Source organism: Peromyscus eremicus, chromosome X (genome assembly GCF_949786415.1).
Source record: "Peromyscus eremicus chromosome X, PerEre_H2_v1, whole genome shotgun sequence".
In the NCBI taxonomy this organism is placed as follows: Eukaryota; Metazoa; Chordata; class Mammalia; order Rodentia; family Cricetidae; genus Peromyscus; species Peromyscus eremicus.
Genome location: NC_081439.1, coordinates 761,550 through 822,497, shown reverse-complemented (window position 1 = coordinate 822,497; position 60,948 = coordinate 761,550). Strand labels below are relative to the sequence as shown.

The 60,948-nt window shown below is 39.4% G+C and overlaps 2 protein-coding genes and 2 pseudogenes across 3 annotated transcripts; 1 reads left to right on the top strand and 3 right to left on the bottom strand.

The window, feature by feature from the left end:
* The first annotated feature begins 9,128 nt into the window (after nt 1–9,128).
* On the top strand, nt 9,129–12,326 carry Spaca5 (sperm acrosome associated 5). Its single transcript, XM_059250999.1, has 4 exons — nt 9,129–9,354; nt 9,762–9,920; nt 11,961–12,039; nt 12,144–12,326. Exons 1-4 carry the CDS (start codon nt 9,210–9,212, stop codon nt 12,241–12,243), a joined length of 483 nt encoding a protein of 160 aa, XP_059106982.1. The 5' UTR covers nt 9,129–9,209; the 3' UTR covers nt 12,244–12,326.
* Nucleotides 11,108–19,423, bottom strand: LOC131899514 (zinc finger protein 182-like). Of its 2 annotated transcripts, XM_059250998.1 has the most exons (4): nt 17,230–19,423; nt 16,809–16,935; nt 16,494–16,586; nt 11,108–15,920 (listed from the first exon to the last, which is right to left on the bottom strand). In XM_059250998.1, exons 1-4 carry the CDS (start codon nt 17,230–17,232, stop codon nt 14,221–14,223), a joined length of 1,923 nt encoding a protein of 640 aa, XP_059106981.1. In that variant the 5' UTR covers nt 17,233–19,423; the 3' UTR covers nt 11,108–14,220. The 2 variants fall into 2 exon arrangements, with proteins under 2 accessions (XP_059106981.1, XP_059106980.1); XM_059250997.1 differs by lacking the exon at nt 17,230–19,423 and having other exon boundaries at nt 16,809–17,036.
* Nucleotides 19,424–23,926: 4,503 nt separating this feature from the next.
* Nucleotides 23,927–24,801, bottom strand: LOC131899634 (large ribosomal subunit protein uL10-like; annotated as a pseudogene).
* A 4,046-nt stretch (nt 24,802–28,847) lies between these two features.
* LOC131899920 (heterogeneous nuclear ribonucleoproteins A2/B1-like) lies at nt 28,848–30,085 on the bottom strand (annotated as a pseudogene).
* Between the last annotated feature and the right edge of the window lie 30,863 nt (nt 30,086–60,948).

Here is a 60,948-nt window from a genome sequence, read left to right as displayed (position 1 = left end):
GTGTGTGTGTGTGTGTGTGTGTGTGTGAGAGAGAGAGAGAGAGAGAGAGAGAGAGAGAGAGAGAGAGAGAGAGAGAGAGAGAGAGAGAGAGAGAGAGAGAGAGAGAGATAGAGATAGGGTGGAGAAAGGGAGTGTCCAATTAAAACAAATGTTCTAACAAGGAAGAATTTTGTGTCGTGAATTCAGAGGGCAGCCACGGGGTTGCAGGTGCAATTAAAAAGAAGACAAAGCGGTGCGAATGGTTTACCTTCCTTGAGTAGGAGTTTAGGGGAAAGCCCTGGCTCCATCCATTGTCTAGAACTGTGAGTTTGCGTTCCAGCATATAAAGGACCATAGGTCTCCCCAGACAACAAGCTGAAAAATTAACCGCCACATGGGGCCACAAACATACACTGAGAAGAATATGGTAGTGTATTAAGTGGGCTGACAGTGTATCTCCCTCTCCAGAGAAAGCAGTCTGTCATTGTTTTGGGAATAGGGAGGAGTGGGCATCGACTACATGGTATAGGACTTTCTTGACCAGGGACAGGGCTTTGATATTTTATTCTGACATCATGGGGAACCTTAAGAGAGATGAATAAATCTAACATTGTATACTGAGCTTAAAATTACATATAAAACTGCATGCAGTTACTTACTGCCCACTTCACTGCTCCCTTGCAGTGTACTCAATATCAATAATTAACTATTTTTTAAATAGTGCAGGATAGCCCAAATAAAACACCTCACTAAGGTGTTACCCACCAGCTGGCTGTGGGCCCTTTGTCCTGACAGAAATAGTGGGCAGGCTAGAAGATTTCCAATCACTAGTCTTTGGCAAATTTTGTTTTTCTTTCTGTTTGGTGCCAAGTCAGGGGGTAGATGCAGCAGGTGGTGATACAACTTCAAACAGGCTTGCTTGAGACCATTTGTATCACAGCTTTTCCTACCACAAAACTTGGAGAACTCAAAAACACCCTACAACTTGAAGAGGAGCATTTCCTCAACTGGCCTAGCAGAGGGATTACTGTGACTGGTGCTGAAGAGGCAAGGCTGTAGTTGGTTCAAACACAAAGTGCAATATCTATGATTGGTGCTAAGAGGCAAGGCTATGTCTAAAGCAAATGGCTGTGATTAGTGCAAATACTTGTAGAGCTAAGGGTTCACATACCAGAATCCTTCACAAAGACTATGCCATTAAAGGGTACCACCTGCTGCCACCACCACCTGTCTATTCCTGCCACACACTGAGATAAACAAAATCTTCCAAAGAATAGTGATTGAAGAGACTCTTCTCATCTACACACAATTTTGTCTTTTTTGTAAATTATTAACTTGCACTTTTATTAGCAAGTCTAAGTATAGCAAGACACTTATAAGCTAGTATAGAACAGTTCAAATAAATGGGTCTTCATCATACCCATATACATATAATATTCCATATGCATATAAATGTTCTCAGGAACCCTTCCAGGACAGTACCATCCAATTCACTCTGGGACCAACCTGAGATATCGTCTTTCATTCACATTGTTTTAATTAGCACTGCTTCTAATGGTCTTTTCACCCTACCCAAGATTTCCATGTGGGTAGAACAAAAGCACTTCAGCCAGCTGTGTGACATAGGGCACAGCTCTTAATTTCTCTGTGCTGTTTCCTCATCTATAAAATAGGGATACCAATGTCTGCCTCATTAAGGTGATGGTGACAAATGAGTTGATAACTGTAGAGGATGTAGAAAAACATCTGCTACATGGAGGTGCTAAGTGATTTTGATCATCATTTAAGAAACATCACACAAATACACACACACACACACACACACACACACACACACACACACACACAGATAAACTTTTTTTTTCCAGAAAAGGCTATTTTAAGCTGGCATGGAGGTTAGTAACATGGCAGACCAGCAGCCACATGGTGAGAAGGTAGGAAGGTGGGAAGGTGGGAAGGTGGGAAGGTGGGAAGGTGGGAAGGGAGACTTTAGAGAAATAATAAGGAAGCCCAAAACACTGGGGGTGGGAAGAGCCCAAAGTGTTCTGAAATACATGCTTGGAAAAGATATAGAAGAAAGGGAAAAGTTACAGTTTTCTGAATAATTCAGAAAAATGAGTAGACTTATGATCCCTGCATGTCTACAGCCTGTAGGGAAAATAAAAAAGAAAAAACTTCAATTAAGAAATGAATTGCAAGCTGGTTTTGAGAAGAACATCTTAAAGGAACAAGAAAGCCACTGAACAGGTTCTGGCAACAGGCGCAGGAAGTGAAGTAAATGTGTCCTGTGTGAAGTAATACTGAACTGCCTCAGATAGTCAATACAATAGACCCATTGCTCTCATCTGTTAGATAAAGAAACTGTTCCAGAGATCAGCAAGGTCTTGCTTGGGACCATTGCTTAAGGTCACAAGTTCCCAAAGTTGGATCCATAACTTCCACTCAATAATACTCTTCCTTGTTTATTTATTATTCTACAGATTTTTTGGAAGGTTTCTGAGTACATAAACATTTTTCTTAGAAAATGTGAATGAGGGTAAATAGGATACCTGGGACTGATAGAGGTGTTTAATAATGATGAGTACAGGCCAAATTTGGAGTGAAGGAGCACAAAGAGAAATAAAAAGTGTTGGAATGAAGATGAGTGAGCAGCAGAATGAAGGGAATGCAGGAGGATATAAGGCAGAGTAAAGGAATGACTGTTCGGTACAGATTTTAAAACCCCACAAAGCTTGTTGAACAGATTGGTCCTCAATGTACCAGTGTTCAGAGGCGTGCCTTTGGGAGTGGAGTGGATTATGGGTATTCTGATATCATAAAGTGATTCATATTCATATTTATTCTTTCTCTTTCTCTCCCTCCCCACCTCCCTCACATACACATAAATAAATAAAATATTGAAAAAAACCCGCAAGTGCCAGAAACTTAATGTTTTGGATGATTGGCTATTTGCAGAGGTGTTTAGGCCATGAGGGCTCCACCTTCATGAATAAATTAATATGACTAGTGTGCTGGATAGTTTTATGTCAAATTGATATAAGTCAAAGTCATCTGACAGGAGGAAACATCAATTAAGAAATTCCCTCCATGACCCACCTGCACCGATTGGGAAGAAGAGGTGAGTCCCTGAGCTCCCAGCTGTACAGCCCAGATCTCTAGTTTCTAGACCCTGGGGGCACACACCATACCCCTCCCCCCACCCATTGCAGCTCCAGAGTCCTGGCAGCAGCCTCCTCCCCTGCCTCCTTGCCAACCATCCCCTGAGGGACCAGCAACCACTGGAGCAACCTGCACCACTTGGGAAGAAGACCCCCAGAGACCGGGCAGCAGCATCCTCCCCTGCCCCCTTGCCACCCATCCCCCTCGGTACTAGCGACCACCTGAGCCACATGCCCCACCTGTACCAATTGGAGGAAGAGGGACTCCCAGAGGCAAGGCTCCACTTGCATGGGTTGGGGGAAGGAATGGGTAGACCACAGTGTAAGAATGCATCCAACAACATAAAGATCAATATGGCACCACCAGAAACTAGTGGTTCTACAACAGTAAGACCTGAACATCCCAATGCAGATGAACCAGAAGAAAACGACCTTAAAAATAACTTTATGAAGATGATAGAGGCCCCTACAAGGAAATGAAAAATTCCCTTAAAGAAGTGGAGGAAAAGACCAACAAAAAGTGGGAAGGAATCAATAAATCCCTTAAAGAAAGCCAAGAGCCCAAGGGAAAAAAAAATCAAACAGATAAAGGAAACAGTGCAAAACTTGAAAATTAAAATAGAGGGAATTCTGGAAAAGGAAAATCTGAGTAAACAGGAACTACAGAGGCAAGCATAACCAAAAGAATATAAGAGATGGAAGAGAGCCGGGCCGTGGTGGCGCACGCCTTTAACCCCAGCACTCGGGAGGCAGAGCCAGGCGGATCTCTGTGAGTTCGAGGCCAGCCTGGGCTACCAAGTGAGTTCCAGGAAAGGCACAAAGCTACACAGAGAAACCCTGTCTCGAAAAAAACCAAAAAAAAAAAAAAGAGAGAGATGGAAGAGAGAATCTCAGGTGTTGAGGATACAATACAGGAAGTAGATTCATCAGTCAAAGAAAATGTTAAATCCAACAAATTTTTAACATAAAACATCTAGGAAATCTGGGACACCATGAAAAGACCAAACCTAAGAATAATAGGGATAGAAGGAGAATTCCAGCTCAAGGCAAAGAAAATACATTCAACAATATCATAGAAGAAAACTTTCCCAACCTAAAGAAGAACATGCCTATGAAGGTACAAGAAGCTTACAGAACACCAAATAGACTGGACCAAAAATAAAAGTTCCCTCACTACATAATAATAAAAACACTAAACATACAAAATAAAGAAATATTATTAAGAGCTGCAAAGGAAAAAGGCAGACCTATCAGAATTACACCAAACTTCTCAATGGAAACTCTGAAAGTCAGAAGGTCCTGGGCAGACATTCTGCAGACACTAAGAGACCACGGATGCCAGCCCAGACTACTATATCCAGCAAAGCACTGAATCACCATCAATGTATAAAACAAGATATTCCACAACAAAACCAGATTTAAACAATACATATCCACAAATCCAGCCCTAGAGAAAGTACTAGAAGAAAAACTCCAACCCAAAGAAGTTAGCTGCACCCACAAAAACACAGGCAATAGATAATTTCACACCAGCAAATCCCAAAGAATGGAAACACACACACATACACACACACACACACACACACACACACACACACACACTACCCCCACCATCACCCAAACCAAAAAATAACAGGAATTAACAAACAATGGTCATTAATACCTCTTAATATCAGTGGACTCAATTCATCTATAAAAAGACACAGGCTAACAGAATGGGTATGAAAATAGGATCCATATTTCTGTTGCATACAAGAAAGACACCTCAACTTCAAAGACAGACATTACCTCAGAGTAAAGGATTGGGAAAAGATTTTCCAATCAAATGGACCTAAGAAGCAAGCTGGTGTAGCTATCCTAATATCTAACAAAATAGACTTCAAACTGAAATTAATCAAAAGATGGAGAAGGACATTTCATATTCATCACAGGAAAATCCATCAAGATGAAGTCTCAATTTTGAACATCTATGCCCCAAACACAAGGGCACCCATATACATAAAAGAAACATTACTAAAGCTTAAATTGCACATCAAACCCTACACACTAATAGTGGGAGACTTCAAAACCCCACTCTCACCACTGGACAGGTCTGCCAAACAGAAACTTAACAGAGAAATAAGGGAACTAACAGAAGCTATGACTCAAATGGACTTAACAGACATCTATAGAACATTTCACTCAAACACAAAATAATGCACTTTCTTCTTAGCACCTCATGGAACCTTCTCCAAAATTGACCACATATTTGGTAACAAAGCAAATCTCAACAGATTAAAAAAAAATGGAATGACCCCCTGTATCTTATTGGATCACCATGGGTTAAAGTTAGAATTCAACAACAACATAAATTGCAGAAAGCCTACAAACTCATGGAAACTGAACAACTATCAACTGAATCATCACTGGGTCAAGAGAGAAATAAAGAAAGAAATTAAAGACTTCCTAGAATTCAATGAAAATGAATCTACAACATATCCAAACTTATGGGACACCTTGAAAGCAGTGATAAGAGGGAAATTCATAGCACTAAATGCCCACATAAAGAAAATGGAGAAATCTCACACTAGCGACTTAATGGCACACCTGAAAGCTCTAGAACAAAAAGAAACAAACACACAGGAGGAGTAGATGACAGGAAATAATTAAATTGAGGGCTGATATCAATAAAATAGAAACAAAGAGAACAAGACAAAGAATCAATGAAACAAAGAGTTGGTTCTTCAAGAAAATAAACAAGATAGACAAATCCTTATCCAAATTAACCAAAAGATAGTGAGAGCCAAAATAATCCTATACAATAAAGGAACTTCTGGAGGCATCACCATCCCTGACTTCAAGTCTACTATAGAGCTATAGTAATAAAAACAGCTTGGTATTGGCATAAAAACAGACACGTGGATCAATGGAATCAAATTGAAGACTCTAACATTAATTTACACACGTAGGAACACCTGATTTTTGACATGCTAAAATTGTACAATGGAAAAAAGAAAGAATCTTCAACAAATGGTGCTGGCATCATTGGATGTCAACATGTAGAAGACTGCAAATAGATCCATATCTATCACCATGCACAAAACTCAAGTACGAGTGAATCAAAGACCTCAACATAAATCCAGTTACTCTGAACCTGATAGAAGAGAAAGTGAAAATGGCCTTGAATGCATTGGCACAGGAGATCACTTCCTAAATATAACACCAGTAGCACAGGCACTGAGAGCAACAATTAATAAATGGGACCTCCTGAAACTGAGAAGCTTCTGTAAGGCAAAGGACATGGTAAAGAAGACAAAATGGCAGCCTACAGAATGTAAAACGATTTTTACCAATCTCACATTTGACAGAGGGCTGATCTCCAAAATGTATAAAGAAATCAAGACACTAGATATCAAAGTATCATAAAATCCAATTAAAAATTGGGTGCAGATCTAAATATGTTCAACATTCTTAGCCATCACCAAAATGAAGATCAAAATGACTCTGAGATACCATCTTACATGTATCAGAAAGGCTAAGATCAAAAACACTGATGACAGCTTATGTTGGAGAGGATATGGAGAAAGGGGAACATTCCTTCACTCCTGGTGGGAGTCCAATCTTGTACAGAAACTTTGGAAATCAATACGGCAGTTTCTCAGAAAATTGGGAATCAATCTACCTCAAGACCCATGAATACCACTCTTGGGCATATACCCAAATATGCTCAACCACACCACAAGGACACTTGCTCAACTATGTTCATAGCAGCACTATTTGCAATAGCCAGAACCTGGAAACAACCTAGATGCCCCTCCACCAAAGATAAATAAAGAAAACGTGGTACATTTACACAATGGAATATTAAGCAGTGGTTAAAAAAAACAATGACATAATGGAATATGGAGGCAGATGGATGGAATTAAAAAAATCATCCAAGTGAGGTGACTCAGACTCAGAAGGACAAACACAGTATGCACTCATTTGTAAGTGGCTATTAGACACAAAGTGAAGGATAACCAGGCTGCAATCCACAACCCCAGAGAAGCTAGGTAAAGAGTATCCAAGAGAAACATTCATGGATCACCCCAGAAAGGGGAAAAGGTTAAGATCTCCTGGGTAAACTGGGAGAGGGAGGAAATGGGGGTGGGATCAAGATGGCAACATTTGGGGGACGAACAGAGTGGGAGAGCAATGAAATAGATATCTTCACAGAGTGAGCCAGTATGGGGAGAAACCTGGTTCCAGGGAAATCCCCAGGAACCCACAAGAATGTTCCCAGCTAAGACTCCTAGCAATGGTGGAGAGGGTGCCTGAACTAGCCTTCCCCATACTCAGATTGGTGACAACCCTAATTGTAATCATAGAACCTACATTCAGTGACTGATGAAAGGAAATGCAGAGACCCACAGCCAACCACTTGGGCAAGATCCTGGAGTTCATTTCAAGAGAGGGAGGAGGGACTATAAGAGCAAGGGGAGGTCAAGATCATGATGGGAAAAACCACAGAGACAGCTGACCTGAGCTAGTGGGAGCTCAGGGACTCTGGACTGACAGCTGGAGAGCCTGGATGGCACTGAATTAGCCCCTCTGAATGTGGGTGACAGTTGTGTGGCTTGATCTGTTTGTGGGGCCCTTGGCCATAGGACCAGGACCTATCCCGGGTACATGGACTGGCTTTTTTTAGTCCATTCCCTATGGTAGGATGCCTTACCCATTCTTGATGTAGGGGGGAGGGGCTTAGTCCTGCCACAACTTGGTATGCCAGCCTGTGTTGACTACCCAAGGGAGGCCTTACCCTCTATGCAGAGTGAATGAGGGTGAGGTGGGGTGAGGGGAGGTGGGGGGAACGGGAGAAGGGTAGGGAGGGGGAACAGTGGTTGTTATATGAAATGGAAAAAATTAAATAAAATATATTTACTGAATATAAGGTTTTAATAAATTATTTTTATTAATTAAAAAAGTTGCCTCCATTAGATTGGACTTATAAGCAGTCTATAAGCCTGTAAGGCATTTTCTTAATCAGTGATTGATGGGGGAGGCCCAGCCCATTGTGGGTGGTACCATCTCTGGGATGGTGGTCCTGGATTCTATATGAAAGCTAGCTGAACAGGCTATGGGAGCAAGTCAATAAGCAGTGCTGTTCCATGGCCTCTGTATCATCTCCTGCCTCCAGGCTCCTGCCCTGTTTGAGTTCCTGCCCTAAGTGCTTTTGATGATGAACTGTTAAATGAAACTGTCATTGAAATAAACCCATTCCTTCCCAACTTGTTTTGGTCATGATGTTTCATCACAGAATTAGTAAACCTAAGACAACTACCAAAAGCAGAAATGGGTTCACCCTCTTGTTCTTTTGCTTTCCATCATGTGAGAATAAGGCAAGAAAGCACTCATCAGATGCCATCACTGTAATTTTGGACTTATTGGCCTCCAAAACTATGCGGAAATGTTTTTTGTTCTTAATGAATTACATAGTCTTGGGTATTCTGCTATAGCAGTATAAACAGATCAGGACTATGAGTAAATAAAGGTAATGAGGGGTAGAGTGAGGGCATGATGGTCATGTTCTGCAGAGCACAAGGAATTAGGGGTGACAGTAAACACAGTGTAGAAGACAGAACTGACTACTCAGCAGAGGAGGTAACAGAGGCACCAAACATCAGAGTGAGTAGAAAAGGAGGTAGCCATGTAGTAAGTTAGAATTAGCAAGCCTAGGACAAGGTAGGACAGTCTTAAAGAATGTAGAGAAATGTGGGCCTACTGTGAGGACAAGTATCCAAGTTCTGTACATCTTTTGTGTATACCCAATCCTTCTCTTCCTGTATCTTTCTGATATTCCTGAGTTTCTCCCTGTCTTCATCTCCCTTCATTTTTGTGTATATGTTAATGTTTTTCTTTCTCTTGTATCTCCCGGTCTCTAAGAGCGTTTACATTAGGGAAAGTAGTACAGTCCCCAGCCCTATAGCTTCTGTGTTCCAGAATCTATAGTTCAGACTGGTGCTCACAGAGCCCAGAGTTCCAGAATGTCCCTATTTTTGATCATCACAGGATGAGTCTGAGGCAAGGAATCAGATAGAACAGCTTTTGGGTGTCATGCAGGCCTGGGGCACTATTTTAGTGACCCTGGCCAACCTGATGGTTGCCACTGTGGATGCCAAGATTTATGAACGCTGTGAGCTGGCAAGGAAGCTGGAGAAGGCTGGCCTCAATGGCTTCAGAGGCTACACTGTGGGAGACTGTAAGATTCCCATTGCCCCAAGTCTTATCCATACCCCAATTCACCTACCTCACTCAGACCCAGGCCTCTTTTGTAATTTTTCATCTTTTTGGGCCAGGACACAATCTTTTCAGTCACCACCTGATTATGATGACTAGTTTAATTCAACTGTAAAGTCATCATCATCACTGTCTTCACAATCTTTGTCTCTATCATTAACATCATCATTATCATCAATATCATCACAATTATTACCATTCACCACCAGCATCAATGATAGGTCAGCAGAATCAACAATCCACAACCAATCCAAGACAACCAGCTTCACAACTTAAGATGACAATCATATCTGTATTCTCCCTTCTTCTCTTAGTCTTCCTTATTCTTATGTGTATGCCCACCTCCTAACTACCCTGTGTCTGTCCCAGGGCTGTGCGTGGCACACTATGAAAGTGGCTTTGATACCTCCTTTGTGGACCGCAATCCAGATGGCAGCAGTGAATATGGCATTTTCCAGCTGAACTCTGCCTGGTGGTGTAACAATGGTGTCACATCCACCCAGAACCTCTGTCACATGAATTGTAATGGTAAGGCATCGCTGGGGACACACAGAAGCCCTGTCTGGTCCCCATGTCATACACAGAAAGCAATGTCTTTTGTTGTTGTTTTTTGTTTGTTTCTTTGTTTATTTTTGACATTGGATCTCTCTCCAGGCTGGCCTCAAACTCAGAGATTCTCCTGCCTCTGCTTCCTGAATGCTAGGATTAAAGGCATGCGCCATCACATCTGGCTGGAATGTCTTTTAAATATTAATCTCTTGCTGAGGCAGAAAAATAATGGGAAAGGAAGAAAGTCTCTAGGTTGATAGAGAAAGCTTCCTGAATCCTTAACCACTCTATACCAAGAAGTTGTTAGGTCAGAAATAGTGCAAATACCCACCACCTCCCCAACCTCACTTAAAATGTGAACTGAAATTTTCTTGATCTTTGGGGAACAGAAAACTTTGCTCCATGTGAAATAGAGGGGAAGAATGTCCTGCTTTGGAATGAAGACTATCTAGGTCCCAAGGAAAGAAGCATTAGTATGGAAGTAAGAACGAAACCAAACCACCCTGGGAAAGAAATGAGAGAACTTTCCAGACAAAAATGTGGTATTGTTGAGGAAAAAAATATAATAGCAATTGAAATTTCTCTTAACGTTGACCAAACTGATGGCTGAGGTTGTCTACAATAGGCCAAAATGGAGACTATGGTTATCTAAGGCCAGATCAAGTGGAAGTTGAGGCCATCTAAATCTTGTGAACATGACAGAGAAGGTCACAAAAGATTGGCAAGACTGAAGGTTGAGGTTGTCCAGAATCTCAGATGGTCTTAGACAGGGCAAGTGAATAATGAGCTTTTAAATGAGTAGATAAAATGAAGATTAAAGTTGTTCAGTTTGGGACAACATGACCATTAAGGTCATTTAGGATTAGCTAAAATGGAGGACAAAATTATAACTAGTCACATTTGTAGTTAAGACTATCTAGGGAGATAGAGAGATAGCTCAGTGTTTAAGACTGCTTGATGTTCTTCCAGAGGACCCAAGTTTAGGTCCCAGCACTAAGGGGGATCTGATACCCTTTTCCAGCCCCCATGAGCACCCTGACACTTGTGGCATACACCCACATACATATAAGCCCCCATGAGCACCCTGACACTTGTGGCATACACCCACATACATATAAGTAATAAAGATTTTCCAGGGCTAGTCAACATGGTGGTTGAAATCATTAGGCAAATTGTAAATAAATGTTAACCTGGCCTAGCCAACATGGCAGTTCAGATTATGGAGAACTATGCACTATGATGGGTAAAACTGAATGTAGCCAGCCAGTATGAAGATTAAGATAATTTTTTAAAAAAAATATTTATTTATTCACATTTTATGTGTATGAATGTTTTATGGGCATGCATATATATGTACTATGTCCATGCCTGGTGCTTGTAGATGGGTCAGAAAAAGGGGTCAGATCCCCTGGAATTGTGAGCTGCCATGTGGGTTCTAGGAATTAAACCTGGGTCTTTTTCAAGAGAAGCAAGTACTCCTAACTGCTGCACTATCTCTTCGGTCCTGACTGAATTCATTTATAACAGTCAGATAGGAGTTTAACTTATCAAGGACCTAACTACATAGGGTCTGAAGCCATCAGGAATGACCAATATAGAAAGAAAGTGATTCCTAATTAGCCACATAGTAGTAGAGGCAAAGCCAGACCAGCCAACATTATAGTTGACATCATTCAACCTGAGACATGATAACAGTTGATGTCATTCAGAGTTGGCCAATGTGGAGTTGGAGGGTGTCCAGGGCCTCATTGTGGTGGTTGGGGTTATTCATAACCAGCCAACATGATAGTCAAAGTCAAACAGGATCATTCATAATGAGTTAAGATTGTATAACACCAGTCAACATGGCAGGTGAAACAGTTTATGACTATTTAGCAAAGAATGAAAGTAACTTACAATTGGCCAACATCATAGCTAAGGTTATTTAGGCTCTAAGGAATCCAGAAACCTTAGGGCCTTCAAACACTTCATTGCATCCTTAGTGCACCAGATCATCCCATCCTTCTCTCCCTCCACCAGACCTGCTCAACAACCATATCACTGATGACATCGCATGTGCCAAGCACGTTGTATCCTTACATAAGAGTATGGATGCCTGGTAAGTTCATAGGGAAGGTCTGGATCATGGACAGCCACAAATAATGATGCTACTGCTCCATCAACTCGTCCACTTTATTTTCCATTCCTCCTTTTATTTCCCAGGGATTCTTGGAGCCGGCACTGTGCTGGTCATGATTTATCTGAATGGCTCAAGGGGTGTGATGTGCATCTGAAAACTGACTCAAGCAATACTGAGTGGTGACTCAGATTTCATAAGTATAGAGATTCCATTTTTTCTTTTGTGGGTTTAATAAAAAATGGCATCTATAACTAATGCAAGATCTACTACCTGTCAGATGTTTTGATTTTCTTCATGTTTTTTAGTGTCTGAAAGTACTCCCATTCAACCCTTTCCTCCATAGCTTTATAGATCTAATCTGGAGATACAAGATCACTTCAGGGTTGGGGAGGATGGTGTAGTAATCAAGAGCATAGATTTTCTTTGGTTTAAATATCGTATCTACCACTTACTGGTTGTGCTTCCTTTAAAGAGTTACTGAATTTTTCTCTGCCTGTTCCGAAATCTGAAAAATGAGGATGATAATGAGAGAAATAACTCCTGGGGTTTATTTGGAAGATTTAATGAACTGAAGTTTGGAAAACACATATAGTGCTTGCATAAAAATTCTATTAAAGATCTGCATGTGGTAGTACATGTTTGTAATACCAGTACTTAAGTGGCAAAGGCAGGAAGATCACAAGCATAGGGCCAGCATGGCCTACATAGTGAGACTCTATCTCAAGAAAAAGTCAGTTACAGATTTGGATAGAGGGGTTGGGTGTAAGGATATGAAAGATGTCTTACCTTAAAAAGCATCATTTTCAGATGAGGTCACTACAGGGTCTTTATTTAAGACACTTACAGTATCTTCAGGGGATAATGAAATTAAATATAGCTTACACTGTGAGTACTGAGAATTTAAAATATTCACATTTTCCCACATATTTCCACATACTACCATTCTAAGCCCCAACATCCTATTACCTCTTTCATAATCAAAATCCAAAGTTGCAAATGACAGGCTTGGAATTTAGGCAAAGAATTCAATGGATGCACAAAGCAATAATTTCTTTTTACAGAATGCCTGGGTTTCAGTTTGTGTCTTGAACAAAGCTGCTAAGAACTTGCCACTTGCTCTCATTTCCCTGGGCAGTCCCACTGGAATTAGCTATTCTCACGAAGTAGTTGTTCATGTCCTTTGTAGTCCATGGTCATGGGGGGTGGCTACTCAACAATGCAAAGCCTTGCTTTCAGTGTTCATCAAAAATAAGCAGGAATGATCATTAAAAACATGCTAGCTGTCACTGCATGGCAAGGAGAGTTCAAGATCCCTCCTTAATGTCAACTAGAATTCCCCTATATTTTGCCCCAATCAGTATAGATAACAAAATTTCACATCTCCATGGAGGTCCTTAAAGGGTGTTACCATGCTGGCTGTTGACAGAATTCTGAATTCATCAAAAGGCATTCATCAAAAGCAGAAGGAAACTGATGAATCTGTGTAAAAAACAGGTCTTTTAAAGCCTATTAGGCAGCTTATAGTCCTTCTTGGAAGCTTAGATCAGGCTGGGGTGGAAACTTGGCATTATCAACTGTTAAAACTGTAATTTGATACACTAATGGTATCTTCTTTACATTGTTCTGACTATTATAATACTTTGGAATTTTATATTTTATTTGTTGCCCCTGTAATGGTTATATTTAAATCTTTAACTTAAAATTGTTTGGTAAACCACTTTTTCTAATAAGTTTTTTGTTTCTTTTTTCTATGAGAGTTCGATATTAAATTTGGAAACATATATATTTCTCTTCACTTCTGAGGAAATACACTTATTGAAATTAATTAATTGAATTTTTTGATACTTATGCCCATATTTATGATCAGGTTTGTCTTCCATCTGACAGTTTTCATACATTCAAGACTTCTAATGATTTCAGCATTGAGCAACCTCTTTGATGGAAAATGATCATTCAATAGGTCCATGATGCAAAAGTACAAGACCAAGTTTTTTGCTTTAAGAAAGAGGATCTTTCTATTCCTTTTACCCAGAATGATCTTCTCCCAATATGGATGGTGCTGAATTTTTAGCTCAACTGACATATCCTCAGCAAAGCACCCTATTTACATACAGCACAACTTCCCCAACACCGTTTACAGTTTCATTTTCTTTGATTTTACTATGTCAGATTTTCCATTTTCAATTCATTTTCTCTTGTCTCTACATTCTCTAATCCATGTTGAACTTTGACATCTGGAAAGTTTCTTTCCAATTCAGAGCAGTTATAGGGTTTCTCTCCTGTGTGATTTCTCTGATGCACAGTGAGTTTGGACTTTTCTCTAAAGGCTCTGCTACACTTATCACATTGATAGGGTTTCTCTCCTGTATGGGTTCTTTGATGAATAATGAGATATGACTTTTGGGAGAAAGATTTCTCACATATATTACACTCATAGGGTTTTTCTCCTGTGTGGACTCTTTGATGAATAATGAGATATGATTTCTGGAAGAATGCTTTATCACATTCATTGCATTCATATGATTTTTCAAATTTTTCTCTTGTATGAGCTCTCTGATGTAACATGAGGTATGATTTTCGGGAGAAGACTTTTCCACATACTGCACACCCATCTGTTTTTTCCCCTGTATGAATTCTCTGATGAGCACTGAGGCTCAGCTTAAGGGTAAAGGCTCTTCCACATTCTGAACACACATAAGGTTTTTCTCCTGTATGAATTCTTTGATGTCTACGCAGTGTTGATTTTTCTCTGAAAGCTTTGCCACATTCATTGCATTCAAAAGGTTTCTCTCCTGTGTGTGTTCTCTGATGTACACTGAGGTGTGCCTTTTGGTTGAAGGCTCTCCCACATTCTGAACATTCATAGGGTTTCTCTCCTGTGTGAGTTCTCTGATGTATAATGAGTTTTGTCTTTTCTCTGAAGGCTTTGCCACACTCATTGCATACATATGGTTTCTCTCCTGTATGGGTTCTTTGATGTATATTCAGTGTTGATTTCTCTCTGAAGTACTTGCCACAATCAGTACATTCAAAAGGTTTCTCTCCTGTGTGTGTTCTCTGATGTACATTTAGATGTGCCTTTTGGTTGAAGGTTTTCTCACAATCTGTACATTTATAGGGTTTTTCTCCTTTGTGAGTTCTCCGATGTATGATGAGATTTGTTTTTTCTTGGAATGCACTGCCACATTCAGTGCATACATACGGTTTTTCACCTGTATGTGTTCTTTGATGTATATGCAGTGTTGATTCCTCTCTGAAGGATTTACCACACTCATTACACCCAAAGAGTTTGTCTCCTGTGTGCATTGTTTGATGTAGACTGAGCTGTGCTGTGTTGCTGAATGCCTCTCTACATCCTGCCCATTCATAAGGCTTTTCTCCTATGTGAGTAATCCGATGAACAATAAGGAATGAACTTGGGCTGAGGGTTATTCTACACTCAGGACATTCATAGCTTCTGTCTCCAAGTTGAGTCAAGTCATGTTGAACAAAGTTATAAATATAATCTTTACCATACATATTATGGTCATGGGATTTCATTTCATCATTTATCTCATGTCTGCCAGGAATTAATAATTTCCTACATCTATTACATTCATAACATTCCTGAGCTGCAAAGCTCAAACTACTAGGATTGAGTAAACCTAAATTATCTTTAATACTTTCCCCAAATGAGTTATTCATATAGGGTGTGGGTCCTGAAGTAACTACCCATGTGTTCTGAGGAAGTGGGCTTACAAATTCATCATATTTACAACTTCTTTCAGTCACATTTTTCTCAAAAATGGATACAGACTGCTCCGGGTGTATATTTTGGTTTTCCTGATTCCACTCCAGGTAGTCTTCAGTTTGCCCATCTTCTAAAAAGAAGAATAAACCAGACTCTGTAAAAACACCTAGTCAGAAGCAGGCTTCTGATAGTGTTGTTCTTTAATTTCTTCTATGTCCATGTACTGCTCAGAAAGAAATTCCAAGCATGTATCTCTCTTACACTCAGAGCTTGATGAAACAAAACCCATGGTGCTCCAAAAGATGTTGGACCAGGAAAATAACAATAAATATAAGTGATATAATTGTTAGCTTAAAACTGGAGAAACTAAAAACAGTTCAGAGAGCCACTTGGAAAAAGGATACTAGAAAGACAGTAAACCCACAATTGGGGTCAGGGATACCCAGAATGCAAATATCTTTTAAGAAAGGCTAGAAATGATTGAAATGAATGAAAAAAGCAGAATGAATAAGCCAAAATAGGGTCCAGTTTCTTAACAGCTCATTCAAAGTTTACTATGAGAGAAACCTACTAAACAATTTGGAATGAGCAGTAAGAGTATATATAACATTTAAGAAGATACTTTTGAGATTTTAAAAATGTAAAACCTTTACCAGAGCATCTAAGGTCTTGCTTTCACCATCTTCCAATTCTCCCTTCTTACCTGTGCAACTTGAACTCGGGATTTCTCTCTTTATGATGCCAAGGACTCCTTGCTCCAAAGAGGTGATCACATCTGGTTTGGTAATAGGATACCCTGTAGTGGGAAATCATACAAGACTTGGCTACTCTGTGTGACACTCAGTTAAAAAATTCGTAAGGTGTGTTTTAGTAAAGGTATGTTTCACATAGGCAATTATCATCTTGTTTAAGAGGAAATACAAAATTTAATCTCTAGAACCCAGAGTATTAGAATACTTTAGAGACAGAAAATTACACAATTGGGGACACCATGAATTACTCAACAAGCCATCCTCACCCAAAGAGACAAGATGGCTATAATTCTCTAGCATCACATCTCTGTATAGGCTCCTCTGAATAGGGTCCAGTTGATTCCACTCTTCCTGGGTGAAGTCCACAGACACATCCTCGAATGACACCGATCCCTGCAATTGCATACTTTTATTCAATTAGTTTGGTAAAAATTAAAGTGATACTATTTCTCTCAAAATGTTAGTAAATATTTGTTTTAATATTCTTTTAAAAATTGACACATTAAAATTGTACATATTTATGGATTATAATGTGTGAGAGAGAGGGGGCAGGAAGAGAGAGAGAGAGAGAGAGAGAGAGAGAGAGAGAGAGAGAGAGAGAGAGAGAGAGATTAGACTAGGCTAATTGAAGTGATAATGTTCTTTATGATAAACAAAATATTCTTCAAGGAGAAGCTATTGTTTTACCATTTTAAAAATCCTTCTTAGGGACTAGGGGTGTAGCTCAGTGGTAGAATACTTGACCAGCATGCACAGGCCCCAAGCTCCATCCTCAGCACTGCAACAGCCTTCTTCAAGATTTGCAATATCTAATCAAAGCAAAGGACTCTTGTACTATGGAAACTATTAAGAAGTAATGAGATAAATATTGATAATCCAGTAGAAAAAAGAAAAATATTTAATAGGGATTTCACAAAAGACAATATCCAAATGGTGAATAAACATACAAAAAGACGCTTAACATCATTAGTCATCAGAGAAACACACACTTAAGCCACACTGAGATACTAATACTAGTATTTTCCAACAGAACAGCTAAAATTAAAACTAACAACCTAAATGTTGGCAGTGATGTGAAGCAACACAAATTTTCATACTTTGCTGGTAGGAGTAAAATGGTACAGACACTTTGGAAAACGGCTTGGTAGAATTGCTAACTTACGAAACTGTAACCTCATTCTTCGGTATATATCTAATGGAAATATGCACACAGGTTCACCAATACATAAACAAAAATATTCCCAGAAATATTGTTTATAATAGCCAAAATGGAAACATCCATCATCAGTGGATTTGAAGAGTAATTGTGAACTACTTATACAATAGAATGGTATATAATAACAGAAATAGAACAAATTTTATTTATAACTAAAGTAACAAGGATGTAAATATAAAACATGATGGGCTGGAGATATAGCTCAGTGGAAAAGTGCTTACCTAACATTTGTGAGGCCCTTGGTTCCATTCCCAGCATCACAAAAAAATCATGACAAGTGAAAGCAGTCAGATCCAAAAGAATAATATGTATATTTCTATTTATGTGAAATTCAAGAAGAGAAAAAGTAAATTATGATGATAGAAATTAGAAAGCGGTTATTATAAATCAAGAGCTAATGACTGGAAATGGCATGAAAGCTTCTGGAAGGCATGTCATTTCCTCCTCTTTTTTGATCCAAGTATTGCTTACATAAGTGTTTTCAATCTGTAGAAGTTCATAAAACTGTATACTTTATATGTTTTTCTACTTATGTTATATTTCAATAAATCTACATAAGATTTTTTGTCTAAGTTATATTTCCACAAAAGGTTTAAAAATAGAAAGACAAGGATTTTAAACTCCCAGTGGAAAAAGAAAACAGTATTTGAAAAAGAATTCACAAAAGTAATATAAAAAGAGGAAAACATAAAGTTGTTCAACCATATTGATAAACACAAACTAAAACATAAGATATTTCCAACTATCACATTGCAAATCTTAAAATTATGACAAAAGGATTCACAAGGGTCTTTTCACTCATTATTAGAGAAACTGTCAACTTGTATTAACATTTCAAAATGCAGTCTGACGATATCTAAGCAAGTTCACAAAACACCCACCTTTTAAAGCAAACACTTTAGAAATGCTCATCTCTGAAAACAAAGATGACAAGAGATCACCACACAGAGGTCCTTCAACATGATGTTCATCAATAATCATGGTGTATGAATACAAGAGAAAAATATAGCTGTTTAAAATATTCCTATGTGAACCAGCTTTGGTGGCATATCCCTATAATCTTAGCACTCAGGAGGCTGAGGCAGGAGAATCCCAAGTTCAAGGCTAGCCCGGGCTACATGTGTGAAACCTTATCTCAAAACTAAAACAAAAAAATTGAAGAAAACAAAATAAAATCTCAACTAGCTAGATGTGCAGTTCAGTGGTAGAGAACTTATTTAGCACGTAGGAGGCCTGGGGTTCCTTCCTCTGCGCTGATGCTAAAAAACACAACAAAAACCTTCTGTGTCCCTGATACTGAAACATCTGTAAAAAACTATCTTATATTTTATCCCAGCTGTGCCAGTGATCACTTGCTTATCTACTCTGTTCCTCACCTGGAAGATGTGAATGATAATTATATCTATTTCATAGTGTTATTATGAGTATTAAAATTGCCTATGCATATAAAGTATTTTTTAGTATAGAGCTATGCATAGTATAAGGTCACTTGCTGCCACTCCTATTACCATTAGCACCACCATGTGTTTTGTCATCATCATTACTACTACAGATTGAGCAGTCCTTATCTAAAATGCTTGAGACAAAGAAGTAGTTTAGATTTGAGATTTTTTTGAATATTTGTATATCTTCACATAATAAGATATTTTAGGGATGAGAGCCAAATGTACACATGAAATTCATTTGTTCATATATATACCGTTTAAGGTAATTTTGTAAAAATACTTTTAGTATGTTTGCATTTTGTACATGACCATCATCACATAAGGTCAGTTGTGGAATTTTCCACTTGAGGCATCATGTCCACAAAGCACAAAGCTGCATATTTTGCATCTTTGGGGAATTTAGATTTTCAGATTAGGGATGCTCACTTTGTACTGCTATGACCAATATTACAATGTAAAGGGAAGACAAAGAGTTGCAAAAGTTTTATTTAATGAGTAAATTTTAACAAGAGGAATGCATATCAACTATTATGTTTCAAAATATATGTACATATAGAAAGAAAGAACAAGGCAGAGAGGGCAGAAGTTAACCAATTTCAAATGATCTGCAATGATTGGTGAGATGATATCATGAGATACTTTTTTCCTTTTTATTTTATTTAGTATTATTGTTTTCCTGGGAGTAGAACAAAGGGCTTCTTGACCATGTTAGCACTCTGCCAAATCAACTACATACACGCCCTAGTTTCCTCTTTTACATTTCGAGAGTTTATTTCCTGGATTGAATCCAAGGCCCACGGAATGCTAGACAAACTACCACTTGCTACACCCTTTATCTTTCTGGGTGGGTGTGCGTGCGTGCGTGCGTGCGTGCGTGCGTGCGTGCGTGCGTGCGTGCATGCATGCATGCATGCATGCGTGCCTGTGTGTTTTGAATTGATCCTTGATTTTTTTTGAGAAAGTTGCTATATAGCTTGGGTTGGCTTGGAACTAACTAGGTAACCCAGGCTACCTTCAAATTCTTGATCATTCTGCCCCCACCTCCTGAAGATTGGGATAATAAACATGTGACTATGCTCATTAGAGAAGTTTGAATTCTGGTGCCATTCTTATCTCACTTTTGTATGAAGATGAAACAATACAGACTTGTAAAAGAAGGACAGAAGGGAAAGAATATAAAATGGTCAGGATGTCATGAACTCTGAGACTAAAAGTAAAAGGACAATCCTATGGGTTTCTCAGGGTTTTCATCTAGATAATAAAAACTATAAAAAAAAAACTACTGGAAAATAATTTGAAGGACATATGGCTTATATCATCTTCCTGGACACCAAGACTTTATTCACATGTAGTCCAGAACATGTTTGTGTAGGCTTGGCTTGGCTTTCCTGAACAGTCACATCCCTTTTAGTTTTGCTTCAGCAAGAGAGCTTTGGTTGACAGGAAGATAATTTAAGTCACAACAGAGCAATATTAACTCTGTTTTTATCATAAGTTTTCTAACAGGGACTTGAAGGGACCCATCAGAAGACTGATCAATATTAGGAAATCTAAGCATCTATGCAAGTGGCTTACTGTCTTGTAAGGTTAGATAAAACAAGTGAATATGTTTTGTTCCCTTTATGTTGTGGCTTACAGAAAGCTCAGAAAAGTAACTGTACCTTAACATAAATATATAAAATCCTATGATACACACACACACACACACACAGATACATATTTCATACTTATGCTGGTCTTGTTATATATCCTTAAACTTTGTGTTTATACATATCCACTTTATAGAATAAATAATAATACACTAATTCATATACTCATATATAAGGTTTATTATGTATGCATCAAGGCATTGTTCTAAACATACATTAAATCAATTGACATTCACAATCACCATACAAGGTAAGTATTACTATCATTATCATCCTAACCATTCCCATTTTACAGTTAAGGAAACCAGGGCACAGAGAGCTTTGGTAAGCTCCTAAAGCTGTTAAAGGCAATTTAACTGCAGATTCTATAGTCTTTACCACCATACAATATTGCTTCTATATAATAATGACAGAGGGTAACTGGGAGAAGCAAGTAAGAACTTACCAAGGATTCAGTCATGACTCAGTCATGACTGATTGTTGTGGGGAGAAGGCAAAGGCCTAAAAAGGCAGAACTGTTGAGAGGGAGAAGAAAAGAGAAGAGCTTCAGATGGCAAGGATACCCAGATTGAAAATTCACCAAATCATCAGGCCAGAAGGGTAAGGACATTTGTTTTCCCCCATGGGTCCCCATCATCCAACAATACAGATCTGTGATGGACTTCATAGGCCACTGTATATTTATCACAGATTCCCCAACGTCGACTTAAAACCCCCAATCGTATATCCCACAGAGCCCCACATCACTTACACTAATGACCCTATCACTCACTCTACAGCCTGATCATCACAAACACCACATATTCCCATCATTCATTCCACAGCCCGCCTCGATCAAAGCCTCCACAGACCCTCTCACTCATTCATTGTATCTCCATCACACTGCTTGCAGCCCCCTGCCCAGATTCTCAATACTCGTATTTGAGCCCTTCCCCAAGTACTCACCCAGTAAATTCGCATCTTTGCGGAGTCTACACTAGCTTGTCTCACTTGGCCTGCCTGAATACCAGCCCTCCCACTTCCGCTTTGAGTGAACTCCGCTCTCCTTCACTCCCTTCTCCAATCTTAAAATCTGAATTCTTATGCCGGCAAAGTCTCTTTAATGTTTCCCAAATCAGTCATAACTTCCTGTGACGGCCACTTTTTAGTCCTTTACCCCGCCTTGGTTACTGTCAGTCACTAAACTTGCTCATGCGCAGTAGCCAGCCCTTCCTGAAGCCCTCAGCGCTAGCAGTCCTAAATATTTTGATTACCACAAGGATCGAATTTGCAGGCAAGAAAAATGGATGCGCCAATAAGCCATGTTTTCAAGGGAGCGGACATCTTTATAGCCTTTGCCATTCCGTACAGTGGAGAAAAATCTGCCTCTTAATGTTTAGAAGAGATGAGATTTTGTGAGGAATTTGAACACTTGGCAATAAGATTAGACCTTTTGTACAAAGGCACACTAATAACGTGTGGCTTTTAGAGCTGAGGGCTACAGCCCCTGCCTCCGCTTCCCCACCCCCCACCCTCAGCAGGGAGATACCACTGCGGAGATGGGGGAACGCCACCACCTTTCCTGGTATTCGGGGTAAAAGGGAATCAGAGCAGAGAACAATGTATTCCTCTAAAAATAATCACCACTGTGGAGATGTGGAGAAATCATGGAGTTGGTGGGTCTTTGAGGAAATATGACTAGAGAAGTAAGTACTATTAGGCTAGCTGTGAAGAAGACTCAAATTGGTATGATCCCCTGTGGGAAATACCAGGATGTCAATGTGGGCAAGTCCGGGTATTATTCGGTGCTCAGAGAAAGAAATACGTGAAGAAAGTGACACCGGTAAGCACAGAGGAGGGAGAGTCAGAGACAGAAAGAATGGGAGGGACCCTAACGATGTTGTGTCTTAAGGGACTAGGGGAGAATCCACAAAGTCCTGACAGTGGGTCCGTTCCCCCTCACCCCTGCATGACCACATTCCTGGGAACTTGTAGCAGAGATTTGGGAAAGTGCATATGTCAGGCTCCGGGTCCTATGGAACACCTCTCAGGGTCTGCTAGAGTCCTAGAGGAACCAACAGGAGACTGTTCCAGCTCTGGACTTCAGACACACTATAGTATCATGCAAGGGACAACGAAGGAGGTGATTTTTTTAGTGGTTATTACAACAGGGAAAACTTTTATTAGTGAGGAATATATTAAAGACAAGGAAGAAGGGTTAGAGTTTTTATAAAGACACATTAACAAAGCAATCATCCTTGAGTCATGGGGATTGATGGACTTGGGTCTTATTTCAGAATATGGAAAAAGCACTGGGGAATGCTATGCATTTGTGTACCCTCCAAAGATTAAGGTGTTGAAACCTTAACCCTCAGTGCAATATTATTCAGAGACGAGGTCTTGGGGAAGTAATTAGAGTTAGATAATGTTATTAGGGTGCCCCCATAAAAGCCACTGAAGAGCTTACTTTTCATTTGCACAAAAATTAAGTCATTTGAGGATACAGTAATAAGCAGCTGTCTTGCAAGCAAGCACGATGATCCTTGCCCCAAACCAAATCAACTGACTTTGATCTTGCCCTTTCTAGCCCCCAGAACTGTGAGAAAGCAAATTCCTGATGTTTAAGCTAGTATTTTGTTATGGCAGCCAGAGCTGGAAAAGACAGGGACCTGTACAGTTAATCTCTTGTTGGAACACAAAAACAAAGGCATGGAGCTTCATAGTCATCCCTGTTTTCCAGAAGCACAAGACTCAAATTGAGTGACACTTTTGACTGAATTTAACCTTACTGTACCCTTATGATTTTCACTCCTCCCCACTCTGCCAGTCTTTCTAATTCACCCCCATTTCAGTTGCACATTTAACTTAAGGTTAAATCTGCTTCATGACCAGTATTCACATTTTCTACCTCATATGAAATCTATGGGCATGGGGGCTGGGGACATAACTCAGTGGCCCAGCACATTCCTACCATGTAAAGAGCCTTGGGTTTGATCCCCGCCCCCCACAAAACCCAAAGAAACATTTAAAGGCATGTGAGCCTTTATTCCCTTGTTTCTCACATAAAGTCACATGAGCTGGTTGTTTTTTGATGATTAGAGACCAAGTCCTATATCCTTATATACTTCCTCTAGCTCTTGTCTTCAACCTTGGCTGGGGCTACAGCAGCAGCAACAGCAGAGGTGGTGGTAGTGGCAGTACCATAGTGAAAGGAGCCACAAATGCAGATGGATCAGACAAGATGACCTTGACCTTTTCAGTAAGTGAGAAGGTATACTCAATCTCCACAGTCAGGACTCGCTGTGTCCAATGATTACAGAATGGGGCACTGAAACAACAGTCCCATAATGTTCAGACAAACACTGGCAACATTTATGGGTGCCTTCCAGGAAATGAGAATGAAGAGATAGATTGTTGATGTAAAGCACTTTGGAATTATAGATGTCATTGTTGTTGAACACCTGCTGTATAATCAGCCCCCCAAAGAAGGGGACGATGTTGAACATGTTCAGTAGGGTGGCTTTGCTGGCTCCCACTTTATCTCTAGTCTTTATAAGCTATACATCACTCAGAATTTCAGTGGTACCCCTGGAGATTTCAGTGATGAGGCCTAAAGCCTAGAAATCTCTCTTCTTGGGCTCTAGATCATTGTTCTAGGCTGTAAAAATGACTTCACAGTGGTACTATCTCAGAGTCAGCAGCTAGTGCCTCCTTGGTGAACACAAAGCCCATATCCCCCTGGATATGAAGCAACAGTTTTTCCAGAGTTGGGTTATTTTCCAAATGCCTGTGGATGGCCTTGTGTATCATGGTGTTCTTGCCTATGAGCACCACAGTCATCCCTCCAAATCTGCTTGGGGTCCACATCAACTGCTCCCACAATGAAGTATTTAGGATAATCATCCAAAAATCTGATGGCTTTAAAAAAGAAGTTGGATTTCTAGCTGGCCCTGACTTCCCTGAGCACCATGGTAGAAAGCCAGGGATTATTATGCAGGGTTTAAAGATGAAGCCACTCTAATGAGGGTGCCTGGGGAAATGGCAAACATTTTTTATTTGAAATAACACATATAATATAAAATTTACTATGTTATCCATTTTAACATATGCAATTCAGTGCCATTTTATGCATCCAAAATACTGCACAAACATTTTTACTATCTAGTTCTGAAAGACCCCGCTTATATCAGGCTTTTACTTAGCATAAGAAACACCATTCTGCGAGGCAAGTACCAGAAAAACAGGGCGTCCTTGGCCTAACTGCAAAATGTACGTTTAGATAAACCACTTGGCATAAACCGTAATCAGCCAGCTGCAAAAGCCTGGGACCAAAGAAACACCCGCCCTGGGAAAGTAACCATTGAGTCAAAATAAGATATCTCTGATTGGCCACTTGGCCTTGGGGAATAAACAGTTGGGCTGGGAAAGCACCCCCAAGGCCAAGTCAGCCACACACATCAAATTTCCGAAAATTAAAAATATATCCCCAAGTTCACCCTGGCCTTCTTTGAATCAACCAATGGGAACCCTGTAACTATGCTTCTCGCTTCTGTAACCGTGCCTCTGCCCCTGGGATCCTATAAAAAGTCCCCTTTACCCAAGGAGGGTGCGCAAGTCCTCCGAGAGACTTGGTCGCCCCGGGTACCTGTGTATCTGAATAAACCCTCTTGCTGTTTGCATCTGATCCGTGGTTTCGGTGTGTTCCTTGGACTTGGGGTCTCTCCTGAGGGAAGATCTCCTCCAGGGGTCTTTCAGTTCCAGACCATCTTCATCACCCAAGACAAAATCCCTCAGCCATTAAACAACCATTTTCCACCCCTCCCTGATCCCAGATCCTAGCTACCACATACTTTTTTTGCTGTTGCTATGGATTTACTTATTGTGAATATTTCATAAAAGTAGAACCACATACTAGCTTTTTGTTTGTTTTTCTGAGATAGGGTTTCTCTGTGTAGCTTTGGTGCCTGTCCTGGATCTCACTCTGTAGACCAGGCTGGCCTCAAACTCACAGAGATCTTCCTGAGTGCTGGGATTAAAGGTATGTGCCACCACCGCCTGGCTAGCTTTTTGCTTTTAGTTTCTTTCATTGAGCATAGTGTCTTTGCTTTAGTCCATTTCTGTGGTAAAAACAGAGTAACACAGACTGGATAATTTATAAATGATAGACATTTATTTGGTACATGGTTTGGAGGCTGGAAAATCCAAGAGCATGACACCAGGATCTGACCAGGGCCTTTAAGATATATTGTAACAGCAAAATGATATCATGCACATTTTAGAGCAAGAAAGAGAAATCAATAAACTTAATTCTTTTCAATCATGAGATGAACCTACTTTGAGATAACTAACCTAGTCCCTCAGTAATGGCATGATGATTGGGAAAATAATAAATTTCTGGAAATAATCTTGATTTGGACAGGAGACCATCTAAGTAGTCACTCAAATTGAGAAAATAATCCTAGAAGATTGTCTTAGTTAGGGTTTCTATTGCTGCAACAAAACACAATGACCAAAAAGCAAGTTGGGAAAGAAAGGGTTTATTTGACTTACACTTCAGCATTGCTATTCATCACTGAAGGAAGTCAGGACAAGAATCCAAATAGGGCAGGATCCTGGAGGCAGGAGTGGATGTAGAGGTCATGGAAGGGAGCTGCTTACTGGCTTGCTTCCTATGGCTTGCTCAGCCTGTTTTCTTATAGAACCCAAGACCACCAGCCCAGGAATGGTACCACCCACCATGGGCTGGGCCCTCTCCCATTTATCACTAATTGAGAAAATGCCTTAGAGCTGGATCTCATGGAAGCATTTTCTCAACTGAGGCTCCTTCCTCTCTGATGACTGTATTTTGTGTCAAGTTGACACACAAAACCAGCCAGTACAGACTTCAAGTAGTGAATCTAAAAATCAAGAATGCCACAGCAACAGTTTGGCATGCACGGTAGTGTTTTATGCTGTTGTTACACTTTTATGTGTCCTCCCTCTGTGTAGCAAAGCAGTAATACCCAACTTGGTAGAATTAACTACCGAGGACCAGAGTGATGTATAAGGGACTTTTCCTGGAAAGATTACCCACCCCCACACACTCATCTACTCACCCTAGAAAGGAAACCTGCAATATATCAAAATAATGATTGCATCAAAGTCCAATTTGGTCAACCAAGAAGTGTTTATTGGAGTTACTAACAGAATAAGGGTGAGGGGTTACAGGATGGGAAATGACTCAAATCCAGCTGTTCTCCCCTAGCAGTTTACTACTTCTACAACTATGAAGAGAGTCTTACCTAAATCTTGCAAGTTTCAGCATTCCTTGTTGTGTGAAATTGGTTTACCTCCTGAATTTCATGAGCCTCTCATTTCCCTCTTGGAGTGAATGTTTAAATGGGGGGAAAATAGCTATATACCACTCCACCCCTTTCTCAGCTGTTCCATTCTCTCTGATCCCCTCTTCCACAGTATTCCCTGAGCCTTGGAGGGCATGATATAGATATCCACTTATAGTTTAGCATTGGCTCACAAAGCCACAGAAGTTTCTAAAAGCTTCCGTGGTATAAATCTCTGTGACACACCTCAAGGAAGTATATTTCCATTGATTAGTTATGGCTGAGTAATCTATGAACACAACGTTTAGAGGACCACTAGAAAACAAATTTTTACATTATGATTCATAACAGTAGCAAAATTATAATTATGAAGTAGCAACAAAAATAATTTTATGGTTGGGGGTTACCACAACATGAGGGACTGTAATAAAGGGTAAAAGCATTAGGAAGGTTGAGACCCACTGCCCTATTGGAATTATTTGCTCAGGTTGTTTTTGCCTTAGCTCCCATCTATATCCTTCTGAACTTCTAGTGATTTATAACAAAGTGACACTAGGATAATGGGACATACAGCATTTTAGATTGCTTTCTAAGGATCGGACCCTGCCCCAAAGCCTTTTGAGCCTTTCTGTTGCGTATTATATAATACCCTTCTTTATCAAGTTATACAGAGGATGAGAAATTTGGGCAAGGAGAGATATGAAAACCCTCTAATATCCTGGAGCCACAACCATTTCTACAGCTCTTTTACATTAACAATATGGGTTGTTGTAGGATTTTTCTTGATAACATTGTCAGGTATTGTATACATCTGACTACATCATTGTACTCCCAGGAATTTAATAGTTGTGCCTGGCCCTTATACCTTGTGTGAATTGATCTCACATCTTCATTCCCTTAAGAGCACCTATAGATCTTTTGATTATTTTTTCCTTTAGAATTATTTTATTAAATCATAAATGTACAACAGCTTCTTAACCCTACACATGCACTTACTTTTTTTTTTAGTTTTCAGAGCTTTATTAGGAGGGAAAAGGAGGGAGGGAAAAGAGGAGAGCCAGGCCTGGAGAGAAAAAGGTGGTGGGGGTAGGAGGGGGAGGAAGCAGAGTAGAGCAGAGCAGAAAGAGTGCACTTACTTTTTTTTTTAAAGGAAAAAGATATGTCTTAATATGCCATGATTCTGGCTAATTAGCGCTTCAAAGATTTTGAGAAAAATCTTAAAAACTGTCTCATATGTCACCTGAAACTTAAAAATTTAACATTATCAAAGAAGGAATGCTTCTACACTCTTACAAAGACCACTAGAAAGAAACAACAATTAAAAAGCTAAGAAACTGTCTCAAAGGCATTTTTTACAATTCGTCCTCCACAGTAAGGTAATGTTATTAAATAATCCAACCCATTCACAAAATGTCTCTCTGAATCTGCTCTGGTGTCTTCTGAAATATCACTGCATATTTATGCATGACTGAGATAAAAGTTTCTTTAACATTGTTATTTAGATAACCTGAAGGTGTTCTGTTACCTCTGAGTGCTCATCCTCTCCTATTTATACAGTGAAGCCCAGGGTGAGTAGGAAGAAGCTCAGTATTGGCTCCTCCCACAATAGTCTCCACTTTCTTCACTTCCTCCAGAACCAGAATTTCCTCCACCATATGGTCCTTTCATGTTCCTGATACAACAAAGTTTCCACTCTTCATTGTACCATAGTTAGAAGGTTGCTGGTTATAATCCAAAATCATTGTAATTTCTACTTCCGTAATTTCCTCCTTCATAGTTGTCATAACCACCTCTATAGTCCCCACCCTGGTTGCCAGATACAGGTCCTCCACCACAATATCCTCCTTTTCTTCCTCCATAACCAGGGCAACCTCCAAAGTGGTCACCTCCAGGTCCTCCTCCATACCCATTACAGCCATCACCAAATCCATGTCCACTTCCATGTCTATCAGATTTGCCTCCTAGAGTTGCTTCCTGGTCCTGGTCCAAAATTGCCACTGCCACTTTGAGAATCCCCCAAGCCAACCTTTCCTTCTTTTCTACTCCTAGAACTTTGTGTTGGTCCTGATACAGTCTCTCAACTCACCAGCCTGCCTCATAAAACAGCACTGAGCTACATGACAATAGCCCACCACCTCATCTCTTGTATTCTCCTAGTCAATCAGAGACAGCCACCCCAACCCTCTTGGGATGGAGGACAACTCCTTTCTTCCTTTTCTTGAGCCAGAACCCTTAAAATGGCCATGTACCAGTAGGCTGTCACTGTCTTTGCCCCATCTAGAGGCAGCCACCCACCCCACCCTGCTTGTCCCCTCCCAGGTAAATTAAATCTCCTTTGTGCTGAGAATTTGGTGTCTGGGTGTATTCTGTGCCCTAGACCCCTTCACTCTGGTCTTCCTGCATTTCTTGTCTTGACAATGCCTTTCTAATTTCTGCATTGTGACCATTGATGGTGTGATATTTTTGTAATACAATTTTATCCACATGATCACGGTCATCAATAGTAACAAAGCCAAAGCCTCTTTTCTTTCTAGACTGCAGATCAGTAATTATTTTAATATTATCAATTTTCTGTATGGTTCGAAGTAATCTCCAAGGTGGTGTTCTTCACCATCTTTAATTCCACCAACAAACAGCTTCTTCACAGTCACATGGGCTCCCTCCTCCTCGACTCCTCTCTTGCTACAGCACATTTTGGCTTAACTACCCTCCCATCAATGGAATGAGGCCCTGCAGCCTTGGCAGCCTCAACCTTGGCTATGGATGAGAAAGATATAAAACCAATTCCTCTTGATCTTTTGCTTGCAGGATCCTTTATAATCACACTGTCTGTGAAATTTCGCTATTGCTCACAGTAGTTTCTCAAACTTTCTTCTGTGGTTTCAAAGCTTAAGCCACTAATTGTTTATGGAAATTTTCCTTTTCTCTCTCCATTGTGGATTCAGTCATTCCAGCCCAGTTTTCTGTAGCTGAGTGAGATGAGAAAGATCTCCCCAGATGTGCACAAGCATGAGACATGTCCTGATGCTTTGGTGAGAGCAGCTGGTGCTTGAGAAACTGCGCTGCTGGGAACACCTGTGCACAGGACTCAGTGCCGATGCTACCCTTAGATAATTTTCTAAACCTGTGAAATACTCAAAGATTAACATTATGCCATCTATATAATGAAACATATTTACAGAGGTCAAACATGACAACAAAACAAGGTCCTGGGCCACCATCCCATGACAGTGGGAATATGAAGGTAACCTTGGAAGAAAGTAGCTGCAAAATTGGTCTTTGGATTCAGTAGCTAAGGAAATAATAAATAATGCACTAGCATGTAAAAAAAATTAACTGCATCAGTCATTCAGTCAAAAGAGTGATGTTGGACTCGAGGCATAGATGGGGGGTGTGGTACCTTATATAACTTCCTATAACCAACAATCATTCTCCAGGGACCACCTTGCTTCTTCACAGGCCTTATTGGGATATTGATAGGGCTCTGGGCTGCATAAATAATCTCCACCTTTTCTGTAATTTCATCATAGCCTCCAGGCAGTTTGTCCTGTTTGATACTGTCATAATTAGGGTTTCTATTGCTGTGAAGAGACACCATGACCATGATAACTCCTATAAAGGAAAACATTTAAATTGGGGCTTGCTTAGTCTATTTTTGTCATTGTGGGAAGCATGGCACTTCACAGGCAGACATGGTGGCAGAGAAGGAGCTGAGAGTTCTACATCTGGATCAGTAGGCAGCAGGAAGAGCAAGTGAGCCACTGGGCCAGGCTTGAGCACCACAAAGCCCACCCCACAGTGACAAACTTCCTCCAACAAATAACCACACTTACTAAAACAAGAATACACCTCCTAACAGTGCCACTCCCTATGGGTCTATGGAGGCCATTTTTGTTCAAACCACTATGGCTATTCACCACACTTCTTGGGGTAGGAAATTTTACATGTTCTCATTTTGTTCAACCATTCAGATTCTCTCTTGCTTTCTATACTCTCATGCAAAACTCTGCAGTGTTGGTATATAGGGTGTGACCCAGGAATACATCCACCCACCAGACTACTCTCTTGAATATACTCTTCATGGGCATAATTGCACACTGTTAGGACAATCTTGGTCCCTTTATTTGCACAGTCCTATCCCCATATTCACCAACTGTTGCTCATTACCTCTGATGCTTTAGGGGATTTCTATAAATTAAATTCTCTCTTTTCCAGTATTCATCAAAGCCCATGTATTTTGTACATTAGTAGGCAGCCAATGAATCTATAATTAATAAGTCCTCTGGTCACAATGTATGGTGCTCACATGAAGAAAAACTTAGTTGCCGCATCAGAACATCAGTTGGGATGGTTCTCAAACCAGAACATCTTCTTCCTTTATAGGAGGTACAGTTGGGGTGACATGTAACTCCCTGTCTTCCACTCCTTTTAAACTTTTGGTGAGCTTCTAGTCAGGCTTTAAAGTCTTTAAAAGACTCTCAAACACAGAATTTGGGTTTTTATCAAAATTTTCCCTAGGAACTCCAGCTCCACAAGTACTGCCACATTTGCTTTGGAGTAACTCAGACAGAACCCGTTATGTTTATTCATTTCCTCATTTCTTAAGTGCTTTACCACCTTATGGATTCAATTCATAACCTAGTCTAGATAATTCAGGTCTACCAAATCATTTAGGTCTGTCAAAACTTCGCCTACTCCATGAATATCACATTCTACTACCATGGGACTTAACAAAGCCTTTGAAGCCCCATACCAGTCTTGAGGTTCCTGCTTAATCAACTTTATTAAAACCTCTTTTATTAACATAGTTTTACCTGGTCTGGTGAACTGAGAAGAAAACACTGCTTTTCTTATCTCCAGTTTCTTTACTATTACTATTACCCCACTTCCTCCCTTTTTACCATCTAACTCTTCCAAATTTTCGATCCCAAGAACGGCTCTTTAGGACAGGTCTAACTTGTACTCTCTGAATATCCTGCAAATCATAAGAAAAAGCAAGACAGCACCTCCATCTCATCTTCTCTTACACAAACAAATTCCCCTCTGGGAAGCCATCTCAGACTTAGATTAATTTCTTAGCATACATAGTAGCAGCTTGACAACTTCTGTGGTGGTTTGCTGATACTCTTTGCCATTATGTGCTACTACCATAGACCACAAATTTGTTGTAAAATGTAATAGTATTCAGGGCATCTTCCTGATCATGGCGTGGACTGCATTCATAAAGCAGGCATGCCACTTCAAATTATATAGAGGAAGGTGGCCTCACTGGGATTTTCTCCATTGACTCCCATTACGCACTTTCCTTTAGCATTGGTTGCATGTCTTAGCATCATTTTAGGGGAAATGCAACTGCTGACATAGCAGTAAGGTACACTATCCCATACTATCTGGGAGAAGGTAGCAACATCAGGTTTATCCCACAATGGATCTCCAACCTCACGTGGATCAGCTTCAGTTTCATGTCTTGTAACCCATAGCCAGGGCCAAGCAATCACTCAACTCATCTTTAATCCACAAGACTAGCCCCATCCTGCTTTCTGGTGTCCCTTTCCTCCTCAATCTATACATTTTTTTTCCTTTTCTCAGCTCCTTTTCATTATAGATCTGCATAAGAGTGAATACTAACAAATGCATGGCAGTTGATACTAGGCTGTTTTGAGATTTCCTCTGCCAATGCAATTAATCCAAAACTCTTAAATTTAGCCTCAAGCTGATTTTTTGGACAAGGGAAAAAACAGCCATATTCTTAGCCAAAATATCACAAGTATAGTCTATAGGCCACATACTAATAAATATTCTTCTCTGAAACCTCTTGAGATAGGCCCCCACAATTCAAATCACCCTCAACACCACTGTTTTCCATGTTCCCACTAGTATGGCCTGTTAAGCTCCACCTAAAGCATTCTACCACTTTTCTAATCCAAAGTCCCAAAGTCCACATTCCTCTAAACAAAAGCATGGTTAGGCCTATCACAGCAATACCCCAGTCCCTGGTACAAACTTCTGTCTTAGTGTTTCTATTACTGTGAAGAGACACTATGACTATGGCAACTCTTAAAAGGAAAACTTAATTGGGGCTAGCTTATAGTTTCAGAAGTTTAGTCCATTTTCATCATGGCAGGAAGCATGGTGGTGTGCATGCAGACATGGTGCTGAAGGAGCTGAGAGTTCTACATTTGGATCTGCAAACAGCAGGAAGAGACTGAGACACACTAGGCTTGGCTTGAGCTTCGGAGACCTCAAAGCCCACCCTTAGTGACACACTTCCTCCAACAATGCCACACTTCCTTCAACAAGGCCACAGCTCCCGATAGTACCAGTCTCTATGAACCTATGGGGCCATTTTCATTAAAACTACTACACTTAAAAGCAGATCAGTAAGTCCAAGGAGCCTCCTCTCAGATGGTCAGAATCTCTTCCTACAACAGTTGTTTAGTACTTCTGTAACTCAGTAGAGGAGCTTTCTCCTAAATTTTGCAAGTTCCAGCTTTCTGAGACATGTGAAATTTGTTGGCCTCCCAAGTCTCATGAGCTTCTCACTCTCCTCCTGGAAGGACTGTTTCAATTCTGGGGAAACTACTAAATACAGAAATGTCCAGTTATCTGGCAAGGCGGTAAATCACATATCTGTGTACTCAGTAGTCAGATGCTAGACATTGTGTGTCCTGTGCACCTGAACATAAAGAGGGGAGCAAGTTGGCCTTGAAGCAAGTGTGCACTACCTTGATCCCCTAGGCTATAGTGGGAGGTATTCCATGTGTAGCCACTGAGTTGGGGGACTCTGAAACAAGTGTAGCTGGTAAAGAAGATTGCAAGGCAGAGACATCTTTCTGAGACTGAACCTCTGAAAGAAGTTGGAGGAGGTCTCTAGAAAACAACTCTAATTACATATGTATGTATGTATGTATGTATGTATGTATGTATGTATTTACCTGTGCATGTGTGCACATGCATACTGCATGGCAAACATGTGCAGGTCAAAGGACAACTTTTGGGAGTCAGTTCTTTCTTTCTACTATGTGTGTTCCAGGGATTGAACTCAGTTCGTGAACCTTGACAGCCAGTGCCTTTACCTGTTGAGTCATCTGGCCAGCACCAGGAGACATTTTTGTCAATAGCACGACCCTGTGGTTGTTGCACCTGGATCTGCTGTGATCTAGTTCCTCTCCAGAGCCACATCAAGAACTCAGATTTTGGATGAGGTGGCTAATGCTAAGGTAAAAAAATAACAAAATTGAGCTTGCATACCATGTATGAAGCCCTGGGTTCCATCTCAAGCACCCAAATAATTGGAAGGTTATTTTCCTATCCATCTCAGGACTCCTAAAGAGGCAATCATTTTATTCAGTACAAGCCAGCAGACTTATGCTTTGCTTAGCTCACTGTTACTTTTTACTGGGAACCCAACCTCCCCAAACACTAGATAGAGGGAAGACTGAAACAGTCTTCTGTTCTAGAGTAACAGATGACACAATATCACTGTGATAATGGTGAAGACAGTACACCTGCTCCTTTCCTGGTAGCTACCTACAAACTGGAAAAGACAAAAGTAGGGGGTCATGCAGAAGAATCTACATCTCATGTGGAGGAGGAGACATCCTCTCTTTTCTACTGAGACCCAGTGTTATTTTTAGGTCATGGACCAGGAACTAAATGAAAAGGGGGTGCCTGGCTAAGAAGCATGTATCTGATGATTTACAGCAAGACCTGCCTGAGAGGGGCTGACATAACATGGGTCTTTCCTAATTGTATGATCAGACAATGGTGTACACATTCTGTATAGTCATTGTGGAAACTAAAAAGACAACCACAGGATGATTTTGACTATAGGCTGCTCTACCCCAAAGGGGATTTCTGTGTATTTAAGAGCTTATCACTTTACATGAGACCTCATAACTCCCTGGTAATTCTGTCAATAGTAAATGCTAGCTGATGCCAAAGATTTCTTATTTCATTTGGGAAGGTCAGAGAGGGCTTATTGAGTGACAGATGGCATGAGACATGATGACCTGTTAGTCTCATCACAACCCGCCCCCATAGACTCACCAAGAATAAAGTTTAACAAAATTCCCAGTTTCCCTATGGTCCGATAATGTTAACAAACTATCATCATAGGTTATATTGAACCCCAAGGAACAAGATCTCAAATTGAGTGTTCTCTGTCAAATAATTGGAATACACAGCCCTAGAAGACTCCCTCTTCAGAGGCAGCCTCTCCCTCTGACAGAGACCAGCTCCCACAGACAGTGTTCACAGAAGCAAGCTGTTCTGGCAAATAGCCATCTGTCTACCATATTAACTGTTGTTTGAGCTCCAGATAATAAATACCATTGGCTAACACCATTGGCCTGAAGTGATCAAATCTCATTACAGGAAAAATTCATGCATTACCCCATGAAGTGACAAACATAAGAGAAGATTCACAGGGAAAATCATTCATTTAGCTATTACAACTGGTCCAGTTTTGTTGAAAGATGTTTCTGGCCTAGTTGTTACCCTCCAAGTTGTGTCCCTTTCCTTTCACTGGAATGAACCTCTCTTTCTCTGGAGATTGATTAATGGAGTAATTTTCTCAGTAATGAGATCCTTGCACTGCTGGTGGCACTACCTGGAGGAACTAGTCACCTTCCCCTTCCAATTACATGGAAATAAACAGCACCATCATAGGCACAGCTTAAAATATATGAAAATATAGGGAAATTTCCTATGGTGTTATCTGCGGTTCTGATATAACTCATGCTTAATGTCTGGACTACTGAGAGAAAGCCAAGTACAGAACACAGAAGGGGAAACAAAACCACTTCCTTTACTAGACACCATCAGACCTGCAACATTCAATAGAGTCTTGGGGAAATGGTGTGGAGAAACAGACTTGGTCGATGTGTTCTACTCAGTGAGAGTGCCACAAGAAGGCACACTATTTTTTCTCTGTTTTTGAAGGTTAACAATGTATATTTCTGAATCACTGGGTTGTGGACTTCTATAGCCCAGCAACTGTGCATGGACTTTACAGATAGAATGCTGCTCCATGTCCTGACAAGAAGTCAGCTTTAGTATCTTGTCCTAATTTCTGAATACTGCCGAGTCTCTGTCTTCCTGTCTGCCTATCTCTATATATCACATCGCCTATAAGTGTGGACTTGAGCAACAGATATTAGAGAAACTATACAAGGCTTTCATTTTGCTTCTCCAGTGAGTGCCTTGAGGGCAAGACTTGAAAACAGAACTTTCTACCATGCCAATTGCCTTCCAGAAGTTTCTGGACCAAATAGACAGGCAACCACCTACTGAGCACTCTTGCTTCCTAGACTCTGCCTGAAGGTCTTAGCCCAAAGATAGGTGTCTCTTGGCCAGGAGCTAGTTATTTGGGAAACTGAAGCCTTCACTGGGACAGAATCTGTGTCCCTGAACACTAAGATTCTACTATGACACATGCAACAGAAGTGGCCTCAGGCCAGCCAGAAAAGCCTACTTATGAATATGGGAATGTTATTTATAAGATCTATCTACATGGGGGTGTTGAAAACCCACAAGGAAACGGCCACTTTTCCTGCTTGTGAAGCTTATTCATCCAGAACTCCAGAAATGCCTCTACTTTGGCACAATGGAGACTAAAACAAAGATGATCAGCATTTTTTGAACAAAAGGAAATAGTTTTCCCCCTCTTTCTCTAGCCCCCCTCTTTCTTTCTTTCTTTCTTTCTTTCTTTCTTTCTTTCTTTCTTTCTTTCTTCCTTCCTTCCTTCCTTCCTTCCTTCCTTTCTTCCTTCCTTCCTTCCTTCCTTTCTTTGTTTCTTCCTGTCTTCCTTTCTGTGTGTGTTTGAGACAGGACCTCACTATGATCCGAGGCTGTCCTGGAACTTGCTATGTAACTAGGAAATGGGCTTTCAAAATAATGACTATGGAGGAATTTTTAGGAAAGTGATCCCCTAACAGGCAAAAGTATTACACACACACACACACACACACACACACACACACACACACACACTCACTCACCACTATACCACTTTTCATGGACAGTGGAGTTCAGACATTGAATAACCACAGCAAAGGAGCATCCTGCATCTTTCATCTTTCCCTCCTGTCTCACAGAGAATCCAAAGTACAAAAACTTCTTTTTGGTCCTGATGTGCATTCTATATGAAACACCATATCTGGAACCACACGCATGTCATTTAGTATAGGCCAAGAAAACCACCCACACTGTCTTCAGAGATACTTTCACACCCATGCTGTGCTCTACTGATGGCTCTGTGAAACAAAGCTGGACCTGCTCTTCATACCCAGGAGGTGGAACTACCTTCCCAGTACCAGATAACACCCAAGGAACAGCTAGATTCTTAATGACAAACACAGATTACCTGTAACTTTATACCCTCCTATATGTCTTGGCTGTCCTTGCCTGAAAAGCTCCTTTCAACAGTAGTGACCAAAGTCAATCAGTCTCTCTTAGTTCTAGTGATTCACACTCTACTGCTGACAAAGTTTGTCTGGAAATACCATGACACATGAACAGATCAGGGCAACACAGAACATGGGAGTAGATTTGGGACAGGAAGATCTATTATTGGATGTCTGTGTTGTCATTTGACTACTAACTCAATAAGACACCAACATTGAGTTCTGTATTCTTTCTCCTAGCTCTGCTATCACAGCCACACCCATTATAATTCAGCCCAATGCTAAGATGCAGCCTGTGGCTCACAGTACTCTCTAAGTCCTATGGGCCAATTCTGCCCATAAATCAGAAAGAAATCGGACTGGCATTAACCAATGATATCTGTTGTATGAACTCTTCCAGGTGAGGCAAACAAATAGGTAGTCATTCTAGATAGGGCACAGACAACAGACTAAAGAAATAATTCTACTCAAGTCTAGCTTGGTGAACTAATGAGTTTAATTAGGGCTTTTACAGGAGCATGCATGAGGGGTCTTTTACTGGAGCAAGGGCAACTTATGAGTGACTATACTACTGAAGAAATTAGTTCTTTCTATGGCTCACAAGCTCCCTACCCCTCCCTGCTGAACTTTTGGCTACTGTAGGAGTAATCATTATCTTTAGTTTTATAGCCAAAAGCGAGCCTACCAAGCTGTAATGGATAGTTCCAATTCCATGGTCACACAGACAGCCCTGATTAAAAATCAGTGGGTCACAAAATATAACAAAAAGACATGAATGTAGGAAAGGGACTTGTAGGGAGGAGAAAGGGTTAACAGGGATGGGAGGAAGATAATAAAGAGTTGGGGTAAGAATAATCAGAATACAGCCGGGCGGTGGTGGCGCATGCCTTTAATCCCAGCACTCGAGAGGCAGAGCCAGGCGGATCTCTGTGAGTTCGAGGCCAGCTGGGGCTACCAAGTGAGTTCCAGGAAAGGCGCAAAGCTACACAGAGAAACCCTGTCTCGAAAAACAAAAACGAAAACAACAACAAAAACAAACAAACAAAAAGAATAATCAGAATGCATTATATACATGTATGAAATTATTAAGGAACAAATTTAGTTAATACAAAAAGTCTGTCTCGCAGCAGCCATTAACTGCCTATATTTCCTCAGTTTCTTCTCCCCTGGCAACCGTTAATTTCATATAAGTCCTTGGAGGAGCAGGGTCTTATGAGCCTCTCCCCACTTCTTGATGGGCCATAAATGGGCCCTAATCTTGTACAGATCTTGTGGGGGGTAATTACAGATGCTAAGAATTCAAGAGAGCAGTGATAATACCATGTTGAGAAATCAGCATTCCCATAGCACCACAAATCTGGGCAATGGGCCACACCTACGGACTGCCATTTAAGGCATGTTCAGTGATAGTATACGGTTAGCATTACAACTGGGATGCTTGTGACTGGTGCAATCTAATTAAAAACTCTGTGATTTAAAAATCTATTTGAAAGTAGAAATAATTATTGCTAGAGATTGGGAATGGTGTGGAGAGGAAGGGTGGGCAAAAAGGAGATTGGATTTGGTCAATGCACACTGCATGCTTGGATGGTGTCTTAGTTACTGTTATATTGCTATGAAGAGATACCATGACCAAGGCAGCTCTTATAAAAAATTATTTAACTGGGGAGCTTGCTTATAGTTTCAGAGATTTAGTCCATTATTATCTCAGAGCATGGTGGCATGCAGTCAGGTGCTGGAGCATAGCTGAGAGCTACATCTTGGTCCATAAGGAGCATGGAGAGAGAGAGAGAGAGAGAGAGAGAGAGAGAGAGAGAGAGAGAGAGAGAGAGAGAGACTGACTCTGGGTTTGGCATTTCCTCCAATAAGATTATACCTACTCCAGCAAGGCCACACCTCCTAATCCTCTAATCCTTTCAAATAGTGCCTCTCCCTGTTGACTAAGCATTCAGTATATGAACCTATGGGGCTTTTCTTATTCAAACCACCACAGATGAAAATACCAACTGAACTCTATGAATATACATAATTAATATATGTTAGCGAACAGTTTTTAAAATAACAAAAAAAAACTAAATTGAGAATGAAATCCTATCTCCATACATTATGGATAATGGGATTATGCTCAATTCCTGAAAATATTTGGAAGAGCCTCTGCTTTTGCTGTTCTGTAAAATAGAAGGAACACACCTGAAAGAGTACAAAGGAAATCAGGACCATATGTTAAAAGGTTAAAGGACATGACAAAAGGATGAACAATAGGTAACATTCTGAGATACCTAAGAAAAAATAGATATTTTTTAACTTACAGACTGAGCTAAATAACTCCAATACTGAGAAAACAAACAAGCAACAGGGCTAGCAGTAGGACTTAACAAGTAAAACAGAATATTCTTAGATTGGACAATAAATGGCTAAAGTAGTGTTCAGAGTTAAAATTTCTATTACAAAATACACCTGTAATAAATGAGAAATGATAGTATTAATTGAATTATATGTTCAACTAAAGAAGCCAGAAGCCAGATATGGCTGGTTACAATTGTAATTTCAACAGTTGATGTACTAATGAAGAAGAATTATCATGCATTTTAGGAAAGCTTGGTCTACAAAGAGTTTCTTTCTCAAAGAACTACAGGCAACTAAGGAATGCTGAGAGCAGGAAAAATGGTCTTTGTCAGAGAAAAGCATACCGTTTGGTTATCCAACACCAAACGGTCAGTCCTGAAAAGATACATACAAGGAACATTATACAGACTGAGCAGGCTATAGTTAGGAATATATATGTATACACAAATACAAATATACATGCAGTAAAAATGAAAAAAGGAAGCCATGAGTTTGAAAGAAAGCAGGAGGGGCATACAGAAGAGTTTGGAGAGAGGGAAGGAAAGGGACAAATTATGTAATTTATTTAAGATCTCAAAAATAAAAAAAGCAAGTAACGACAAAAAAATGTTTTTGGTTACAATCCAGTAACACAAAAAATAATGTACCTGGATAAAACACCCCTTCTTCCACAGTGCATCTTTTACATACATATTGTTTACTGTGCATAGTCCACACAAAGTTACAACTCCACACTTCAACAACATGCTGACAGTTTCTAAAACTACTTTTAAAAAGGCATAACCTAGATATTTCCTCATTTGGCCAATTCCAACTAAGTTTATATGTGCAGAAGCGCTTAGATATACCCAGAGTAAGTCACATATAACATGTTACTTGAATAATTTTCTAAAATAAAGTTTAAGTATGATGATATAAGGCAAGAAAACACAGAGAAATGAAGTTCTAATTACCATACTTGTGTATTTTTTGACAATAAGGAGAAACCTTTTACAGATAACTTAAAAAGAAAAGGCAAACAAAGTATCTGTACAAGAGATTTAACACATCCTGTACAACTCAGCTATCATTTTTACCAACACTTAATGGTTTATTTGATCATCACCAACAGTACTTGCTTCCCTGATAATTTCATCAACCTCTTCATCTGTTAACTTCTCTCCAATATTTGTCATCACATGATGAAGTTCTGCTACACTGAAGAACATACAAGTATGTTACATATTTGAAGAAGGGCCATGTTTTCTCATGTCTAAAATATTTGTTTAGTGTGAGTTTTTCCATGTGAAATGAGATCTAATTTCCTACAATCACTACCTATATAGTTTCTCTCCTATGTAGATTCTGAAGTCCAAGGAAGTGTACATGGTGGCAGAAGGCCTTTCCACTTGGAAAACTTCTCCTCAGTACGTGTTATTGGTTTGATCTGTGACGTCTTGGAAAAGGTTAATCCATACTCAGCATACTCAGAGGATTTCTCTCCAGTGTTCATTTTCTAATGTAGAAAGTTTAGAAATTTCTTGCAGAAGGCCTTCCCACACTCATGACATTCATATGATTTTTCTCCAACATGAACTCTATGATGTATAATGAGATATGTTGTACCCTAATAAAATTTGCCTGAAGATTCGAGGATAGAACAAGCCACTGGATTAAACATAGAAGCCAGTCAGTGGTGGTATACACCTTTAATCCTAGCACTTGTGAGGCAGAGATCTGTCTAGATCTCTGTGAGTTCAAAGCTGTCGGCAGCAGTAAGTTTGCTGCCTTAATTTTAAATACGCTTTTTTGTCTTGTCCCAGTTGTTTGTGTGAAAAATGTGCAGTTGGGTTCCAGAGGGTGCTGGGGATCAGTTCCCCTGTGGTTATTCCTGTTTGGAAAACAGTGTCCGGCTTGCCTATGGATACAGAGTAACCATTCCTTGACTCCTGCTGTTAGAGGGGTATATAAACCCATGTTGGTATGAATAAAGAGAGCTGCTTCCCTGATGAACTGAAACTGGGTGTCTAGAGTGCTGTTTAACTTCAGCATCCCTTGTGAGATTTCGTGCTCCAGCTGCTCGGGCCGCAGCACAAAGCCACCCTGGATTACATGAGATTGATTCAGTCTAGGAGAGAAACAGAGCCAGGCAATAGTGGCACACATTTTTAATCCCAGTACTTGGGAGTCACATGCCGTTAATACCAGTACTAGGAAGGAAGTCAAAAAGCTGGGTGGAGAAAGGTATATAAGGTATGAGGAGACAGAAACATTTATAGAGATTCTCTCCTATATGTGCTCTGTGATTTACAGTTAATTGCATCTTCTAATGGGTCTTCCTGCATTCTGCACATTCATAAGATTTCTCCCAGTGTGTGTTAGTTATCTGGTGTTTTAAAAAAAAATGAGATTTTGCAAGAAAGCTTTCCCACATTACCACATACAAAGAGCCTTTCTTTGCTGTGAACTCACTGATGGGTAGTGAGGTGTGCTTTCTGTGAGAAGGCTTTGGACACTACAAACACTCAAAGTTTCTCTCCAGATGTACTGTCTGATAAATACTGAAGGATGACTTCTAGGAGAAGGACTCTTGCACTCTGTGCATTCACAGGGTTTCTTCCCAGTCTGGATCTCTTATGCATGATGAGATGTGATTTCTCACTAAAGGTCTCCCACAATTTCTACATACAGATGGTTTCTCTCCAGTATAGATTCTCTGATGTATAATAAGCTATGTTTCATGATAAAACCCTTTCTATACATTATACAAACATTGGATCTCACCCTAGCTTGAAAAATCTTATATTGAATATGGGTTTGTTCATGATGGAGAACTTCATCACATGAACTATCTCCTTTGAGCCTCATTTCAGCATGAATGACACCTTTATTCTTAGGCATAGAACACAATACACTATAGTCAGGGAGCCCTTCACATGCAAATATCTCAATAGAGAACTTTCTTACATTGTTTCTGTTGTAATGTTATTAAATTATATTTATAATAATTATAAAATTATTAAATCTGAATTAGATCTCAAGTTATTTTACTATTATTATAAATTTTAACATGAATGGTTAAAGTGTGTATATTCATTAAATATTTACCCAAAAATATTATGTTTGGAGTCTCCTTATTTAATATCTTATGCCTGATGACAGTGACTTACCTCAAAACTCCATCTTGGTATTCTTCGTATTTATCTAACTGATCATCAATATACCAGACTTTCAAAATGTAATATAATGAATTACCCATTGGGATACTTTCTATTATCTTCTTTTGAAATGAAAAATTTCCAGAAATGAACTATGGTGAAGAGTTTTGATTTTTTTCTCTGTTTGAAAAAAAGAGGTAAAAATCAAATAGACACCAGACGCAAAATCAAAACCAAAATTGTTATCAATGGACAGAAATTCTAGAAACGTGGCTTTTGTAAAATAAAATGCCTATCAAAAAGGCTTCATAAAGTTCTATAAATTTTAGGTAAGAAAGAAATCAGGGGTGAAGACACTTCTTGACTATCCACACAATTCTCACTTATCTGGGTCAATCCATCTTGACAACTCACTGTCTATGAGCATTTGGCCCTCTTCCTGTTTCAATTTGGAGATAGTTTCTGATTTTATAGCCAAATATCCTACTGCAAAAATAATGCCATTAGATTCAGAAGTTCAGAAGAAGCAAAAGCAGTTTCAGTGGTCACCAGAAAATATGGACCCTTAACTTGCACCACATACAAAAATAAATTACAACTATAACAAAGATAAAACAAAGAAAACCTTAAACTATAAAGCACTTCACTAAGGGAAAATCATGAAGGATACAGTTTTAATGGCTCCAAAGAAAGACATAGTCTTGATTCCTAGGTAAATAGAAAATCTTTCCTTATCCACAGAGACAAGATGGCTGTAGGTCTCCAGCATCACATACTTGTGTAGAGTCTTCTGAATAGGGTCTAGCAGCTACCACTCTTCCCAGGTGAAGTCCACAGTCACATCTTATAATAGCACACTCTTGTGAAGTTGGCTTGCTCCTCTCATTTTCCCCACAGCAATACATGAAGGATACCTACTTTGCAAAAAGTATGGCACTTTTTATGATCAAAATGACATACAACTCTGTTATTGGCAAGAATAGTCAATGCAATGGAATAGAGTTTAGAAGCAGATAGATATAAAAATAGAAAATGTAATATACGAAGGGAACATTTTCATAAGTATGGGAAAAAGTTTATTCAAAACTGGACATCTATAAGAAAAATTGATGCCAGATTTAACATTTTAGACTATATACAAAAATAATATAACAAAAATATAACAAAAAATTTAATAAGATATAAAACATAAAATAAAGACAGGAGAGTGTTAGAGGTATAGCTCAGTGGTAGAACATTGACTGGCAAGCACCAAACTTTTAGCAACAGTTTTAGAGTGGAAAACCTCTTTGTGTTAGCTAGTTTTATGTCAACTTGACACAGGCTAGATTCATTTGAGAGATGGTAACCCCAATTGAGAAAATGATTCCATAAGATCAGGCTGCAGGTAAGCCTGTAGGATATTTTCTTAATTAGTGATTGATGGGGGAGGACCCAGCCCATTGTGGGTAGCTCCATCCCTGGGCTGGTGGTCCTGGATTCTGTAAGAAAGCAGGTTGAGCAATTCATGAGGATCAAGCTAGTAAGCAGCAACCCCCCTTCCCCATGGCTTCTTCATCAGCTTCTGTCTCCAGGTTCCTTCCCTGCTTGAGTTCCTGTCCTGACTTCATTTGATGATGAATTACTATGTGGAAGTGCAAGCCAAACAAACCCTTTTCCCCCAAGTTGCTTTGGTCATAGTGTTTCAACACAGCAATAGAAACTCTAACTAGGACACTCTTATTATAAAGCACCTTACAAAATCTAGATGCTAACTGTGGTGGTTTGAAAGAAAATGGCCCCAAAATGGAGTAGCACTAGTGGGAGGCATGGCCTTATTTCAGGAAGTGTGCCACTGTGGAGGCAGGCTTTGAGGCCTCATATATGATCAAGCTATGCCCAGTCAGACAGTTCACTTCCTGTTACCTACAAGATGTAGAGCTCTCATCTACCTCTCCAGCACCATGTCTGCCTGCATGCTGCCATGCCACACCATGGTGATAATGGACTGAACCTCTGAACTGTAAGCAGGCCCCAATTAAATGTTTTCCTTTATAAGAGTTGCCATAGTCATGGTTCCTCTTTACAGCAATAGAAACCCTAAGATACTAATGAAGGGAAATATTGATAGATCTGACTATAGCAAAACATTATAAACATATTGATAGATCCGACTATAACAAAACATCATAAACAAATTTAAAAGGTGAGACTAACCACAAAAAAAGACAAATGCAAAGCACATATGACAGATAAAGAATTAATTTCTTCAATATAGAGAAAGTTCCAATAAAACAAGAAGAAAAGATGACAGCTTAATTTTATAAATAGCATGATACTGGCATAAAACAATGGGCTCAGATATAAACCCATACAACTACAGCCACCTGCTTTTTGACAACTATGCTAAAAGTATATATTGGAGAAAACACAGCCTCTTTAACAAATAGCACTGTGAAAACTGGGTGTCTGTGTGCAGAAGTATGAAGCTAGATCCCTGTCTCTCATACTGTAAAAAATTAAATACAAGTGGATCAAAGACCCTAATACAAGACCTGAAGATTCTGAAACTGTTGGAAGATCAACAGGGAAAGGCAAGGACTTCCTGATTAGGACTCCAGTTGCTCAGGAAATAATATCAATAACTGACAAATTGGATCTCAAGAAATTCAAAAGTTTCCACAAAGTATAGGAAACAACAGTATAATGAGACAGCCTGCAGGATATAAGAAAATCTTTACTAGCTGTACATTGATAAAGGATGTGTTACAGGTCTGGTGTCATTAAGAGATTCACTAATCTGGCAATGAATGAATTTTAACAAATAAGTCTTATTAGATAACCACAATTTGGATTCTCAAAGCATGGCCCCAAGCTATTGTTAGTCCATGGTTTATAAAGGCAAAACCCACAAGATTACAGTTTTGTGGGTTGAGTTGATGCATATCTTGCTTAAATGCAGGCAGAATTTAACTTTTGTAACAAACGTCTACAGATGCCTCAGTCTTCTTGAGTAAGCAAACATTTTTGTATAAAAGCAGAACTAGTGGTTAGCTTTATGACCCAGTATCTTTCAAGAGTAGCAGAGATAGTTAAAACTTTATAAGACTTGCAAGACTAGGCAATTTTAAGAATAGCCCAAATATTCTGGGCAAAGGGAAGTGGGTTGACAGGGTACAGCTTTTACAACCTAGGGGCCTACAGGCTAGAGGCATTTTTGTTTTACAGATCTCTTAAGCACAGTAATTTAAACTTTAAACATAATGTTCACCATGACATATTGATATCAAAATTGCATAAAGAACACAAAAATTTAAATAACTAGAAATCAAACAACCCAATCAATATTTGCTAATGAAATCAACAAGCAATTCTGAAAGGTGAAGCACAGATGGCCAATAAACATAAGAAAATACACTCAATATCTATAGGTATAAGAAAAACACAAATTAAGACTACATTGAGATTCCATTTCATCCCAGTCAGAATAGCAGCCATGAAGAAAACAACAAATGCTTGACAAAAGGGATCCCTTATACACTGCTGGTGGGAATACAAATGAACCCAGCCACAGTTGTGTAAGTTTCCTCTGAGATTGAAACATTCCAACCTGCAGGAAAGCTCCTTAAGCAGGATGGTAAACAACTCAAAATAGCTTTGGGAAGTCCCTGATACTGACCAGATTCACGGGACCCCCTCCGCTAGAGTAAGTAATAAAAGATGCAAAGAAGATTCTCAGAGAAACCCAGTTGCAAAGACTCTCAGACAAATCAAGCTGCAAAGATGACTCTGAGATCAGACCAGCTATCTTGAAGAAGCAGAAAACAGCCAAGCTGCCTGGAAGAGGTTTAGACCAACCAGTCACCTATAAGGGACACTCTCTAATCTATTGAGCTTTCTGCAGGCTGTGCAGTATACTCCAGGTTCCCACCTTTTGTGAGCTGTCTCCCATGCTGGGGTAGGCTTTGGTGATGCAGCTCTCCTTGAGTAATTTCCTCACCCATATTCCTATAAGAAATCCCAATAAAATCCATTGGTTCACCAAGTTGGACATTCGTGGTATCCATACATTGGGCTCTCTACCTGATGGGAGTAGACAAGTAGACATGTATGTAGCATCCACCAAGGAAACGTTTTGTCCTACAACAGCCACTATGAAAATACATATGGTCCCTCAAAAAACTAAAACTAGATCTACCATATAATACAGCTGTACAACTCCCAGGTATTTATCCAAGGGATTCCAAGTCAACATATCACAAAGATAATCTTTATTTTAATGTTATTCACAACAGCTAAGTTACGGGACTAACTTAAGTGACCATCAACAGAGGACTAGATAAAGAAAATATAGTAAATATAATGTGGTGATTTGAATAAGGATGGCCCCAATAGGCTCATAGATTAGGGAGTGGTGTTACTTGACAGGGATTAGGAGGTGTGGCCTTGTTGTAATGGGTATGGCCTTGTTGGAGGAATTGTGTCACTGGAGGTGGGATTTTGAGTTTCAAATGCTCAAGCAAGGCCCAGTGTCTCTCTCTGCTTACTGCCTATGGATCCAGATGTAGAACTCTCAGTTACTGCCCAGTGCCATTGTCTGCCTGCGTGCTGCCATGCTTCTCACCATGATAACAATGGACTAAACCTCTGAACTGTAAGCCAGCCTCAATTTAATGTTTTCTTTTATAAGAGTTGCCATGGTCATGGTGTCTCTTCACAGTAATAGAACACTGACTAAGACATAAACACAATGGAATTTTTGAGCCATGAAGAATTTTTGAATGAAGATTTGAATCTTTGAATATGTTGTCTGCAGCAAATGGATGCAACTGCAGATAATCATAGTAAGTGAATTAAGGTAGTCTCAGAAAGAAAATAGCCATGTTTTCTCATATTTGTATAGATATATAAAATTATATATGTATAGGTTGAAGTGTTATCTAATTATTCTTTATCAATAAAAAAATCAAAAGTTGGGTATCAGGTTAAGAACCTGAATGATCAGAGAAATGGCAGAGAAGTGAGTAGTGACCTCCTATCTCTTCTGTTCCTCCATCCAAAAGGACTGAGATCCTTTCTAAGCTCTACTTTACTACTTCTTGTTTATCTGTTCTCAGTCCTTTAAAACCTCTATGGTTAATTTTGATCAACTAGTGGCTATCTCTACCCTCTGATTCAAAGCAAACTTTATTGTCAGAATGCAATCAAAATATTACACAACAATGTATGTGTGACATGACCATAGAAGTCAAACTGTCTAGGGGGACAAAAAGGACCAACAGAAAAGGAGAGCAGAAGAAATAGGATGGGAGGCAGGTACAAGGGGGATATGTTCAATATACTATGTCTTTATGTAACCCATTACTATGTACAATTAATATACACTGATGAAAATAATATGTATTAAAAATAATAAATTGACAACATAATAAAAACATGGTCTAAGTACAAAACCATCAATTCTCAGACAAGGAAATGCAAATGGATTTTAAACATACATAATGTTGTTTTACTTCATTCAGATGAAGGCAAGTGCTGAAACAAGGTACCATTTCCCTACTTACATATTTTTACAGATTTTCATTTGATAAGTAGTGTGAATTGATGAAGAGGTCAAGAAAAAGGCACATTCAATTGGCCTGTCAATTCACACTTAGTATAATACACTGGTAATATCTTCAAAACTTAAATGGTATGCCTCTGACTAGCAATTCCATTCCAAAAAATATTATATACATATGTATATATGTATGCATGTTAGCAAAACAGCATGTATGTAGATACTATACCATATGACTGCTTATAATAACAAATGAATTACAAGTTCATAGGGGATTGGATGAATCAGTTATGCTATAATCTCCATAACTAATTGGGAGCATTACTTGCAATCATGAGGAGCAACAAGGAGGTTCTCCTAGTTTGCTGTCTACTGTTGTGATAAACACCATGATCAAAAGCAAGTTGTGGAGGAAAGGGTTTATTTCAGTTTATAGTTGTAGTCCATCATGAAAGGAAGTCAGGGTAGGAACTCAAGGCAGGAATCTGGAAGCAAGACTTCCTTGTAAACAATTTATGGTCACATGTGTTAGCAAATTATACAATGTGCTGGTTAGTTACTGTTAATTTGACACAAACCTACACATATCTGAGAAGAGGGATTCTCAGCTGGAAACTGTCCCATCAGATTGATTTGTTGGTAAGTCTGTGGAACATTTTCTTGATTAATTATTGATGTGGGAGAGCCTAACCAACTTGTACAATGCCATCCCTAGGAAGGTGGTCTTGGGTAGTATAAGAAAGCAGGCTGAGCAAACCGTAGGGAGTAAGCCAATAAGCAGCACTCCTCCATGGCCTCTGCTTTAATTCTAGCCTCTAAGTTCCTGCTTTGAGTTCTTACCCTTACTTCCTTTCATGATGGACTGTAATCAGGACACATAAGCTGAAATAAACTCTTTCCTACTCAAGCTGCTTTTGATGATAATGATGCAATAGAAAACAAATTAGGACAAACACATTTTGGAAAACTCCCTTCAAATTTAAAAACATGAATGACTTTGATCTAACATACACATCTAAGGATTGGCTATTACAAATATATGACAAACCAGATGTAGTATTGCACAACTTTAATCCCAGCGCTCAGGAGATCTCTGTGAGTTCGAGGCCATCCTGGTCTACATAGTGTGTTCCAAGATAGCCAGGGCTGCAAAAATGAGACCGTATCTCAAAACTCACCAACCAATCAAATCAAAACAAAACAAAATACCAAAACCAGAACCAAAACCAAAACAGAACAAAACACAGTAAGTGTATAGCAAATATGGAAGACACATTTTTTTAACATCTACTGATTTTTTGTCAATTTCACATCATGCATTCTGATCCCACTTATCTCCCCATCCCCTCACATCTGTCCTTTGACCTGTAACCTCTCACCAAAACAAAATCAAATTTAAAAGAAAAACCAAAACCAAACCAAACTATAGATGAAATTCTAAACAGTCTTATTAAATAAGAAACACAAAGCCAAACACAGAGTTAAAAGCCCAAGAGATCAGAGCACTAACCTTTAGCTTACCACTTGCTGCCATCCTTCCCCTGAGAGAGAGACCTTCTCCTGTGTGACCTGTCTTTTTATTGCCTTTCTGTTCTACCTTCTCATTGGCTCTAAACCCAACCACATGATTTCCTCGTCACTGCCTGTCTATAAAGACCTCCAGGTCTCTATGGATGGTACTGGGATTAAAGGTTAGGGTCACTGCTTGGCTGTGTCCTTGACTATGCAGAGATTCTGCCTGCCGTGTGGTTGGATTAAGGGTCTGTGCCACCACCAGTGGACTTCTGCTAAATGGTTTGCTTTTAGCTCTGATCCCCAGGCAACTTTATTTATTAACATACAAATAAAATCACATTTCAGCACAAATAAAAATCACCATATTTCCCCCTTCTATTTTAATAAAAAGAAAAGAGGAAAAACGTTATAACTAATATAAGAAAAACTATATACAATAAGTACAATAACTATATACAATATATACAAGCAATAAATACCTAAAAAATGTCTAGTCCATTTGCATATGACAAACTCAGAGAAAACACTCCATTATCTATCCTATTTTGGTAAGTCCAAAATGTACCTGATTCACTTTCTATCCTAACTTACATTACTAACAGAGTACTATCTTACAATGTCTTTCAGACTTATACACTTACACCTCTTTAGTGAGTTTCTTTTCTGAAATTCTTAACAAGGAAAACTATAACTATCTAATCTTTAACTATAACTGTAACTATAACTGTAACTATAACTATCTAATCTTCAACTCCCTCAGAGACCCAAGAAGGAAATATTACCTAATAAAACAGGAAGTGAATGCAAGTGGCTTCAAAAAAAAAGTCTATAGGCTTAGCATATCTGACAGATTTATTTGTGAAGTAGGATGTACATAAGGCCTATAGTTTGACCTCACATTCAGTGAGAGTAGTACGTGTACCAGAAACACCTGAATTCCACTAGTGTCCTGTCATGATTCAGGAATTTAAATTCTGGAAATTGTTGATGTTTTTAGAATTCAGCTTTTCCATTTTTCTTGGCTTATGGGTGGCTTCATCTCGGCATCCTGTTTTTCTCTGCATCCCATTCTTCTTGGCTTGTGGGTGGCTTCATCTCTTTTATTAAATGCTAGCCTACGATTGAGAGGTTTGACTCCATCAGCTTGGTTACCCTTTCAAGTTACTATTCCACTGCACATCAGAAACCATCGGCCCACTGTCTGTTCAGCTGCCTTAGAAGAAAGGGGCACTGTACCATTTCCAGATTGCAAATGCCACTTTAGGGATGGTGCCATATTGTCTTGGCTTCAGAATATGCCTGTTGTTAAAGCCACAACCACGCTTATCTTGGCAAGAATCAGTAGTCCTTTGTTGTAGCAGGAATCTTAAAAGGTCTTATTGATAAAATCAAACCAGGGGCCAGGTATTGGGGTGAATGCTGGAAGATCAGAGAGACAGAACAGGCCACAGCCACCTCACTTGGCCAACTTCTCAGCTGATCTTGTTTCCCCAAACTGGAAGCCTCTGTGTCCTTATCCAAATGGATCTCAGCTGAACTGCTTCTCAAAAGCCTAAAAGCTTAACCAGCTCTAGTTCCTGGTTTTCACACCTTATATACCTTTCTGCTTTCTGCCATCACTTCCTGGGATTACAGGCTCACTTCCTGGGATTAAAGGTGTGAGTCACCATGCCTGGCTGTTTCCAGTGTGGCTTTAAACTCATAGAGATCCAGGTGGATCTCTGCCTCTGGAATGCTAGGATTAAAGGTGTATGTGCCACCATTTTCTGGACTCTATGTCTGTCTAGTGGCTGTTCTGTTCTCTGATCTCAGATAAGTCTACTAGGGTACACAATATTTTGAGGAACACAATATCACCACACATTGTTTTGTGTCCTCTCTGTCCATTTTGTCCTGTTTGTCACCAGTCGATTCGAGGATATTTTTGTTGTCCAGTGGCTAACTTTTGCCACAATGAAAGTTAACTCCATATGCAGTTTCTTCAATGCCCATATCTTCTCTGAAGTAGATTGGTGCTGCCAGGAGCCAACATGTCTCATAGTCATAAAAAAAGAAAAAATTTCTAAGTTATGAAAACATTTTAAATGCCATATTCTGTAGATCTCTGAATGGTTTGAAAATGACCTTTCTATTTAAAATATATCTGCTTGACCTTGAAAACATACCTAATATGACTACCAGTTTGATTGTAATGTCTAACCACTAACTTTCATTTCTTTATATCATAATAGTTGGTAATAAAAACATTTAAGGATTAGCAAATTGCATTACATTGTTAAATAAACTAGCTGGGCGGTGGTGGTGCACACCTTTAATCCCAGCAATTGGGAGGCAGAGGAAGGTGGATCTTTGTGAGATCAAGGCCAGCCTGGTCTACAGAGTGAGATCCAAGAAAGGTGCAAACCTACACAGAGAAACCCTGTCTCGAAAAAACCAAAACCAAACCAAAAGAAACAAAAAAACCCAAAACCGATCCTGCCCTGGACTTCCCTTCTGGACAAGAGGTGAGTGCCTGGCCTCAGCTTAGATCCCATCCCTGGGCACAAGCCACTCCAGGGAAGATCTGCCCAACTTGGCCCCAGGTTCTGGCCATCAGGCAGTATCCTTTATACCCCCACCCCCAACAGGAAGGCTCTCCTTCTCCAAGACCCCCAGCAGACCCTGCAATCTCCATACCCTGCCCCCACGCCCATCATCACCCAAGAACACAGCCACTTCCTGAGACTTAGAGACCGGCCCCCAGCTCCCATCCTGCCCCGGGCTTCCCATCTGGACAAGAGCTCCCATCCTGCCCTGGACTTCCCAACTGGACAAGAGCTCCCATCCTGCCCTGGACGTCCCATCTGGACAAGAGAGTGCCCATCTGGACAAGAGAGAGAGAGACTTCCTGAATCTGTCAGCTCTATCTGGACCAAGTGCGCTGATAAGACCAAGAACGAACCACAAGGAGATGGGCAGATGTCAAGGCAGAAGTACATACAACAAAATGAAGAGCAATACAGCATCACCAGAACCTAGCCCTCCTCTAACATCTAGACTTGAACATCAAAAATTGGAAGAAGCAGAAGAAAACAGCCTTATGAATAACATCATGAAGAAGGAAGAGGCTTATATAGAGGAAAAGACAAACAAAAAATGGGAAGAACGCTATAAAAAAACTAGGGGAAAGGTCAAATAAGGCAGAAGAAAACAATAAAGCCCTGAAAGAAAATCAAGAAAATGCAATGAAACAGATGAAGGAAATAGTCCAAGACCTGAAAAGGGAAATAGAAAAATTGAAGAAGACACAAACAGAGGGAATGTTGGAAATAGAAAATCTGAGTAAACGAATGGGAACTTCAGATGCAAGTATAACCAACAGAATGCAAGAGATGGAAGAGAGGATCTCTGGCATTGAAGATACGGTAGAAGAAATAGATTCATCAGTCAAAGAAAACACTAAAGCCAACAAAGTCATGACCCAAAATGCCCAAGAAATTTGGGACACCATGAAAAGACCAAACCTATGAATAATAGGGTTAGAGGAAGGAGAAGAATACCAACTCAAGGCACAGAAAATATATTCAACAAGATCATAGAAGAAAACTTTCCCAACTTAAAGAAGGAAATGCCTATGAAGATACAAGAAGCCTATAGAACACCAAACAGTCTAGACCCCCCCCCAAAAGTCCCCTTGCCACATAATAATTAAACAACTAAACATAGAGAATAAAAAAGAATATTAAGAGCAGCAAAGGAAAAAGGCCAAGTGACTTATAAAGGCAAACCCATCAGGATAACACCTGATTTCTCAATGGAGACTTTGAAAGCCAGAAGGACCTGGACAGATGTAATGCAGACACTAAGAGACCATGGATGTCAGCCTAGACTAATATACCCAGCAAAACTTTCAATCATCATAGATGGAGTGAACAAGACATTCCAAGACAAAGCCAGATTTAAACAATATTTATCCACAAACCCAGCCCTACAGAAAGCACTAGAAGGAAAATTCCAACCTAAGGAAGTCAGATACACCCTCAAAACACAGGCAATAGATAACACCACAGCAGTAAACCCCAAAGAAGAGAAGTACACACACTACCACCAAAAAACAACAAGAATGAACAATCACTGGTCATTAATATCCCTTAATATCAATGGACTTAATTCACCTATAAAAAGACACAGGCTTACAGAATAGATACGAAAGCAGGACCCATCTTTCTGCTGCATACAAGAAACACACCTCACATTCAAAGATAGACACTACCTAAGAATAAAAGGCTGGGAAAAGACTTTCCAATCAAACGGTCTTAAGAAACAAGCAGGTGCAGCCATCCTGATATCCAGCAAAATAGACTTCAAACTAAAATCAATCAAAAGAGATCAAGAAGGGCATTACATACTTATCATAGGAAAGATCCACCAAGATGAAGTTTCAATTCTGAACATTTATGTCCCAAACACAAGGGCACCCAAGTATGTACAAGAAACATTACTAAAGCTTAAACAACATATAAAACCCCACACATTAATAGTGGAAGACTTCAACACCCCACTTTCACCACTGGAGAGATCTGCCAAATTGAAATTTAACAGAGAAATAAAGGACTTAACTGATGTTGTGACCCAAAAGGACTTAATCGATATCTACAGAACATTCCATCCTAACAAAAAAGAATATACCTTCTTCTCAGCACCTCATGGAACCTTCTCTAAAATCTACCACATACTTGGCCACAAAGCAAATCTCAACAGATAAAAGACAATTGGAATAACCTCCTGTGTTCTATCAGACCACCATGGTTTAAAGTTAGATTTCAACAACAATAAAAACTTACAATCTCATGGAAACTGAATAATGCTCAACTGAATCACCAATGGGTTAAGGAAGAAATAAAGAAAGAAATTAAAGACTTCCTAGAGATCAACGTAAAATGAATACACCACATACCCAAACTTATGGGACACTATGAAAGCAGTGCTAAGAGGGAAATTCATAGCACTAAATGCCCACATAAAGAAGTTTGAGAAATCTCACACTAGTGACTTAACAGCATACCTGAAAGCTCTAGAACAAGAAGAAGAAAAGTCTCCCAGGAAGAATAGACGCCAGGAAATTATCAAAGTGAGAGCTGAAATCAATAAAATAGAAACAAAGAGAACAATACAAAAAATTAATGAAACAAAGAGTTGGTTCTTTGAGAAAATCAACAAGATAGATAAGCCCTTCTCCAAACTAACCAAAAGACAGAGAGAGAACATCCAAAGTAACAAAATCAGAAATGAAAAGGGGAACATAACAACAGACATTGAGGAAATCCAGAGAATCATCAGGTCATACTTCAAAAACTTCTACTCCACAAAACTGGAAAATCTAAAAGAAATGGATAATTTTCTGGATAGGTACCACATACCTAAGTTAAATCAAGACCAGATAAACTATTTAAATAGTCCAATAAGCCCTAAGGAAATAGAATCAGTCATTAAAAGTCTCTCAACCAAAAAAAGCCCAGGACCAGATGGTTTCAGCGCAGAATTCTACCAGATCTTCAAAGAAGAGTTAATACCAATACTCTTTAAATTATTCCACACAATAGAAACAGAAGTAACATTACCAAACTCCTCTATGAGGCTACAATTACCCTGATTCCTAAACCAAACAAGGATACAACAAAGAAAGAGAACTACAGACCGATCTCCCTCATGAACATTGATGCAAAAATACTCAATATACTGGCAAAAAGACTCCAAGAACACATCAAAACAATTATCCACCATGATCAAGTAGGCTTCATCCCAGGGATGCAAGGGTGGTTCAACATACAAAAGTCCATCAATGTAATACATCATATAAACAAACTGAAAGAAGAAAACCACATAATCATCTCACTAGATGCAGAAAAGGCATTTGACAAAATCCAACACTCCTTCATGATAAAGGTCTTGGAGCGATCAGGACTACAGGGAACATACCCAAACATAATAAAGGCAATTTACAGCAAGCCAACAGCCAACACCAAATTAAATGGAGAGAAACTCAAAGCAATTCCACTAAAATCAGGAACGAGGCAAGGCTGTCCTCTCTCCCCATACTTATTCAATATAGTACTTGAAGTTCTAGCCAGAGCACTAAGACAACATAAGTAGATTAAGGGGACACAAATTGGAAAGGAAGAAGTCAAGCTTTCACTATTTGCAGATGACATGATAGTATACTTGAGTGACCCCAAAGATTCCACCAAGGAACTGATACAGCTTATAAACACCTTCAGCAACATAGTAGGATACAAGATCAACTAAAAAAAAATCAGTAGCCCTCCTATTTACAATTGACAAACAGGCTGAGAAGGAAATAAGAGATACATCATCCTTTATAATAGCCACAAATGATATAAAATACCTTGGGGTAACACTAATCAAGCAAGTGAAGGACCTATATGACAAGAACTTTAAGTCCCTGGAAAAAGAAATTGAAGAAGATGTCAGAAAATGGAAAGATCTCCCATGCTCATGGATAGGCAGGATTAACATAGTAAAAATGTCAATCTTACCAAAGCAATCTACAGATTCAATGCAATCCCCATCAAAATACCAACACAATTCTTCACACACCTGGAAAGAACAATACTCAACTTCATATGAAAAAACAAAAAACCCAGGATAGCCAAAAGAATCCTGCACAATAACACAACCTCTGGAGGCATCATGATCCCTGACTTCAAGCTCTACTATAGAGCTACAGTAATAAAAACAGCTTGGTACTGGCATAAAAACTGACATGTGGACCAATGGAATTGAATTGAAGATTAATCCGCACACCTATGAACATATAATTTTTGACAAAGTAGCCAAAAGTGTACAATGGAAAAAAGAAAGCATCTTCAACAAATGGTGCTGGCATGACTGGATAACAACATGTAGAAGGCTGCAAATAGATCCATATCTGTCACCATGCACAAAACTTAAGTCCAAGAGGATCAAAGCCCGCAACATAAATCTAGCTACTCTGAACCTGCTAGAAGAGAAAGTAGGAAGTAGTCTTGAACACATTGGCATAGGAGATCATTTCCTAAATATAACACCAGTAGCTCAGACAGTGAGAGAAACAATCAATGGGATCTCTTGAAACTGAGAAGCTTTTGTAGAGCAAAGGATACGGTCAACAAGGCAAAGCGACAGCCTACAGAATAGGAAAAGGTCTTCACCAATCCCACATCTGACAGAGGACTGATATCCAGAATATATAAAAAACTCAAGAAATTAGATATCAAAATGCCCAACACTCCAATTAAGAAATGGGCTATAGAGCTAAACAGAGAATTCTCAACAGAGGAAACTCAAATGGCTGAAAGACATTTAAGGAATTGCTCAACAGCCCTAATTATCATGGAAATGCAAATCAAAACAACTCTGAGATACCACCTTACGCCTGTCAGAATGGCTAAGATCAAAAACACTGAAGATACCTTATGCTGGAGAGGATGTGGAGCTAGGGGAACTCTCCTCCACTGCTGGTGGGAATGCAAGCTTGTACAACCTCTTTGGAAATCAATATGGCACTTTCTTAGAAAATTGGGAATCAATCTTCCCCAAGATCCAAGGAATGCTAAATCATACCACAAGGGCACTTGCTCAGCTATGTTCATATCAGCATTGTTTGTAATAGCCAGAACATGGAAACAACCTAGATGCCCTTCAACTGAAGAATGGATAAATAAAATATGGTACATATACACAATGGAATACTACTCAGCAGTGAAAAGTGGATGGATCTAGAAAAAATCATCCTGAGTGAGGTAACCCAGACTCAGAAAGACAAACATGGTATGTATTCATTCATAGGAGGATACTAGATGTGGAACAAAGATGACTGGACTGCTACTCAAAACACCAGGGAGGCTACCTGGAAAACAGGACCCCAAGAAAGACACGGGGATCGCCCAATGATGGAGAAATGGAATAGATTTACATGAGTATACTGGACATGAGTGGGGGTAATGAAGGACAAGGGTCGAGGGAAAGAGAGCTTGGGGGAGCGGAAGATCCCAGCTAGATCAAGAACAGAGAGGGAGAACAAGGAATAGGAGACCATGGTAAATGAAGACCACATGAGAATAAGAAGAAGCAAAGTGCTAGAGAGGCCCACAGAAATCCACAAAGATGCCCCCACAATGGACTGCTGGCAATGGTCGAGAGACAGCCCGAACTGACCTACTCTGGTGATAGGATGGCCAAACACCCTAATTGTCATGCTAGAAACTCCATCCAATGACTGAGGGAACTGGATGCAGAGATCCACGGCCAGGCCCCGGGTAGAGCTCCGGGAGTCTAATTGGCAAGAAAGAGGAGAGTTTATATGAGCGAGAATTGTTGAGACCAAGGTTGGATAAAGCACAGGGACAAATTAGCCAAACGAATGGAAACACATGAACTATGAACCAATGGCTGAGGGGCCCCCAACTGGATCAGGACCTCTGAATAGTTGAGACAGTTGATTAGCTTGATCTGTTTGGGAGGCATCCAGGCAGTGGGACCAGGTCCTGTGCTCAGTGCATGAATTGGCTGATGGAAACCTGGGGCTTATGCAGGGACGCTTGGCTCAGCCTGGAAGGAGGGGACTGGACCTGCCTGGACTGAGTCTACCAGGTTGATCTCAATCCTCAGGGGAGTCTTTACCCTGGAGGAGATGGGAATGGGGAATGGGCTGGGGGGGGGGAAGGGGAGGGGAGCGGGAGGGGGGAGAACAAGGGAATCTGTGGTTTATATGTAGAATTAAATTATATTGTAAAATAAAAAAAGATGTTAAGAGCTAGCTAGCAATAATTCTGAGTCATAGATCAATGATTTTGCAATTTAAAAAAAACTTTATTCTTCAATATTTAAGTTTAACTTTTCCAGTTAAACATTGTTACAATTCACACTGTAGGACAGCTATGTCATTGATATCTTGATTTAATTTCTCTGAACATATATCCAGAGTGTTATTTCAATTTATGTTTCTTTTCTGGAACCCCGATACTGTTTTCCATAATGACTGTAGCAACTTACATTCTCATCAGATATATTCATAGCTCTTATTTCTCAACATCTTCACTTAACATTTGTTAATTTCTATTTTTTATGACTGTGGCCATTATTGTTAAGATAGAAAATTGTGGTTTTTTATTTGCATTTCCTTTATTGCTAATAATTTTTAGTGTTCTTCATGTATCTTATGGTCATTTGTATATGTTCTTTTGAAAAATGGCTACTTATGTCGTTTGCTCACTTTTAAATTAAATTGTTTATGCTGTAAAAAATAATAAAGTTTAAAATATGTTTCACTGATAATTAAAAAGTTGTCAAGGTAAATTTTAGTAACATTTATGTTGCAGACAGGAAGTATGAACTGAGGGAAATGGGTATTTTTAAGTATAGTATGCTTCTAAAATATATCTCTTGTCTTTTGATATTGAAGCCACATGGGATTAAATAAATTAATGCTAGGCATTTTTATAAAGTCACTTATAGCATTTATTCATAACAAGAGTTCTCTAACAATCAACATATCAGATAAAGATTACTTGATCTTATATTTTAAGAAATCTTAATGATTATGCAACTGGCTTTTATATGTGTTTAAATGAAATTCAAAATAAGATTAAAAATATCTCACTATGCTTTCTGGGAAACGAAAACCAAAACCAAACAAACAAATAAACAAACCTGTATAAGCACAATAACTTGAACAAGATCAGAAATATATGTATAGCATTTTCTAACAATATCAATCTCAATATATATAATTTGTATACAATATGCAAAAATCCAATCTAATGTAAAGTATTTAAAACTAGTAATTGTCTTTTAAAAGTAGATTCAATAATCTATCTTTTTATCTATATTGTATCTATATCTTCTCTTTACTTTTCAGAGTAGATTCAATAATCTACCCTCTATTCTATCATTTCTACATATCTCTTTTTTTAAAAAACAAGAACCTTAAATCTAATCAATTTTGCTTAGCCCCTTTTCTAACCCTTAACAACAACTTGTAACCAACCCTTCTAAACAATGAAAATTATCCCAGACCCCAAACCCATTAAAAGACCAAAAACCACCCACCTCACACCACCTCTTTGAGAAGGCAGGTGTAGGGTTCTTAAAATTGCTTCCTGCTGGATATGGGTGAAGGCATCTTTATCCTGAAAAGAAAAAAAATTGGGTTAACTGTCAAATCCTAGGACATATCCTTTGTTGTCCAGGCTGTGCATAACGCCAAAGTTCAGGGCTATCTGAAGTCCTTGTTCAAGTAGTCTGTGAAACTGGATCATCTCAGCTAGCCATCTCAAAATTGCTCTGAGCAGTTAGTAGTCCAAAGCTGATCTGTAGATGATGTTTGTCAGCTTAGTGGTATTATTATTGTACACGTGGAATTGTTGTTGTGGGGCCCCATCTTTTTCCTGGAGACTTCAGATGATGTTAGGCCTGGTTGTGATTTCCTGCAGAAAACTAATAGAGACTTGAATACAAAGACATATATAGGCAGCTAATTGAAGCTTTTTTTCTAGAATTAGTTAGTACTCTATATGATCATTAATATCTTAACAAAGTTTAAAATATATATATTAATCTTGTAAATTTTGATATAAAATTCATACTTTAAGAAAAGTTTAAAGACTCAGAATAGAATCAAAGAATTGAGAGTAGTAATAATAGAATAGTACCATAATTTTTTTCCTGTCCCATAACAGAAGATGGCTCTTTTTCTAGCATGATACAGGGAGTTTGCATTTTCTTTTTAACAACATGCTTGGGTTTAAAGAAGGAGAGAGCCATTCTCCAACTCCAAAGCCAGCTTTAATTTTTAGTTGAACTGGGACTACAAGG

Excerpts from the sequence above, each read along its gene's own strand:
- Spaca5 (XM_059250999.1), top strand. The coding sequence starts at position 9,210 with ATGCAGGCCTGGGGCACTATTTTAGTGACCCTGGCCAACCTGATGGTT. Across the intron at positions 9,921-11,960 it reads CTGTCACATGAATTGTAATG|ACCTGCTCAACAACCATATC; the intron begins GTAAGGCATCGC and ends TCCCTCCACCAG. Across the intron at positions 12,040-12,143 it reads CATAAGAGTATGGATGCCTG|GGATTCTTGGAGCCGGCACT; the intron begins GTAAGTTCATAG and ends TTTATTTCCCAG.
- LOC131899514 (XM_059250997.1), bottom strand. The coding sequence starts at position 16,947 with ATGCAATTGCAGGGATCGGTGTCATTCGAGGATGTGTCTGTGGACTTC. Across the intron at positions 16,587-16,808 it reads TAGCCATCTTGTCTCTTTGG|GGTATCCTATTACCAAACCA; the intron begins GTGAGGATGGCT and ends TTCCCACTACAG. Across the intron at positions 15,921-16,493 it reads CCCGAGTTCAAGTTGCACAG|AAGATGGGCAAACTGAAGAC; the intron begins GTAAGAAGGGAG and ends TCTTCTTTTTAG.